The sequence below is a fragment of the Miniopterus schreibersii genome (genome assembly GCF_964146895.1).
Source record: "Miniopterus schreibersii genome assembly, chromosome: 15".
NCBI classification, from domain to species: Eukaryota; Metazoa; Chordata; class Mammalia; order Chiroptera; family Miniopteridae; genus Miniopterus; species Miniopterus schreibersii.
Genome location: NC_138115.1, coordinates 47309061 through 47375601, shown reverse-complemented (window position 1 = coordinate 47375601; position 66541 = coordinate 47309061). Strand labels below are relative to the sequence as shown.

General features: G+C 59.0%; 4 protein-coding genes and 1 long non-coding RNA gene across 16 annotated transcripts in view; 2 read left to right on the top strand and 3 right to left on the bottom strand.

Moving 5' to 3' along the window:
- Positions 1 to 452, bottom strand: part of LOC308567974 — an 11261-nt gene extending 10809 nt beyond the window's left edge. The window contains exon 1 of the long non-coding RNA XR_014000422.1: positions 1 to 452. This exon is cut by the window's left edge and continues 1418 nt beyond it. This is a non-coding gene — a long non-coding RNA (uncharacterized lncRNA).
- A 1851-nt stretch (positions 453 to 2303) lies between these two features.
- CCDC13 (coiled-coil domain containing 13) lies at positions 2304 to 30239 on the top strand. 4 transcript variants are annotated; one of them, XM_081160227.1, is made up of 16 exons: positions 2304 to 2401; positions 3165 to 3391; positions 5233 to 5381; positions 6661 to 6803; positions 8274 to 8363; positions 10430 to 10546; positions 11732 to 11836; positions 13932 to 14093; positions 14742 to 14918; positions 16475 to 16669; positions 18773 to 18891; positions 19395 to 19478; positions 21594 to 21716; positions 26542 to 26693; positions 28922 to 29033; positions 29534 to 30239. In XM_081160227.1, the coding sequence occupies exons 2-16, from the start codon at positions 3171 to 3173 to the stop codon at positions 29691 to 29693; spliced, it is 2109 nt and encodes a 702-aa protein (XP_081016353.1). In that variant the 5' UTR covers positions 2304 to 2401; positions 3165 to 3170; the 3' UTR covers positions 29694 to 30239. The 4 variants fall into 4 exon arrangements, with proteins under 4 accessions (XP_081016353.1, XP_081016352.1, XP_081016354.1 ...); XM_081160226.1 differs by lacking the exons at positions 26542 to 26693; positions 28922 to 29033; positions 29534 to 30239 and adding an exon at positions 24604 to 25809 and having other exon boundaries at positions 2319 to 2401; XM_081160228.1 differs by lacking the exons at positions 2304 to 2401; positions 3165 to 3391 and having other exon boundaries at positions 4927 to 5381.
- A 3830-nt stretch (positions 30240 to 34069) lies between these two features.
- HHATL (hedgehog acyltransferase like) lies at positions 34070 to 42699 on the top strand. Of its 8 annotated transcripts, none has more exons than XM_081159752.1 (12): positions 34070 to 34320; positions 35989 to 36107; positions 36479 to 36546; positions 37034 to 37147; positions 37270 to 37464; positions 37812 to 38021; positions 38380 to 38551; positions 38993 to 39137; positions 39261 to 39296; positions 41462 to 41663; positions 42036 to 42177; positions 42376 to 42622. In XM_081159752.1, the coding sequence occupies exons 2-12, from the start codon at positions 36002 to 36004 to the stop codon at positions 42495 to 42497; spliced, it is 1512 nt and encodes a 503-aa protein (XP_081015878.1). In that variant the 5' UTR covers positions 34070 to 34320; positions 35989 to 36001; the 3' UTR covers positions 42498 to 42622. The 8 variants fall into 8 exon arrangements, with proteins under 8 accessions (XP_081015878.1, XP_081015877.1, XP_081015881.1 ...); XM_081159751.1 differs by having other exon boundaries at positions 34087 to 34320; positions 42134 to 42177; positions 42376 to 42699; XM_081159754.1 differs by lacking the exon at positions 34070 to 34320 and adding an exon at positions 34708 to 34953 and having other exon boundaries at positions 42376 to 42603.
- A 127-nt stretch (positions 42700 to 42826) lies between these two features.
- Positions 42827 to 49009, bottom strand: KLHL40 (kelch like family member 40). 2 transcript variants are annotated; one of them, XR_014000377.1, is made up of 7 exons: positions 47720 to 48919; positions 46319 to 46479; positions 45966 to 46073; positions 45618 to 45803; positions 44187 to 44333; positions 43109 to 43369; positions 42827 to 42983 (listed from the first exon to the last, which is right to left on the bottom strand). XR_014000377.1 is itself a non-coding variant. In XM_081159750.1 (6 exons), exons 1-6 carry the CDS (start codon positions 48851 to 48853, stop codon positions 43258 to 43260), a joined length of 1848 nt encoding a protein of 615 aa, XP_081015876.1. In that variant the 5' UTR covers positions 48854 to 49009; the 3' UTR covers positions 42827 to 43257. The 2 variants fall into 2 exon arrangements, 1 of the variants encoding a protein (XP_081015876.1); XM_081159750.1 differs by having other exon boundaries at positions 42827 to 43369; positions 47720 to 49009.
- A 3610-nt stretch (positions 49010 to 52619) lies between these two features.
- ZBTB47 (zinc finger and BTB domain containing 47) lies at positions 52620 to 65192 on the bottom strand. The gene is made up of 6 exons (XM_081159280.1): positions 65003 to 65192; positions 60029 to 61555; positions 58203 to 58350; positions 57026 to 57141; positions 56303 to 56447; positions 52620 to 56006 (listed from the first exon to the last, which is right to left on the bottom strand). Exons 1-6 carry the CDS (start codon positions 65003 to 65005, stop codon positions 55642 to 55644), a joined length of 2304 nt encoding a protein of 767 aa, XP_081015406.1. The 5' UTR covers positions 65006 to 65192; the 3' UTR covers positions 52620 to 55641.
- Between the last annotated feature and the right edge of the window lie 1349 nt (positions 65193 to 66541).

Genomic DNA, 66541 nt, shown 5'->3' with positions numbered 1-66541 from the left:
TCAAATATACATAACAATTACCATTTAACTGCTTTTCAGTGTACAACTTAGTGACACGAAGTCTACTTCCAACGCTATGCAACCATTACCACCATCTACCTCCAAAAGCCTTTGTCACCCCAAACAGAAACTTCATAACCTGTAGCAGTAACTCCTATTTCCCTTTCCCCTCGCCCCTGGCAACTGCTCTTCTATTAATTTGCATGTTCTAGGTACCTAACAAGTGGAATAATACAGTATTTATCCTGTGTTTGGGATATTTCATTTAGCACAACGTTTTCCAGGTTCATCCACGCTGTAGCATGTATTGGAATGCTGTTCTTTTTTATGGCCAAGTAATATTTCATTGTATAGATGTACCACATTTTGTTTATCCATTCCTCTACCGATGGATACCTGGGTTGTTTCCACCTTTGGGCTACTGTGGATAATGCTGTTATGAACATTGGTATAAAAGTATTTGAGCCCGGCCGGGCGTGGCTCAGCGGTTGAGCGTCGACATAGGATCCAGGTGATCAGGGTTCGATTCCCGGTCAGGGCACATGCCCAGGTTGCGGGTTCGATCAGTGACTCTCTCATCATTGATGTTTCTATCTCTCTCTCTCTCCCTCTCCTTTCCTCTCTCTGAAATCAATAAAGATATATTTAAAAAAAAAAAAAAGTATTTGAGTCCCAGCTTTCATATTTTGGGCATATGCCCTGAGGTGAAATTGCTGGGTCATATGGTAATTCTGTTTAACAATTTGAGGAACTACCAAACTCGTGCAGAGCAGCTACACCGTTTTACATTCCCTCCAGTAATACATAAGGGTTCCCATTTTTCCACAACCTGGCCAACACTTGTTAGTTTCCTTGTGTGTTTTTTAATAATAACCATCCTAATGGGTATGGGGTGGCAGTTCATTGGGGTCTTGATTTGCATTTCCTTAGTGGCTAGTGACATCGAGCATCTTTTCATGTGCTCATTGGCCATTTGTGTATCTTCTTTGGAGGAATGTTTATTCAAGTCCTTTGCCTGTTTTCCAATTGGGTTTTTTGTTATTGTTGAGTTTGCTCAACTGATTTTTGACAGAGGTGCAAAAGCAATTCCATGGGGGGAGGATACCTTTCAAAAGATGGTGCTGGATATCCATAGGCAAAAAAGCAAAACAAAAATAAAACAAAACAAATCTCTCAACCTAAATCTCACATCTTATACAAAAATCACATCAAAATACACCATGAACATAAAACTCTTGACACTTGTAGAAAGTCTTTGGGATCCCAGGGTAGGCAAGGAGTTCTTACACTTGACACTTGGAGGGTGGGGCTGGCAAGAGGGAAGTGGGTGCGGCTATAAAAGCCCAGCAGCAGGGGATCCTTGTGGCTTAAGTGTTCAGAGTCTTCGCTTTGGTGATCCAACCTACACATGTGAGAAAATTGTGTAAAATTAAACACACGTACATGACAAGTCAAACTGGGGGAATCTGAGTAAGATGGGTGGACTGGGTCACTGTCAACATCCCGGTTGGGATACTGTGCCAGAGCTCTGCAAAACGTGGCCCGGTGCCGCACCTTCACGCGTGTCTGTGAATAACCGCCTTAGGAGGGGAAAAAGAAAGAAAAACAACTGAGATAGCTGAAGATTTTCAAAGGATAAAGGCCTCAATAAATATTTGGAAAGCTTCCTCAGATCTCCTTTCCTAGAAATTTGCCTCCCACACCCATATAGCCCTGAATATAGTAGTGACTTAAACTGGGAAGTGCCTTTTACACACACACACACACACACACACACACACACGTGACATCCCACTATGAACATGAACCATGTTCATTATATTTAAAATCCTCTAAAGCGCAAACATTAAAACAGCACTGCGGCTCCAGCACCCAAATATAATAACATTTTTACTGTTTCTCTGCCTCCCTCCCAGTCTTATTTCTGTGCCCAGTTTTAAAAAACACTTGAGCAGCAACTATTTTGTGCCCTGATTTTTCACGCACCATCACAACAGGACCTCCTTTTACATTTTCCCCAAGACAGTCAGGGTGGGACCGTCCCCTTTCCAACTCCCCGCAGGGCTGCGGGAGGCGCGCCTGTGCGCAGAGCGCCTGGTCCCCAAAACCGCCAACACCCGCCAAGCACACGCCGCCCGCCGGCCAGCTTTACAGCCTGGGGCGCACGACCCCCTTCCCGCCCCCGCGCCCCTTTCCGTGCCAAACCGCCGCGCCCGGGGCCCCAGCGAGCCTCTGGCGCTTCTGCCCTTCCCGTGTCCTCTAGGCCACCGTAAGTCGTGGTGACCTGACGCGGGCGGCGCGGCTGGTTTCCCGGGTGACAGTTGCTGGGGCAGCGCGAGAAGCGTCGGGAAGAGGTGCCCGAGCTGCGGCGGCCCCAGAAGGCAGGAGAGGAGTGACCGCTGTGAGTGCGGGGAAGGGCGCGGGCTGGAGCCGGGGGCCCGCAGCCAGCGGGGGCCTGGGCCGGAGCGGAGCGCACACGGTCCCGGGCGCGCTGGCCCCACGCAGAGCGGGGACTCTCCGCCCTCGGCCTGGGAATCGTCGCGCACAGCCTCCTCCCTCTCCACGCACTTATTTTCCGCGCGGTACAAGGGTTAGTGAGGCGCAAAGGGTGGGTCACCTGCCCAGAGCCACCTAGTGGGCGACACAGTGGCGGCCCCAGCTCTGCGCCCGACCTGCAGCGCCCTCTTCTGGCCTCTGCTCGAGGCCTCGCGCCCCGCACGGGGCTTTGTGCGCTTGACTGTGTATAAATTACACCTCAATTTAAAAAGCAATGACTGAGTCCCATGCCTAGGAATGGGATTTAGCAGGTGCCCAAGCATTGTCACATTCTAGGAGCTCCTAGGAGATTCCAATGTGCAGCCGGAGCTGAGAGCCACTGTTCCAGGCACAGGAAGGGGGGGAAGCGCTGAGTCCCAGGGATGGGGAGCTTTCTGGAGCCACTGGCAGTCTGGTGGCACAGTCGGGGCTGGAGGGGCACGCTCAGCTCAGCTCTGGCTTCCAGGGGGTAGAGGGGAGGGTGGTCTTCGGAGCTTCCACATGGCCACGTGCAAAAGCCAGGCGGCAACCTCCAGTGTTGGGGGCTGTGGGCCTGGCCGGCTGAGCCCCCCTGGGAAATGTGCACTTTGTGGAGTTCACTTCAGCTCAGGCTTTCCCCCTGCTCCTAGGGCAGGATGGCAGCCGAGGAGGGCTCGCAGGACACCTTGCGGCTCCAGTTCAAGGCCATGCAGGAGATGCAGCGCAGAAGGCTACAGAAGCAGATGGAGAAACAGAAGGAAAAGGAACTGAGCCTCAACAGCAGAGCCGAGGACCCCAAAGAGCCCTTGGAGGTCTTCGATGGCCTCAGCCTTCTCCAGGCCGGGGAGCAAAACTTGAAAAACAGCTTTGAGCGGAGGTAGGTGCACCGTTTGATTCCTCCCAGGAGCACCGCAGGAAGGTGGGGAGGTGGGAGAGAAACCATAGCAGGCGGTTAGACAGTCAGTCCACTGGATGTGCGATTATAAATTGAGACGCAGAGGTGCCGACACAGAGGCTGCTCTTGAAGACCCTCGAGTCTGATAGAAGACCTGTGCTCCTGTGGACAAAACTGAATATGAAGTGTACTTAAAAAACACTTAAAGTCAAATTGAAATTTTGAAACTCATCAGGATGTAGTTTATTCACAAATTTTCTTGTGTGGTTTCTCGTGGAAACTGTGTTTGGGTTTCTGAGTTGCTGGTTGGCTGGCTCTGAGGGTTCATGGAAAACCATTGCTCCCAGCCTCACCTGGATTGTCATCCGGTACCGGTTTCCCTTTCCTACCTAACAGCACATAAACCTCTCTGTCATGAAGAAGCTCTTGGTGGGCTGCCTGCTGTTTCACAGTTGGAGGAAAAATTGAAGAGTCTAGAACCTTCTTGTTTTGCTCTAAATTTAACATCACATAGATGCATATTGGTCTATACTGGTTATTAGAAGCAGGAGTCTGTATTGGCACAAAACTCTCTGCTTGTCATTTTATGTAAAAATCACAACAGTTGTTGAGCTGTCTCTCTGCTTCTGGCTTCAGCCAGAACCTATTTTCTCCAGCTCCAAATTCTACTTTTTATAGTTTCTTAATTTTCAAAATGTTCTACTAAAAAATGCTAATTGAGAAAAAAATTATGATCTCTCAACTGAAAAAAAATTCATATTGCTCTTAAATATTAGTTCTAACATCAGACCTATTTGCAAATGAACTTTCCCCAAATCAGAGAAACCGAAATTGATGGAGACTTGAGCCATTGGTGGATTAACAACAACAATAGCTGTTATCTAATTGTTACTATAACCTGTAACTTCTATAATTTATTTACTTTCTGAGCAGCTGTCTCTAGGGAGCCTGTTGCAATTTGTAACAATGGAAGTGATCACAGACCCAGTGTCATGTGTTATTCATGTTCTGAAAAGAGCCTTGCAGATGATTTAGAACATTCAAAACCAACCAACCACCTGTTTTCGATTATCTGTCAGGTTTACCTAAAACCCACAGACCAAGCCTCCACTTCAGGCTTAGACAGATTCTGTTTTGTCTTCTAAAATGTGTGTGCAATGAAGACTATAAATTTTCCTCTAAGCACCACTTTAGCTGCCTTTCACAAGTTTTGATATATATCACTTCTGCAGTCCATCCATTCCCAAAACTTTGTAATACATATTATGAATTCTTCTTAATCCACGAATAATTTAGGAGTGTAGGTTTTTCTAGTTCCAAACATAAGATTAGCTTGTGGTTTTGTTATTTTATTTTATTTTTGCTATAATTTTAGTATTGTTTTCAAATTTTAGTCAATTGCCGTGAAAGAAAATGGTCTGTATGATGTATGCCCCCTGTTTGGAATTTGCTAACATTGCCTTGTAGACTATATCAATACATTTTCATGCATGTTCCATGGATGCGTAAAAGGAAAACGAATTCTCCGAGTGGGGTTTTATATCGCTCGCCATTGAAGCCACAGCATACCGCGTTGTTCAGACTTCTTTCTCCTTCCACATGCGTGTGCGCATGTGCTTGAGGCACGTGTGCACCAGGTCACTCTGTTTTGAGACCAGCGTGTTAAAATCTGCTCATCAAGGGTCCCTTAATTTCTCATTCCTGTTTTGTGCAAACCCGTTCTTGCCGCCACGTGGTGCCCAGCGAGGTACAGCAGACCTGGGCCGCGGCGGCCTGCCCGGCCACGGTCCCTGCGGGACGGCAGTTCTGCCCTTGCCTTGCAGGGTGCTGGAGGACGAGGTTGAGCAGCTTCGCCACCAGCTCCGGGAAACCGTGGACGAGAACGGGCGACTGTACAAGCTGCTGAAGGAGAGGGACTTCGAGATCAAACACCTCAAGAAGAAACTAGAAGAAGACAGATTTGCCTTTACAGGTAGCTCCTCCACCATTGCAACGGCCCCTGCCCGCCGTCCAGGTGCCCTAAAGTTCGCGCCCAGCTGTCACAGAGCCCACCTGGCAGGGCAAACAGCAGGTTCCGCAGGGCAGGTGCCCGAGAGAGAGCGTGCCAAGGTCAGCCGTGGTGCAGCTTGTCCAGATGAGCCCTGGAAGCGAGGGAGGGGGTAGAGGAAGGGAGCAGGCCAAGGAGCCCAGCAGGGCAGGAAGTGGGTGTGCGAGGACGGCGGGGACTGCAGGGCCCCGGCCCCCGGCAGAGCTGGCAACTCAGCTGCCGAGGGTTCTGCCTGGTGCTCGCTGTGTGTACAGTGGGCCGGCAGGTCCCTTTTTCTGTTGGTGCCCTGGCCCCGACCTTGAATCTTGGATGTGGAAAATGCCTCAGTAGATCAGGCATTTACTCTACTTGCTGCTCCAGAAAGTGGGCGAGACAGGGAAGCTAGCTGTTCCCGGGGGATTTCCTAGGCCCCAGCAGGGTCTAGCATGGACCTTGGCCCCTCAGGTCCAGGCTGGACCTTGGCTCTGTTGGTGGAGACCTTGGCCCCATGGGTCTGATGGGGACCGTGGCTTTAAGATTGACCTTAGCCCTGTGGGTGTGGGCTGGACGTTGACTCTGTGGTTATGAGCTAGACCTTGGCCCTGCAGATCTGGTGGGGACCTTGGCCTCCGCCCTGTGTATGCCCATTGAGCAATTCCTGGTGGCTGACTAATAAACCACAAAGCCAGTGTCACCAACTGCAGAGAGCAGTTAGCCTCACCCCGCATCTGCCAGGGCATCCCTCCCTGCCTTTGATCCTGACTGCCTTTAAGGATGGGTACGCCCAGAGGACCAGTCCCGAACTCTGTAGCAAGGGATGTTGGCGTCCTAATGGCTCTTGGTTGTCTACTGTGCCTCCCTCCATGCTCTGGCCTGTTGGGGTTTTTTTATTTGTTTTGTTGTGTGTTTTTTGTGGCTTTTTAATTGATTTTTTTAGAGATTAGAGGAAAGGAGAGGGATGGGAGAGAAACAGCGACCTGCTGGGGATCGAGCCCGCAACCCTGGCACGCTGGGGCACGCTGGGGCACGCTGAGTCTCCGAGTGGCTGCGTTGCCCTCGCCGCAGCTGGGTTTCAGATGCCCAGCTGTGCAGTGATGTGGTGACTCTCCTGAGCCTCTGCCTTCTATGAGTATTCACACCAAGCAGCCAGAGCTTTTAAAACCCTGGCTGTCGGTAGCGTAGCGTGAGCCTGCTGTGTGGGCCTCACCATCTTCCTTCACTCTAGGGACGGCCGGTGTGGCTGGGGATGCGATCGCCACCAAGATCGTCGAGCTATCCAAAAGGAACCGGGTGCTGATGGCAGAGTCAGAGGGTGCAAAAACCAGAGTGAAGCAGCTGAGCAATCGCGTCCAGGAGCTGGAGCAGGAAGTGAGGGGCCTTGGTCATCCCTGGCTCTGGAGGGGCCTCGGCACCCCGGGCCGCCCCTCTGGAGAGGGAGCCACATTTAGGTGCTTTGGCTCCTTCTGAAGGGCTTGTGGGTCAGTGTTTGCAATGAGCTCCTCGGACTTGTGGGGGGAAAATGTGTCGGGGAGCGAGGGGGACACGGGTCATGGAGAGGCAGCTGGCACAGAGGTTAGGACATGGACTTGGAGCCCAACCGCCTGGGCGTGAGTCTCGGCTCCATCGCTGACTCGCCTTCTGACTTTGAACAAGTTGGTCTCCCCCATCTGTCACGTGGCAGCAATGACAGTGCTCACCCTAAGGTTTTCTGAGGACTCGGTGACTTCACGTTGCAAAATGGATGTAGCATGTGGTGAGCACTAGATGGGTGTTTGCTCAGTGCATCAGCAGGCACCCTTGCTCATTTGAAGCTCGAGCCAGGAGCATTCCAGCCCTTGGTCTCACCCCTGCCCCCTCCTGCTGTCCCTGCCCTCCCACAGCTCACCCCAAAGCCCCGCAGCGGGGCGAGGGCACAGCCCACGCGGCACACGGTCCCTGAGGAGCTGGACTGGAATCCACGCGCCGGGGAACCTCGCGGCCTCGCCTTGTATGGCTGGAGGAGCCGGGGCCTCGAGGCTTTCTCAAGCCGCACAGCGTGCGGCGGGGCCGGGTTTCAAATCCAACTCTGTGGCTCCGCAAAGTCCCCCTCAGTCACAGTGCCTGGCATGGAATCAGAGCTGCTTTATTCATAACAAAATTTTGAGAACCATCCCGGGCTCTGTGCCAGGCCCTGGGGCGGCTGTGGGAGCAAAATAGGCCGGGTCCTTGCCCTCCTGGGAGATAGACCGGCACCAGGACCTTAGAGGAGGGAGCATGCACGTGGGCCCCTGGAGGGTGAGGGGCCTCGTGCAGGGTGCCCAGCGGGGGTGAGGGCCCCGAGTGGAAGGAGGGCTGGAAGGGTGGGGGCAGAGAGGCGGAGGGGCCTGCCCAGCCTGGTCAGACAGGGACTGGTGCTGTGTGAAGGGCCATGGGGAAGCAGTAAAGGGTCAGCGGGCTGTCTGCACATGGTGATGGTCGTGGCCACCAGGCATGGGCCCAGGGATCGGTTCCCCACTGTCCCCTCGTCGGGGACATGAAGTCTGTAACTCTTTACCTTCCGTCCCTGACTGTTGTTAGAACCCCCGGGTACCGACCGCGGCCGCACTGTTCTTATTTATTAAGTCGTCGGCGATGACCGGGGCTGTTCCTCTGTGGAACAGGGGAGAGGGGCAGGCCATCCGTTAAACCCTCGCCCATGGCACCGTGAGTGAGAGTTCTTCCAGTGAAGGCCCTAACGTGCCCGAAAGGCAACCACTGGGCTGGGTAACCACACACCCAAGGGTGGCACCAGACTGCCTCACTCGAGCGCCGCAACTGCTGAGCAAAATTAAATATTAAGTGTGAGGTTTGCTTTTGCAGCTTCAGACGGCCCTGGCCAGGCTGCCGGCCAAGGGGGCCACCAACGCAGGAGTGAAGTCGCCGAGGGCCCAGGTGGGAGACAGAGCCTTGGTAAGAACTCGCTTCTGTGCTGGGGAGTTAGTGCGGCAGCCCCCAGCCCAGGCCTCCCCTTTCCCATGGGGTGCAGGCGCCTGTCCAGGGTCCACCTGCACCCCACGGGGAGCCAGTGCCACTGTCTCACATCCGCACAAAGCCATCAGGGAGCAGTGGATTCAGTCCCCAGAGAGGGAGGTCGAGAGGGGCCTGAGGACCCTGGAACCCTAGGATTTCAGGACCAGGAGGGAGGTCTTGAATGGAAGGTGGCATAGGCGCTCCAAGCCCTCTGCCGTGGTTGCAGGGAGCCTGGACGGTTTCTGACGGGAGAGCAGGTGATGGGCTGCAAGTCTGAACTCATCAGTGCCCCGTGCTTTTCCTGGGCATCTTCTGATCAGAGAGAGAACAAAGCGATGCCTCCCCGCCCCCAGACTGTTCAGGTGGCCCAGCCCACACTGCCAAGGCCTGCAGGCTCGCTCCATTCGGGCCCAGAGCTCCACGCTCATTCCAGAGTGGAGCCAGCGGCCCTTCCTCCACTGGGGCTGCAGGAGGCGGTGGTGTGAGTGTCGTTGGCATTGTCTGCTGCCCACGGGCTGGGTTTCAGTTATCCCCTCAAAGAAAACAGCCCATGCCCAAGTCCCCCACAAAGCCTGTGGAATTTCACTCTGGCGGAAACAGCTCTGAAAGGGCAGGAGGTGGGGTTGGCCCAGCTGCCCAGGAGGGGAGGCCTGGCCCTGGCAGAGCAGAGGGGGTGATGGCTGTGCATGCATGTGGGCCCAGCCCCGGGCCAGAGCACCATCCGTTCCTCAGCCCCCTTTACCAGCTGCCCACCCAAGTCAGGCTAGGCCCCTGGCATCGCCCTCCGGCAGAATCTGCCCCAGACAGCACCCACAGGCCCAGAGACCGGCATTACACCCCCCGTGTTATGGACGAGGAAATGGGGTTGGAGAGACGTGCCATTGCCTGGGTGCTAGATCCAGGTCCTGTCCGTGTGCTCCCCATGCTCTGAGCAGGGTCACCGTGGGCACGCGGGAGGCTTGTGCACTCCCAGCTCCCGCATCACCGCCCACCAGGGCCCTCAGGGCTCACGGCACCAGAGGCCCGACCGGCAGGGGGTGCTGCTCCCCACTCCAGGGCCCATTCAAAGCAGCAGAGCAGCAGGGAGAAGACAAAGCCCAACAGCGATGAGAAGGGATGGCAGGCAGCCAGACGCGCGGGAGGACACGCAAATAATGGGTTAAAAAAAGATGCATTTGGGTTTTATGTAAGTTCCCAGCTTGCAGATTCTGTTCATGTTGGTTACTCTATTTAGCCTCATGGTGGTGCCGTAGAAGCAGGTCAGGGAAGTATTTTGTGCCCATTCCATAGATGAGGAAACCAGATGAGGCCGGTGTGTTTCAACTGGGCTACCCAGGGCCTTTGGGGTCCATGGAACTTCTCAGACCCAGCAGATGGCCTGTGTCAGTCCAGGGTGGGATGCCCAGCCCACTAACCAACACTCTTGCCAAAAGGCAGCCAGTGCAGGGGGAAGAGGAGGCTTCTATCCCACTTCGTCACCCCCAACCAGCTGTGTGCCTGGGGCAAGTGACTTTCCCTCTCTGAACTTTGCTTTCATCACCTAAGGAAGAGATTTGAATGGGCTGAACTTGGAGCACCTTTCACGCCAAACTTCTTTGAGTCTCAGGAACTTTGAGTGCCCACACCTGGGGAGTGCTGGGAGGTGCGGACTCCAGACGCTCCCCCTCTGCGGCCCGTGGCCACCACCTGTGTCCGTGTGCGGGCAAAACTCAGAGCCAAAGGCTCAGACCACCCCCCACCAGAGCTGGGCCGCCAGGATTCATAGCCACGCTCCCCCTCTCCCAGCCGGGCACCTGAGCCAAGGGGCCCTGACCCCACCGGCCTCCGCTTCGTGTCTCCAAGGGGCTGATGGTAAAACCAGCCTCGTGGGGTTGGTGAGAATAAAGTGAGAGGCTCCTCGCTGAGCACCCAGCCTGGCACCTGGCACGCGCTTGGGTAGACGGGGCTGTGATTATTATGGCTACTTAGGCACCGAGTGACTGCTCTCCGGCCTGTCTCCCCACCAGCCAGAGCTCCCGGAGGTGAAGGCCTTGCAGGACAGGCTGGCAGCCACAAACCTGAAGCTGAGTGATCTCCGAAACCAGGTCCAGTCTCTGAAGCAGGAGCTCCGGATGGCCCAGAAGGTACTTCAGAGCCAGCTCAGGTCTTCTTGGCTGGGGCCTGGATCGGGAAGGGGCATGACAGGGACAATGGGTTCCATTCAGGACGAGCGAGGGCTTGGCCCCTGAGCATGATGCCGCCTGCTGTGGGGAGGGCTCCAGATCCAGTAACTTCCTTCCACCGGCCCTGGAAACAGACCCATTTGGTGCAGGGGCTGCTGGCTGCCCGAGGGACCCTGCCACCCGGCTGTGGAGAGAGGAGGACAGTGCTGTCCACCCAGGAGAGTCCTTAAACTCTCCCCTGTGCCGTGTGCACCCCAATAGATCCTGGGTCTCTCCTTCACAAGCCACCTTGGACTTGGAAGGCTGAAAAGACCGCCTCCTGCCCTCTGCTGTTTGTAATATTAGAAAATGAATAGGTTGTTTGTGTACTAAAGGCCCCTTTCAAAGGAAAATGCTCAGGCTTGGGATGAGGCCCAGCTGGTTCATTATTTATTTTTATTTACACAGAGAAATTCTCTGGCGTTTGTCTTTCCTGCTGGAACCGCTCAGACCAGCCAAGATTTCCAAAACAGTGTTCTATTGTAGAAATAAGCGCCAGAGACTTGGTCCGCTCGATCAGGTTTCCGTGACAGTGACAGGCTTCGGAGGGGCCCAGGGCCCAAGCTCAGCGTGTTGTTTCCACCTCAGAGCCTGGAGGTGGGGCCTGAACACCCCCAGTCAACAGCCACAGCGTTGGGCCCTCCTGGAACCAAATCTCCCCAATTGACATTCGGGAACCCCTTTTCCCCGCTGCACTCAGACATGGGCCCTTGTCAGTGGCTTGTCACAGGGGGCACTGCCCTGTGGCAATGCACTTCCTATAGCTGCCAGAATGAGCTCAATTCTAGGTGACCCGCCAGCAAATTAAGGAAGCAGGTTTAGGTCAATATTGTGGTTCACTCATCCCAGAATATGTGAAGGGCAAGGGGCCCCATCTGGGCATTGTCAGCAGTTCCTTGTCTGCTCTAAGCATCGCCAAGAAATGCTGGGCATGAGGGGTCTGCTGCCTTTCAGGGGGAGCCGCTCTCGGGGTGTGGCCAGCTGGCCTTTGGGGCGGGAGGAAGGCTGTGCAGGTGGAGACTGGGCCTTCTGGGAGCCCCATGCACGCAGCACTGGGGCTCTGCTGGGGCCCTCTCTCCTGGCCACACTGAAGGCCCCCCTTTCCAGGTGTTGGCCAGCGAGGTTGGGGAAGATGTGAACATCCAGCAGCTTCTGTCCTCGCCAGGGACCTGGAGGGGGCGGGCTCAACAGGTTCTCGTTCTGCAGAGCAAGGTGAGTGAGTCATCAGGCTTCTCCTGGCTCCGAACACAGGGCTTGAAATGCCCCCAAAAGACCCACACTGGCCCCCATCAGGGACACAGATCCCAAAAAAGGCCTCCTGCGGGGTCCTCAGTTCACATTCTCCCCAACCAGCTTGACTTTAATTTGTTATTTAATGAGCAAACATTTATGTAACAGTTACCATGTGCCAGGCACTGGCGCTTAACGAAGCCAAAGCCTTTGATTTATTTGACTCCAGGCATATTTTTCCCGAGTTCGTGTACATTTGCGTGACTAGGGCACTTGTAGGCTTTTCCCAGTTTTGGCCAGATGCTTGTAGATGTTTGAAAGTTTTAATTACCCAGTAAAAACTTAGCTTTGTCTCCCTCTTTATGTTCTAAATATTTGGAGCCTCCCTAGAGGCTAAGAGCAGGGGCTCCCCGGAGCCCAACTACTTGGGTTCAAATCCCAGCTGTCCACGCACCAGCGGTGTGGCCTCGGGCACAGCACGTTACTTCATATCTCTGTGCCTTGGCCTGACGGTGGGTTGGGATGGTGCCCCCCCGGCAGGGGTGCTGGGAGGGCTGACGGAGCCAGTGTGTGTAAAGTGCTCAGCGCAGTGCCAGGCTGCTCCGAGGTTAGCTGTGCTTGCTTTCCCCTTTTTTGCCTTCAAACCAAGAAACACCAATAGGCGTATAACTTCCAGAATTGTCAAGCACTTTGCCTTCATTCTAGGGACCTCGGGGCCACAGCTTTTGGGAGGCTTTATATTCAGGGTCTCCTGTGGGATCCTTGAAGCCAACATGGAGGGGGGAAGAGTCTCCGAAAAACTGTAACTAATGACCAGTGTGCGGCCTTGGGGTTCAGGAGACCCAAGTTTGAATCTGGCCCGAGTCCCTGATCTACAAGTTCGTGACCTTGGGCAAATCACTTCTCTGTGCCTTAGTCTTCCCACCTGTAAAATGGAGATGATAGCCCTTTTCTCGTGGCTTATTGTGGGTTCAATGAAATGGCATTTGTAAAGCACGGTGCTTGGACATAATAGGCACTCCACGCAGTCATTGTTGTCGTTAAGTTGTGTAAATAAATTATTAAAAGTAACCCTGTGCTCTTTAATGCGTAAGGGAGTTACCACACACTGCCACACGAGGGCGCTGGCATGCGCTTTCACAGCCTTGCCACTGCCCTTTACCAGCGAGTCTGGTGCATTTGGCCCCTGCTCAAGTTCACCCAACTTTGTTCATTTATGTTGTGTCGTCGTGGGAACCAGGGTTAGAAGGACCCTAGGAATTATACACTTCAGCCCCAGTGTGGTAAAGCCACCTGCCTGCCACTTGCCGAGAGCCCTTGAGAGCTGGACTCAGTGCTGAGGGCTGAACCTGGGCCATCTTAGGGTTTCTCAAAGTTGCCTAATCCTAAAAATCACCCACAGAATTTGTTTAAAATGCAGGCCCCTAGGCCCCCTCCCCTGGTGCTCTGACTTGTTGCTCTGGACTGGGCCCCAAGATGTGTCATTCCAAAAGGCATCTTGGAGGTCCCCAGGTTCAGACAAGCTCGGGGTATACCCTTAGGGCCATTTCACAGATGAGAGACCTGAGATTCAGAGAAGTTAAGGAATCTCTGCATAGTCACACAGCCAGTGAGGCTCCTGGCTGGTCTCTCAGCCTCCAATCCCTTCCCTCCCTCCGCAGCATCTCTTGCAAGTGGCCAGGAACCCGGGGCCTCCCGAGGAGCCCACCGTGTCTTGGGTGGTCTGTCTGTGAGAGTTCTCCCTTGTACTGAGACCCTCCTTCCTCTCCCTCCCAGGTTCCTGGGGCCTCACGTCTGCTTCTTGGCCTCAAGCCCCTCAGAGATGGGGTGGTTTTTCTCATTTACTTTGAAGTCTCTTTTCCAAGCTAAACCTCTCTAGTGTCGTCTCTTGTTTTGCTCAACATGCCACCTCAGATCCCTCCCACCCCAGTCCCTCGCATATGGGGCTTCCACGTCCGTCTGGAAGCGTGGTGTCCTCTGTCCCGGGGGGTCTCCCGTCACGCCTCAGGGTGGCCCCTCCCAGTGGTCGAGTCTGACTGCAGACCAGCTGTGGAACAACGAGTCTTCCCACCCTCAGGTTCGAGAGCTTGAGAAACAGCTGGGACAGAGCCAGAGCCGGCCTGTGGGAACAGCCAGTGATGAGCTGTCTGTCTACCCAGACCCAAGGAAGCTGTCGGCACAGGAGAGAAACCTGCTGAGGATCCGCAACCTGGAAAGGGAGAAACAGGAGGGCTGGGAGGTAATGCGCATCCAGGGGAGGTCAGGGCGGCCTGTGGGACCCCGCGATCATAACCGCCCCTGCAGGGCCTTGGAGGACCCTTAGAGGCAGGAGACACTCCGGGGTTTGGGTCACCTCTGTGTATGTCCCTCACATCCAGTCGATCCCCCTTGAGCCCCTGACTGGGTCCTCCCTCAGAGCCCATTTCATGAACTTTGGTGGCCCCATCCTGGCTGATTTGGGGATGTTGGATCTGAAACTTTCATTGTAAAAGGAGAGGGAAAGCGTCGGCCCAATGAAGAGGTGGACCAGCTCCGGGGCCTGCATCTCCCCGGCTGAACCGGGACTGTGGGAAGACAAACTGCCGGGCTGATCCGTAAGGGGATGTATTGGCCCTTGTAGCTGAACAGCCCCAGAGATGGCCAGTGTGCTTCCTCTCGCATCTGGCTCTGGCAGAGCTGGGGCAGTTCCTGGACAGCTGTGTGCTTGAGCTGAGGGCGGGAGCGCTGCCATCCTCTGCTGCACACCCACGCGCCCGGGCAAGGGCTGGCTCCACTGACTTGCTCTGAGGCCTTGGACAAGTCCCCTTCCCATTCGGGCCTCCCGGTGACCGGGAGCGATCAAGGGCCCACTCAGCCCCGCTGCCCAGGACTCACTTTCTGGTTCCAGAAACTGGCTGGTGAGCGGGACGCCCTGCAGAGAGAGCTGGAGGAGCTGAAAAAGAAGTTTGAGGGTCTGAGGTCCCGGAACAAGGTGCTGTCGAGCGAAGTGAAGACCCTCAGGGGCCAAATGGGGACCCTGGTGGAGAAGGGTCGCCATGACGACGAACTCATCGATGCCCTCATGGTACCTACGGCCTAGCTGCCCCGGCGGGGTGGCAGCCAGGGCTCGGGCCCCCAAAGAATGGGCTCCCACCCCTCCCAGAAACCTGTGACCTGGCCCCTGTCACAGCGAGCCCTCACTCACCCCCAAATGCCACCTGCATAACCCAGAAGCCCCATTGACTCCGGATGGGCCCCAGCCCCAAAGCCCCGCCCCTGGGACAGGAGCAGCTCAGAGGCTGCCCAAGGGTGCCTAGAGGTCATGGCGTGTGAGGCCAAGGTCAAGCACCTGCCACGGGGCCTGCGGACTCCAAAGGAGAAGGAAATGGGTGAGGGGGAGGAACAGGACGACACCCGGGTTATTTTTCATCGGGGAATGTAAGGGATAACATCCCCTGAGGGGCTGGTACAAGTTCTTGTCTGTGCGGTAACACGGAGCCTCACCCCTCTGAGCTCTTGGGGAGCAGTTTGTAATGGTTGGTCATCCATAGATTATAATTCCATTTCACAGAAGGGGAAACTAAGATTCCATTTGGTTAGATAAGTCATCCAAGACCATAGAGCTGAGATCCAACCAGGCTTATCTGACTGAAACCTCCTGTGATGAGCAGCACTGAACTCTCTCCTGCCCCAGCCTGGCCTGTTTTTTCTGGGGCCTGAGGCACCCGGAGTTTTGTCTCTAAATACCAAGTTGTGCCCTAGGGTGGTCATGCCTGGTTGACCAGGGTACCTGGGGAAACTGATGCAGGCTTAGGCACCCCCCCCCCCCCTTTAGTCCATGAGCATTTCCTCAGGTAGGGTGGTAGGGGCACAGGAGACCTGAAATCAGGGCCTGCCTTTATTGATACCTCACTGTCTGACCCCAGGCCAGTGGTATCTCCTCTCTGAGCCTCAGCTCTCAGTTTTAAAATAAGGTGCTGGGGTGATGTCCTCTGAGGTCCCAGTGTGCCACCATCCTTTGTCACTGAAGATGGCTTGATGAGAGCTGCAAACCAGCCCAGCTCTGCCACTCACCAGCAGTGCCCCCTGGGCTCTCCGGTCCTCATCTTCCTCCACTGTGGGGTGAGGACAGCAGCTCCCTCTTGTTCCACGTCACCGACATGGTCCTCCCTGGCCCCTAGGCAGGAAGCTCCCACCTCAGAGTGTCCTCTGGGGCACCTTCAGGGGATGGGGCCTGGGTCAGGTGCTGAAGGATTCCTGGCACGGGGTCCAGGTCCTGCTTGCAAAGGCGGTCTCCCAGCAGAGTGGGATAGGGTTTCATTTTACCCAAACATCTCCTGCACTGGCTGAGGGGCCACCGTCTGAGCTGCTTTCTGTTGTCCCGGGAGCCCCTTGGATGTCCTTCTTGGCCCCGATCTCAGGGAGAAGCAGCTGAGGACAGGAAACGGGCATGGCCCCCACCCGCCTATGTGTGACAAGGTGTTCCTCCTGCTTTTCAGGGGACACCAGCGTCCCAGTGTTAGGTTCCCGCAGGCACGGGGAATGGTGGGTTGCTGGCTGCGGCGGGGTCGGTCTCCCCTTGTCCTTCCTCACCCAGGAGCTGTGGCTGACCCTCGCCTGCCCTCCCGCTCGGCCCCCCAGCACCAGCTGAAGCAGTTGCAGGAGATTCTGGGGAGCCTGAGTCTGCAGGAGGAAAAGACACGTGCGTCGCAGCACCGCCTGGACCAGCAGCTCAACAACGAGGCTCAGCGGAGCAGCAGCCTCGTCGCCCAGCTGCAGGCCATGGTGGCGGAGCGGGAGGCCAAGGTGCGGCGGCTGGAGCTGGAGATTGGGCAGGTGAGCGGGGGCGCTGGCTGGGCCCGGCGCCCGTTTCCAAGTCCTGGCGAGTCCATCCACCTTCCAGAGAAACCCCAGGCACGTCCACGTCTTTCCACCTGCCTCTGCTCAGGTGGCACCACGTCCTACCCGCTTCCACTTCGGCTCCCTGCGTCCATCCGGCTCCCCAGCCCCTTCTGCACCTGGTCGTCTCCCCGCTCTGCATAAAACCTGTCCATGGCTCCCCATCACCCCGTCCTCACCCAGTTCTCAAGGGTCCGGGCTCCTTCCAGCCCACCCTCTCCCTTCCCAGCTGTGGCCCTCGTCCTCAGGATCCAAGGCGGCGGCTGGAGTGCCAGCCTTCGTAGTCACAGTCCAGGTAGCGGAAGGCACACTTCCTCACCCAGCTGGCCGGGCACCATGTGGCCAGCTCTTGCTGCCACCCCTCCCTGGCCTTCTCGTCAGCCCTCCCTTTCCCCACACCCTGGCCACAGGGATGTCACTTAGCTCCTCACGCGGCCCTGCCCTCGCCCCACTCCAGGCCTGTGCCCGAGGTGCACTCCCCCCGCCCCCGCCTGGCAGCAGCCCCTCAGTGCTTACGTCTTACCTAGTATGAGCACCTCCGGGAAGCTCTGGGGCCCCCATTCTCTGTTATGTTCCCCCCCCGGGCACTCTCAGAACTCCCTGTGCATCCCCAAGCCAAGCTTCTGTCACACTGTGCAATCATTTTCCAGTTTTCACCCCCAAACTCCCCGTGAGGAGACACAGGCGTGGTGCCATGACCACGGTAGATGCCAGTGAATGCGTGTCTAAGGCCTGAGCTCCTGAAGACACCTGCCTTGGCCGATGCCTGGAGGGCACAGCCCGGGCTGCTAGGAATCAGGTGGAGGCAGGCAGGCACCACGGGCTCTGTGGCCCCTTCCCCGGGTGCTGGTGTTGCTAGGGGCAGAGGATTTGGTGACCCCTGGGGAGGATTCCTTGACATTCACACAGGTCTCCCAGTGACAGGGGAGCCTCTCAGCCAGGTTGACTGGCACAGCCAAGGCTGTGTCTCAGAGCACCCCTGCCCTCTGGTCCCGGGGCTCTGTGGTCCAGTCGGAGGCCCGGGGGCTCAGAAAGTCCTCAGCCCTGGGCTGGTGGTGGCTGGTGTGGGCGGTTTGTCCTGCAGCTGACCCTCTCCAGAGGCAGGGCAGCCTGGGGCCACAGGACTGGCTGTCGTAGAGGACACTAAAGCCCCTGGGGCTGAGGGAGAGCCAGGGGCAGGGAGGAAGACCTGGGGACAGAGTATGTGTCACAGTGAGTGGGGACGTCTCCTCGCGGTCCTCACCCTGCCTCTCACCCAGGCTCACTGGGGAGTGAAGTCTGAAGGGCACACAGAGCATTCCAGCATCTTCACCTCACCGCCCTCCTGGCTCCAGGCACACACAAGAGGACTAACCCTTCCCTCAGAGGTCACCAGCCAGCTGGGGGCAGACACCACCCACCACACAAGTTGGCACACGCTGCGAGTTTCCTCAGAATGGGTGGGGCTGGGGACACCAGGTGGTTTGGGGCTCATACTGACTGTCCACTCCTTGCTGGCCTCCTGCTGGGTCCTCCAGCGTTCCTTCTGCAGCCAGGCCTCACCCGCTATCCAGAGAGGGAGGGGTGGGGCAGGGAGCGGGCCTGGGAAGGCCAGCCTGCCCCCGAGGCTGCGGCCCTCGCCGAGACCAGCTGGCCTCTCCGGCTCCAGGTGTCTCAAGATCCAAGTGTCTCCAGCTGACGAAGGCAGCTGGCCTCAGGTCACACCTGAGTGGGACTGCGGAGACGCGGACCCGCTCAGGACGTCAGTCAGTCTCTGATCTGCCCGAAGGCTGTGCGGTGCCCCCTGGGACCGGAATGTAGAGCAGCTCCCTGGCCCCATCACTGTCCTCACACCAAGTAGCTCCCTTTCTGGAGAGAAACATTATTCCATGTCATTATCATGCGAGGAGGGCCTTCGCCAAACAGGCCTTGCTTTTCATTCTGGAAAAGAAGCCTCTTTCATATCCTTTGAAAGCCCCGAATCGGGCCAAGGCCCCCTCCTGCCTTGTCCAGGCCTCCGGGCCAAACCCTGAGAATCAAACCCATGTCTGTCGCCCGCAGTACCATCGGAATAAAGGCGTGAGCGAGGGGCCCTCTGGGCCCGAGGTCCTGGAGGACCCGGGCCTGGCCAAGCCCCCGGCCTCGGCTGGTGATCACGCTGGCAGGCTTGGATCCTCTCGGTAAGTAGAAACTGGGCTGGAGGGGTTGGGAGGTGAATAGTAAATATTCAAAAGAAAAGAAAAGCTGTTTCTTGCTGCCTCTTCTGGGAAGCCACAGGTGCAATTTTAAGGTGGCTGCAGCGTTGTCCTTCCAGTACGTGGGCCTCCCTGTTCCGTTGGCCCCACATCTGCATGAGGGAACACTTGGGCCCAAACTATTACTTCCAGAGCGGCTGGTGGCAGCTCCCTGTAAAGTCCTCTTGGAGCTCACCCACTTCTAGGACTCACAACACAGACCTGTGTTGGATTGGTCCAGGCTCTGACGTCTCCCGATTCTCTCAATTTGAACAAGAGTTCTGGAAGGAAGAGCAGCCGATCCACAGGGCTGCTGCTGTGGGGGCTGGCACTGACCACGTCCTCAGGCTCCCAGATCCCTGCTGCGCCTGCTCCCCACCCAGCCAGTGAGGCCCAGCAAGGCCTAGCCTGCCTCCCCGTGGTGACAAGCCCCTTCTGCCTTCACACAGCTCTGTGACAAGCCTGGGCCACAGGCTCGTGGAATCTGCTCTCACGTGGCCTTCCCTGACCAGCCCTCATGGGGCCTCCCCCAGGTAAGAACCCAGGATCCCCGGGCCCTCTCAGTCCTTCCCATCCTTGGCTGCTCAGCAGGGATTGCCATCCTATTAAAAGGAGGGGAAACTGAGGCCAGGCCAAGTCTGGGACTCTTCCAAGGTTACATAAGGACATAGAGGGTAGGGAGGTTGGTGCCTCATCCAAGGTGAGGGGCTGCGGAACTAGTCCTGGCCTCTGACCCACAGTCCGGTGTCCCAGCTACCACAGTGGGAACAGGAATCTTCCAGGCCCTGAGCCCAGCACCTCCTCTGTCTTGCCCGCTAAGCATCAGTCTCTAGGGGAGAATTTGCATCATATGTGTTCCTACTTTAAGGCATCGATACCCCCTCAGCTCCCTGGCCCCATCTTTGTGATAGAATCAAGCCTCAGCGCGCAAATGGGCTCTTTGTTCTTCCTGCCAGCTCACGGACAACGGGTGGCTTTGTCCTGCCCCCGAGCCCTGTCCTGAGCCCTGCCCCTGTCCACTGGAACCGTTCTGGTGCTCTCAGCCTCCCTCCTCCCCACCCCCGGCAGGTCAGCTCAGGTTCCGGGCAGAGCTGCTGAGGGGACAGTCCCACCTTTGACTTGCTGTGTGGCTCCGGGCACACTAGTCCTCTCGGGGCTTCTGTTTCCCGGGAGGCGCCTGAGACACTCTGGCCGGACATTCGGCAGCATGAGGACCCTGGGCCAAGGCCGGCCCTGCAGCTGCCCCACACGTGCGCCTGGAGTCAAGGGCCCCTGGGGCAAGAGGGCTGACTCGGAGCCATAGGGCTCAACCACAGCTCTCCCCCTGCCACAGGGAGAGCGGACAGGCTCTGACTATCTGGGGTTTTAGTCACAGTAGCAGGAGCAGGGAGATGGACAAGATGACCCTTCAAGGTCCCTCCCAGGCCTGTATGGCTGTGACCTCAGCATTCCACAATGTCTCTGTGCTGCCCAGCAGGCTGACTCACCAGCTTATTTCTTCCACAACAAACATTTATTGAACCCTACCACGCGTGGGTCCTGCCTTCACGGAGCTTATAGTCCCCTCCCATTAGTGACAGGACTGCGTGCATGGGGCAAGGGTGACCCCAGAGAAGGTGTCTATCAGGGATGGCATGGAGACTGCTGGGGTGAGGGAGTCAGCTCCTTCCTCCTGCCGCTCCTCCCTCACATGGGAGATCACAAAGGTGACTAGCGTAGGGCCTTCCAAACTGTGTGCACACAAATCAGCTGGGATCTGCCAGATTAGACGTGGGTTCCAATTCAGCAGCAGACCTGGGCCAGAGACTAGGATCCTGCATTTCCAGGATATGGAGGAGCCTGCATCCTCAGGGCCCATCTCAACCAGCCCCACCCCTGTGCAGAGGGATGACTGGGGCCCAGAGAGGGGAAGAAACCTGTGTGAGACCACAGAGCGAGCCAGCCTCTGGGCTTGAGTGTCTGTGATGCTGGAAGAGCAGAGCCAGGGTCACCAGGGTCTCACTGGGAGAGGTGCCGGCCAAGCAGAGAGCAGCTTGGGACTCACATGTGGCCTCTGGAGCGTTGGGGTGAGGGCAGAGCTTGCCTGCTGTCCTGACCCCAGCCAGCAGCTGAGAGGCTGGTAGGCAGGCCCAGGCTAGCAGGCAGGAGGGAAGCAGTGATAGTCTGATCAGGGCTGGAGAAAATGGACCAAGTCACAAAGCCACGTGTCCGGGCTTCTGGAAAGTGGGCTGGGCTTGGGGCCAAGCCAGGATGTGTAGGAGGCCTAGGGCAGGCTGGCATTGGGCAGGGAAGCCAGGCCCCAGGCCACACAGGTACCCGGGGCACCCCAGATCCCCAAAAGCCAATTTCTGTTGCTGCCAGACTTTCAAGGCCCCTACGGGGATTGGATGAATAGAGGTGCTGATGGGCCCTGGTGGGCTCTGGGTGTGGAGCCAGCTACGTGAGGTCTAGAGCCCTTGGCAGGGCCAAGAATGAGGGGCTGAGGGGAAGCCAGGGGAGGAGGACCAGGGGGCCAGGAGGAACCGGGTTGTCTTCCTTCTCTCTGGCCATCTCTGAGGACCCTGAATGTTCTTCACCTCTCTGCCGACATCATAGTGTGTCTTCAGGTAACCCCTCAAATGACCTCTTCGTCCCATCCTGCTCCCCAGGTTCTCAGACTCCCCAGAACAAAAGGGCTGGCCAGAGCAGGTGACAGAGTTCAAGGCTCTCTGGCAGGCCACCGAGGTGGAGCGCGACCGGCTCACTGAGTTTGTCACAGTCCTGCAGAAACGGTAACACATGGGTTCAGGGACTTGTCTTCATGGGCCTGGGGGGCGGGAGGGGCACAGCTTGGTGTAGGGCATCCCTCCAGGACAGGGCCGGGCCTCATCCATGACCGGGTCCACCTCACTAGAGAGTTTGGTACCCACACTGTTGGTCCAGGGCATCCCCAGCACAGCTCATGTCCCCACCCAAGTGCCTACAACCTTGGGGCCTTGTCGTCACTGTGGTGGCCGTCCTACAGGGCTGTTGCAGGTGGGTGGACATGAGGTGGGAGTCTCAGGGGAGAGACTCTCTGGAGTAGTTAAAGAGGTCACATCGACCACCAGTAGTTAAAACCTATGGTGAGCGTGGCACTGTCACTGTCCGGGCGCCGTCGGAAGCTAGCCTGGCGTCTGGAACTACGAAGAGAACCAAGCAGCTGAGAGCTGGGGGTGAGGCTCCTCTGGGGGCGCGAGGGAAGCGTGTGGCCCGGGGCAGTGGACCAGCAGGTCCGGTTTTCTCCAAGGGGTTGTTGACAGGTCTCCATTCAGATAAATCGGTGCTCCTCATTCAAGTGACCCTTTTGGCAAGAAGTGCAGGTGCCCGGGCCAACACATGGCCTAACCATGTGACATCCGCAGTGAGAATATAAAGGACCCGGCTGAGTTTCCGCCCTAACAGGCCATATCACATGTCAGTCAGGGTGCGCTGGTGACAGGCAAGAGGAACCGGTTCTGGCTAAGGGAAGGGAAGGCAGGCATTTGAAGGGAGCTGGCAGACTCCCAGGCCCAGAGCAGCAGAGAAGCTCAAGAGGGTCCAGGAGTCTTGGGAGCAGGAACCTTGGGTGGTCTTCCCTGGGCCAGTGGAACGGTGAAGGCCTGGTGGCTTTCAGTTCTAGAGCCCGGGGGCTCCGGGAGAGAAGGTCTAGCTGCCTGGTGGCTCTTGCGTCCCTCCCTGGACACGGGCCAGGCACCTTGACTGGAAGTACCTGCAGGTGCTCACAGATGGAGGGGGGCAGTGTGCCAAAGAGAAACAAAGAATACCGTCACTGAAGGCGATGGGGTGCTGGGGAGCGGTCGGCGGCTGGCCCCCGCCTACGCAGGGAGCAGTGATCAGCGTCCATTGTTGCCTTTGCCTGCAGTAGGTAGGGAGGATCTGACTTTCAGACAGGCTGGGGTCTGTGAGGAAAGTAACAGTAATCCTTTCCATGTAATGGAAACGTAATGGGTAGCATGAACCTCCGGCCTATCAGAAGGAAGAAACCCTCCATTTGGGCTTCCTCTCCCATTTCCTTTGAGTTGCACCTGAGTTTGCAGGGGTTTGTGAACCAAGGTGACTCAATCACCTATTTCTGCAGATAGAACTGCCCCAAGTGTAGTGGCTTCTAACACCATCGTTCCCTGGGTGATTCTGCATCACCTACACCAACCAGGACCACTCCCATGGCCCCAGGCAGCTGGACGCTCCGCGGGGCTGCCTGTATTCTCCTCATGTGGCCTCTCCCCGACGTGGTATTGCACCTCCCAGGGCCTCTCCAAGGAGAGCTGGGATCAGGGTGCAGCAAGCAAGGCACCTAGGGCTCAGGACCGGAGGAGGCACTCACTCTCAGTGCACATGTGATTCTCTCTCAGCCAGTACCCCGGACCTTGTGGGGTTCATTCTGCAGCTCTGTCATTTTGGGGTATGGGGAGCCCTGGAGGCTGACCTGGTCCATTGGCCTCACATTGCTGTCTCCCTGGGCTCTAACAAGGAAAGGGGAACCAGGCCCCCTCTGAACTCGGATTCCCCCAAACCTATTTGGATTTCTCACCCCAAAGTACAGGACTTCCTTTCTCAGAGGTCCTCAGTATTTACTCGTTTCTTTACCCAGGGGGTCTGTCCCCGTCTTGCTCCCCCTGTGTGGCTTCCCCTTCTCTTGGACTCTGCCTACAAATTCCAGCTGCCTCAGCCTCACCCCCAACTCCCCAACCCGCAGCCCAGTATGTGCCCTGACTGGGAATCGAACCGTGACTGCTTGGTTCCTGGGTTGATGCTCAACCACTGAGTCACGCCCGGCCGGGCAGTATCTTTTATTATCCCACCATCTCAAATGGAAACAAAATGCAGCATTAAACAAACTTAAACAAAATGCAGCATTAAGGAGAAAAGCAACATACACATGAAAGCCCCTCTCCCACAGATAGCCAGTCAATACCTGCAGCACATTCCTCTGTTTCCATTCATCTGCTGAATTACATTAGCATTAATATTTGTTTCTTCTTAAATTTTTAATATTATAAATTTTAAAATTAGGTCATATATTATGCACAATCTTCTGCTTATTTCACTTAGTACTATATACTGCAGGCATTCTTCATGTCAGTGCAGATTCTTTTTTTAAAATTGATTATTAGAGAGAGAGGGAGGGAGAGGGGGAGAGAGAGAGATCGATGTGAGAGCGAAACATCGATTGGCTGCCTCCTGCACGCCCCCCACCAGGGATCAATCCTGCAACTGGGGCATGTGCCCTGACCGGGAATCGAACCCATGACCTTTCAGTGCACGGGACGGCCCCCAACTGGCTGAGCCACACCAGCCCGGGCAGTACAGATTCTTCCTATGGTTACGGAGTATTGTACTGTGTAATCCGCTGGGATTTCTTTACCACTTATTCACATAAGGGTGTTACGCGGATCCTGTGGCACCTGCTTCTCGCCGGGCCCTGGAGGCCTATCCGTGTCTGCGCACAGCGCTGCTTCGTTCCTGCTCGGCGCTAGAGCAGTGCTGGCCGCAGACTCTCTGTGATGAGATGCTCTAGACCGTGCTGCCCTGTGAAGGGGTCCTGAGCCACATGTGGCTTCGAGCACTTACCTGTGGCAAGTGTGGCCGAGGAACTGAATTTTCAATTCTATCTAACGTCCATGAATTTTCATTCAGATCGCTGCACATGGGCACTGCGCTGGCGGCCACGGCGCTGACCGGCGCAGCTCTCATTTCTGTCCTGTTCCACGGCACCAAGGTGTTACCACTTACTCTCTCTCCCCTGCTCATGGGCCTTTCGGTGGTTTGAGTTTTGCTGCTTTTACAAATAAAGTTTCAAGGAGCATGCTTGAAGGAGCTGTGCTAGGAGGCGGTACACTGTGCTTGTATACGGCTTTGTGTGGGCAGGTGGATACTTTTCAAAATCCTCACCATTCGGTTCCTTCTTGAATCGTCACGGAGGCGCAAAGCCGCCTCCTCCAACCCTGTGAATTTCCAGGCGGCCGCTCCGATCTGCGTGGGTGTCGGTAACCTTTGCCCGGCCCGAATCCCAGGGCGTCCCGGCCTTCTAGCTGAGCCTCTAGTATCACCAAAGTGTCCAGCGCCACACCTGGCCACAGGAAGGGCCTTACCCCAGCCCCAGTGAGAGCAGACAAATCCTGCATGTGAAAGAACCAAATAGCAAGGTCTTCCTTCAGGGCCTGTGAATTCATGACAGGCGTATAGAAAATAATGATGATGGCAATAACCATAAGTAATAATAAACAGACAGCAGTCACTAACGCCAGGAGAAGCAACAATTAAAAAGGAAATGTAGCCGGCACATCTCTAATGGAACCCCCTGTGGTAGACCGGACTTTGTCCCTCATGTCCTGTGCCCCTGCTCTTGTGCCCAGGAATACTTTATATTCTGTGGCCAAAGGGCCTTTGCAGATGTAATTATAGTTATGGACCCTAAAATAGGGAGATTACCCTGGATTACCAGGTGGGCCCAGTGTAATCTCTTGAGCCCTTTAAAAGCAGAGACATTTCACCATCTGGGGCCTGTCAGAGATGTAGCAGAAGGCAGAGGTTGAGAGCATGAGAAGGGTGTCTGTCTGTCTGTCTGAGAAGAGGAAGGGACCAGGTGGCCTCTAAAAGATGATAAAGACCCGGCCAGCAACCAGCAGAAAACAGGGACCTCAGTCCTTCCACTGGAACTGAATTCTTCCAACAACCTGAATGAAATGAACCTGGAAGGGATTCTCTCCCAGAACCTCCAGATGAGAGCCCAGGTCCGCAAGCGCCTCGATTCTGGCTCGTGGAACCTGGAGCAGAGACACCACCAGGACCTGCCGGACCTTCTGGCTTACAGAACCGTGAGATAATAAATTTGTATCATTTTAAGCTGTTATGTTTATGGTCATTTGTTACAGCAGCAATAGAAAATGAATATATCACCTGATATTAATTCAGCCAAAACACGGTAATGCAGCCCCAGTGGAAGGTGGAGAGGCGATTCTGTTTCGTAAGGGGAGGATATTGAAATAAAACTAAATTCTCATGCTGCCCAGCGGGAAGTCAAAAGATTATATTTAAACTTTAAAAAGAGCAGCATAGCCCTGGCCAGGTAGCTTAGTCGGTTAGAGCGTCATCCCAATCCCCCAAGGTTGTGGGTTCGATCGCCGGTCAGGGCGCACACAAGAATCAACCATAAGTGGTTGCATGAATAAGTGGAACAACAAATCTATGTTTTTCTCTCTCTCTCTCCCTCCTTACCCCCTCCCCCATCCCTTCCTCTGTCTCTCTCAAAAATAAAAAGTCAAAAATAGCAGCATAAGCCTCTGCGGAAACACGGCGGTAATAGAGCAGCAGCTTGAAGCGCTGGAAGTGGCTGCTCCCTGAGAGCAGGAGCTGGGAGTGGGGCGCGGGGAGGGCGCAGGTTTTCCTGCTCAGCCTTGGAGGGAGCGTAGGACTGTGAAGCGCGTGTGCCTGCGTTACTGCAACAAAAGCAGAGAGGAGCCGGTCCCACCAGCACCCGTGGGAGAGGGGCCCTCCTCTCCGAGAGCCGGGGCAGAGTGGGGCGGCCCCTGCCCGCCAGGGAGTGCGGCAGCCCTGCGTCCGTCTCGTCCCCAGGGTGGAGGAGAGCAACGGGAAGCTTCTGGAGTCACAGAGGCGCCTGCAGGAGGAGCGGCAACGCTCGGTGCTGCTGGAGCAGCACCTGGAGAAGATGCGCCTGGAGCCCGGGAGGACGGCCTCCCAGAGAGCAGCTTCCAGGAGCAGAACAGGTAGGGCTGGACCAGGGCCCCCGGGCTGGTGCGGGGAGGGGAAGCCTTGCAGCGAATGGAGGAGCCAGGCGGCAGCCCCCTTCGGAGAATGCGGGAAGCAGAGGCTCCATGGGCGGGCCCTGCCTGCCCCTGCTGCCCCGAGTCGTCCCCTGGCCTCCTAGTCAGAGCCGGGAGCCCCAGAGCGCCGTCGCTCCAGGTGGCCCGGGCCCAGCTCACCTGCGGGCCCTTAGCAGAAGGTGGCAGTGAGCTCCCTGATCGTCTCAGCCACCATCCCACCTCAGCACTCAGCCCTCTGTCCTGAGCCGACTTTGGCCATAGGGCAAAGCTGGTCTGCTGGGAGCCAGAGCAGCAGCAGCTGACCAGCAGCGGAGTCCCTTTCTGAACCCCCACCATCTACCATCAGCGGGGTGAAGGGGCCTCTCCCAGGCCGGGGGACCTGGCTCCTCTGTCATGGGCTCCTCCATCCCCAGCACTCAGCTTCCATCTCATGGCCTAAGGTGACTGCTTCAGCCTCCCCACCAGCAGCAGGAAGGGGAGAAGGGAAGGGGAATGACCCTGAGGTTGCTCGTCGCCTTGGCCAGATCCTAGTCAGACGACCACAGCCAGCTGTGGAGGGGCGTTTACTGTCCTAAACTAAAGGTCTATCTCTCTAACACATTGGTTCTCAAGGGACAATCTCCAGACCATCAGCATTAGCATCTGGTGGGGCCCGGGTGAGCTGGGGGTGCAGGATGCCAGAGCCACAAGGCTTTCTGGGGTGACTAACTCCCAGGGGGGAAGAATCTCCCTCAGACACCTCCAACCCAACCTCCTCACAGCTCTGAAGTAGAGGTGCTGCCCACCTGCCCTGCCTCTCAACACCCCAGTGCTTCTCCCCTCCCTCCCTCCCCTCCCCCAGCCCAGGACACTCACACCTTTGTTCCCAGCCCAGATGAGATCAGAACCTGAGACACAAAGGGGGAGCTGTGCCCTTGTCCCTCTCACCAACAAGGCCAGGGCTCGAGGGGGCCTTCCAGGTGCTGCTGAGAACCCGGGCTGAAGAAGGTCCTGGCTCTTACCTTGCTGACCCCCCTGGGACCTCAAGAACAGGTCCCCAAGGATGCAGTGTCTCTAGGCCTGAGGCTCGTCTCCTGCTGAGCAGCCAGGCTCTCAACCCGGGAGGGCTGAACCAAGACAGGAAAACGGCTCTGATCCTGCCTAGACAGTGAGGGGCAGCTCCTGTGGCCTCTGCCACCTGCTGGCCCCTGACATGGGCAGAGCATTGCTCCCTTGGGGAGCAGAGCACAGCCTCCACTCTGTAAAACTCGGAGACCCCATTCTGGGATTTGGTCCCTCATGGTGATCTCAGCCCAGTGAGGAAGACAGACGAGAAAGGCAGGGTGTTGGGAGCTTGGCGGGGGGCCTGCAGGAACAGTGAGGAGGCAGCGAAGCCGTGTGAGTGAGGGGAACAAGCGGTGGGCTCAGAGAGCCAGGGGGTGCTGAGGAGGGGGTCCCATCAACAAGGCCTTGAGGGCCAAGCATGAATTCACTCAGTCCTCACAAAGTTCTAGAGGGGAGAACTGTTGTTCTCATTTTACAGGTGAGGAAAGCAGCTCAGAGAGGTTGATGATTTCCCTGAGGCCACACAGCAGGGGGTGAAAGCCTAGTCTGCTGATGCCTGGTGATTTCCCCTGAGCCCCAACACCCCGAGAACCGGACCGCCTCCGGGGGAGGCCTTGTCAGCACAGAGATTTTCTGATGCTGCCATCCTGCCCAGGCTCCCCGCCAGCTGGGCTTTGATTTCTCTTTCTGAGTATTGTGGTCCCTGACCCCAGCCACCCTGGAGCCTCTGATTGTGCAGGGAGCTGCTGGCCAGGGTGGGGCCTGGAGGGGGCGGCCAGGGGTAGGAGGCATCAGATGAAGCAACTGCCTGGACTCGGGCTCAACCTGCAGGCCAGCCTCAGGCCCTGCTGCGTTCCAGAAGCTTGTACAGTACACAGATGGACAGAGGAATAAGGGGAAGCCCCTTGGTGCTAGGTCAGGGCTAGAGCAGAGACCGAAGCCAGTGTCCAGGGGAGGGCAGAGCAGCTATCAGGGGGGCTTCTGGAGGGAGGCAGGCCTCATCCTGTACCTTGAAGGAGGTATCATGTTTCAACAATTGGGAAAGCGGGAAGTGGCCGTTGGAGGAGGGGGAGAGTGTTAACACAGGGCCGCGCCTCAGCCTCCTCACAGGAAGTGATGCCCTGCAGGTCCGCCCACCTCTAGCACCAGGCCCAACCCGAATGGGAGCGAGAAGGACCCGACTACCACCCAGCTCTCCAGCATGCCCGTGGAATCCCAGATGGAGGAGCTGACTACCAGGTGCCCTGTCTTCCTGAGGGTGGCATTGTCCGGGGGAGGTGCTTCAGTGGCAGAAGGATCGTGTCGCTCCCTTTGACTTCGGCTTGCCCAGAAGGCTGGTCCTGCTGAGCCGTGGGTTGTAGGCCCATAATTCAGCGACTGGCCATCAGGAGGCAGAGAGACTCAGCCATGACCCCGATGACCCCAAAGTCCCAAGAGAAGTTTTATTAAGCATGGGCTGCTGAACCCACTTTTCTCACCCAGCTAAGCCTTTCAAGGTCAAATGCGTGATGGGAAAGGAAAGAGGGGGAACCTCTACAAATTAGTACCATCCTTGGGGCAGCCAATGTTTTGGGGTGTTACCTGTGCCAGGCCCAGGGCTGTGGGTGGCCCAGAGAGGAATCCCACGTGGCGTTCCCCTGAGGGCCTGTGGGGGGACAGGGCGGGTCAGAGAAGCTGCGCCCAAAGAACAGCACGCTGACGGTCCCATCCCGGGCCTTGTGCGTGCACATGCGCTCCAGGCTGGCCATCCAGGAGGAGGAGAGCGCGATGCTGAAGGCCGCCCTGGGCCGAGCCCTGCGGGGGAAGGAGGAGGACTTCCGAGTGTACCACGAGACCCTGGGCCAGGTGAAAGGGGTCTTCCTGAAGGCCCTGCGGCAGCAAAAGGCGGACAAGCGCTAGGACGGTGGCCCAGGGTCACTCTGGCCAGACAGGGCAGCCAGCTCAGCTCCTGCTCCTGGAAGATGCTCCCTGAGGTGACGGAGCCAACGAATCAGGCCAGGAGGCCAAAGCAGAAGCCCTGGTGGAGCCCCGGAGGAGCCCCGGAGGAGCCCCAGGGCAGGCGTGGCTGTGGCAGGGGAGAGGCTCAGCAGCCGGCTCGGCATCCGCGACGCTCTGGGACAACAAGCTGGCTGTGAACAGATGTCGTCTCTCGGACAGGTGCCCATTGCCCTTGTCTGAGGGCCCAGCTGGCGCCCACGTGACTTCATATGCACAGAAGGGCCCTCACACTCCGGGCTGGGAGCATCCCCCAGGCCACCCAGCCCCATCTCACCCCTCACTAAGGCATCCTGTACCCCCCCCCCCACGGCTCCATCTGTGGTCATTCTACCCTCTGCAGACTTGGGGACACACCGCTCCCAGCCACCTTGTCGGCCCCCTCAGGGCTCTTCCTGGGATGCAGACCCTCGGACTTGTAATAATAATGATGATTTTCATAATCACAGCAGCTCCCAGTGAGTGAGAATCTACTGTGAAAATCTGAGCCCAGCTAGTCCTCGAGTAACCCAGGGGTCGTCACTCTATTTTACACATGGGGAAACTGAGGCTCATAGAAGGACCTGAGCTGATACTGAACCCTGGCCTGCCTGACTCCGAAAGCGGGGTCCTCCTGTGGAACAGAGTAGCCAGGGCGGGCGTGTCCACCCTGCTGCTGGGCAGGTCCACCCCCAGCCCTGCTCCAAGGGGCACCCCCTTTGCTTCCGGTGGCTGCTGGTGGCAGAGGGCAGAGGTGGGGCCAGGGCAGGAGTCCCGGTGAAGGCACAGTGTACCTCCCTCACCACAGCACGGGGGTGAGCTGGGGTGGGGGAGTTCTGCTGCAGGAGAGACCCCAGGCCTGACCCTGACTCACAACTTGGGAGCACAGGCTGTGAAACACCCGACACCATCAGGCGCTTCTGGGACCCTGTCTGCTCAGGCCCTTCCTCAGGGACATGGCTGTGGAGTGACTGTGCTGAACCCCCAGTCAGGGAGCCCAGACCCTGCATAGGGTGACATAGGCCTAGAGGTTCCCCAGCGAGGGGTAGCAAAGGCCATCAGGATGAAGGGGCGATTCTGAGGGGTCCTAAGGGTCCCTGGGAAGGAAATGCAGGAGGGTCCCAGGTGAGGCAGACTCCATCCCTTAACTCCAAGAAGTCCCAGGCCACCATCCACAGAGCTGGCCAGCCATCAGGGCCCATGAGTGCCATCTGCAAGCCAGCCCCTCAGGTAATCAGACTCCCTCCTGCTCTCAGGGAGCTCCTGGTGCAGTCAGAGGGAAACAGAGGGTGGGGGTGGGGTGGGGGTGGGGGTGCAGGTGCAGAGACAGAGCCTCCACCTTCCCTGCCGCTGCTCCCAGGCTTATTGCCCAGCTCTGGGTGGGGAGGGTGCTGTCCATATTGCCCTGAGATGTGAGTGGGGGAGGGTGAAAGGGGGAGTCCCAGGGGAGCCTGCAGCAGGATTTTCAAGGGAAGGAGGGGTTGTCAAAGGGGCCAAGGCCTGGGACCCTGAGGGATCTAACCCAGGTGGGCCAGGTGAGGAGGAGCAGCCTGGTCCATCCAAGTTAATGCCCATGGCCCCTCCTGAGCAGCACCACCTGTCCCTTGGACCCTGAGGAGGACTTCCCAGCCCTCAGGCAAGTGGGCAGCAGGTGGGCTGGACTTGCCTGCCCAGATCCACTAGGTCGTAGGGAGAGGGGCAAGGACAATCAAAGAGGCCTCACGTGAGGACTCTCCATGGCTGCACTCCAGGCAGGTGCCTCAGGCCTGGGTGCTCAGGTTCCAGCACTGACAGGTGAGACCTGGTCGAGCGATGGGTGTGGCTTGGCCACTGTCCCCGTGGGGGCCTCTGCGGCACCACAGCTGAGCTAGACAAGACTGCAGGTGGCTCAGGCTGATTTAAGCACATTCCATTGCCCCTGGGTCCCTCCTCTGGCCCCACATCCAGTGTCTAGACCCAGCTTCTCCTCTCCATCTTCTCCCCCAGCCAACCCACCACCACCCACAGGGAAGTCTCTGCCTGTCCACCCCTCTCCACACATGCTGTCTCTCCTACAGTCCCTGAGCCCCATATATATACACAAACAGTACACACATCACACACACACACACACACACAACACATGCCATAGACAACATACAACACAAAACATATACTTACAGAGCCCATACACAACCAACATGAAACAATTACACACACACAAGATATTTTCCCCCACGTTTTTACTTTGAACAACAACAACCAAACCCCTAAGGGATGAGAAGGAACTCTGCCCTCCACATTTTTCCTACTAGCTCTCTTGACATTTGCGGCCCCAGGTCCTTGTGCTGGTCTTACCCCAGGCCGCTTCCTGCCCCTCGTTTTGTGGACTGGCTGCCCCAGGCACTCTCTCCTCTGCCACCCCTAGCACAGGTGCAGCTGGCCTTGGCCACCCAGCCCCAGGTCCAAGGGGCCTCGCTAGCCCCCCACCCTTCCTGCCATCCCCACATGCGGAGCTCCCTGCAGACCCTGCTGTGAGAGGTCACCCAGTGAAAATCTGCTGTGTGTGAGTCCTGCCTCTCTGAGCCTCTCCAGTGAGGGGGTTTCAGCCTTTCTCTATGAGCAATTCGGTGAGCCAAGCCCTTGCTGTGCAGTGAGAAGTCTGCCCATTTATAGGTGAGGATCTGAGGCTCAGAGAAGTTCTCACACCAGTGAGGTGCAGCTCAGGTTCAAGTGAATTGGGCAGACCTGTGCTCTTAACAGTGGAGCCAAACCACCCTGTCTGCCTCCTTGAACCCTTGTCTCAACTGGATGGCCGACCACGCTGGTCTCAGCCAGCACCTGGTGTGGGCAAGCTGGGTTCTCATCCCTGCAGGGCCATCAGCTCGAGAAGCTTATGGGGCTGACCCAACTACTTAACCTCCTGGTGCGTCAGTTTCCTTTTCCATCAACTAGGGCAAATGATAACTAACCTTCCCTCCAGGTGGTGGTAAAATTAAAAAGTTGATCCATGTACATCCTTAGAACCATCTCTGGCTACTGGGATTAACTTACTCCTAACAACCAGTGACTAGCTCAGAACTCTGTTCAGGTGGCCCCCACCCCAGGCCAGGGAGCCCTCCCTGAAGCTGGACTCCTCTAGTGCCCCTGGCCCCAGCTGTAGCCCTTGCCTAGCCCCCAGACTATGCAACAATTGTTCTTCATGCTTCTCAGGTCAGGGACCAGTGATGCAGGTCTAGTCGCTGTGGGGAGTGCCCGCTGGGGTCTCTTGGCCCGTCCCAGTCCTCTGGGCCAGCGTGTCTGCATGTTTGGGAGGAAGGTCACTGCCTAGCAGCACTGCTGGGAGAGTATGGGTCTCTGCCCTTCCCAGACCTTGCTCAGGCCCTGGAAGTGCCCCTGCTGGGGGCAGAGGAGCAGGATCCTTCTTCCCTCAGTTGAACCTGAGCCTGTGGCCCAGGTTGGGATCAGCAGTGGCTCCAGGACCTGCCCTGTGATTGTAGTCACACGGCAACTTCTAACTCCAGACCCCAAAGCCTGGTCCCCCACATGCGTCAACAGTCCCCCATAGACTCTGAGGCCCTTATCCCAAAGGGGGACTATCAGAGGTTCCTGTCCTCTCAGGGTGGCCCCATCAGGTAAGCTGGGCTGAGGCCTTGGCTGGGCCTTCCCAGAGTGAGGCCCTGTTCCCCCCCCCCCCCAAGGAGACCCAGTTGGTTAGGGACACTGCTATCTGCCTCCACCCTACCATGGAGAGGATGCCAGCCACTCCAAGTGCCCACTCAACCCTGCTAGCACCCCTCCACCTGGGCAGCTGCCCATGGGGCGGGGCAGGGGGCCTCAGCCACATGTCTGGTGCCAGTTCCAATCCCATTTGGCAAGTCAGTCCTCCCCCAAGCCTGATGCCCAGCCAGCCAGGACTCTGGGCAGGAAGAAAGGGACCAGGGCAGGGGGCTGGATGGTCTGCCCTGGGTCAGCCCTTGGGAGTTCACTTGTACAGGTGCAGGCTGGACTTCTTGGAGCTGAGCATGCAAGTATGTGCATGTATGTGTGTGTGTCTGTGTGTGTGTGCGTTTGTGGTGGAGGCAGGGATCACAGGCCTGGAGAGACCAGCAAGGGCCACCAGGAAGGCTTCCTGGAAGAGGGGAGTTCTGGCTAGCAGTGATAGGGAGGCACAGGCTATGGACCAGGAGAGGCAGGTTGAAGTGAGGCCCAGGTATCCCTTTCTGAGCCACTGGCCACCCCTTCCCCCCCCCCACCCCTCCACCCCCCACCCCCACCCCCAACTGAGATCCTCCCTGCGGCTCCCCGTGGCCAGCGGCTCTGCAGCACTCGGCTCTGCTCCACTCTGCTCAGCTCCGCTCCAGGAAGGCCACCTCCTCCCTGCCCTCCTCCTCCCCCTTCTCCTGCTGTCACCACTCACCACTCAATAGCCTTGAGGGGGTGGGGACCCCAGGGCTGGACACACCCCACCGTGGCCCCAGAGCCCAGCTGGTCGGACAGACAGACGGTCGGACGCAAGACCCCGGAGCCCCGAGGTGGGCAGTGTGCCAGGGTCCCTCACAGCCTCCTCAAGGTCAGTGCCAGTCGGGGATGCAGCCTCTGTGGGATCCTTGAGAACTTTGGAGCCCACCCCAGGCTCTTCATCTTAGACCTCAGGTCCCCAAGTGGGCTTTTACCCCAGATGTACCTGAGGCTGGCAGGACAGGGGACAGGGGGTGACCCTGAGTCCACAAGCTGGCCTAGGTCTGGGGGTCTATTGGGAGAGGTCCCAGGCTGGGACCAGCCTTTGCCCTGCTCACAGGGGCCTCACTGGGGACGCCAGCACCGGCCATGGGGAGCTAAAATTGGAAAGTGGCGAGTGGGAGGCAGCTGACAAAGCTATTTCACGGGCTCTTCACCGTGCTCCGGTTTCAAGCTCCTGCTCCATTAACCTGATCCTTGGGGCCTCCCTACCCCCAGCGGCCGGAGAGGAGGCGGCTCAGCCCGCAGGCCGGCCATGCAGAAGTGAGGCGAGCAGCCCCCTGTTTTGGGAAGGGGCAGCAGTGGCCCTATTACCTGTGACTTGAGGGGTCACTGAGGACACTCGATCCTGTCCATTTTACTGTGCGACCTTGACGGGTCCCTGCGCCTCTCTGCTCCATGACCCTCACATCTGCGTAATAGGGAGAACGCTGACACCGGGGGCCTAAGAGAGCTGTCAGACTTGGTGAGGGAGACTTGGGAGGGGGTCGGGGTGGGAGACAGAGCCATGCCTACTACCTCTTGGCACAGCCCAAGAGGGCTCTGAGACATGTTCCTCCCTTTCACTTGGGCCCTGAGTCTGTTACCCATGGGCCCTTGGGAAGGTCCTGGGCCAGGCTGGAGCCAGATAGGAAGGGAATGGGTGCTAGCTGAGGTCCCAGAGATGGCCCGGCAGAACTCCTGGGGACCAACTAGGCTTTGGTAGAAGAGAGTGGCGAGGCTTGCCCTGAGCCTGATACTGGTCAGCACCTTGGACAGCGGCCAGCACCCTCCCCGGTGCCCTCCTGGCCCCACTCCCGACACCCCAGGGCATCTCTTCAAATAGCAAAGCCTCCAGCCAGCATCCAGGGCCTGGATACACAGAACACTGAGAGAGTGGGCTGGTGTGGCTTCAGACACAGGCAGGGACCAGGGACATGGCAGGCTGAGGCTCAAGGGCTGATTGGGGCCTTAGGGCTCAGTGAGAGGCCGGAGGCTTGGTGCTGGGGGCCGGACCTGGGGAGGTCAGGTAAAGTAAAGGCAACTCAGGAGGGCATGGAAGTCAGAAAAGGTGTCAGGGAGGGGGTGGGGCTTTGTCAGGACTGAGGGAGCCTTACTGAGGGGGGTGGGGGCCCTGGGGGCCAGGAGCATGATTGAGGTGATGCAAACGGGGCTGCCCCACATGAAAGGCATCTGAAGCTTTGGCAGGAGCAGAAGGTGGGGACCAGCTCACCCGAAGGTATGGGAGTAAATTAAATGAGGGTGAGGAAGGCAGGCTGAGCGTGGAGAGTATGCTTTCAAGAGCTTCGGTGGGGAAGGCAGGAGCTAGAGCAGCAGCTAGGATGGGGGGAGGCCTGGGAGGAGTTGGGGATGGGGGAGCAGAGAATGATGGCATGAACTCTCCAAGAAGCAAGAGGGGCAGTCTCAAGAATGGGGTCCTTGCCACCTCAGTGGAGAACCATAAGGGGGGGCTAGGCAGGGCTGGGGGTCAGTGGAGCCCTCACCCAGCCTGTCTCCCCAGCTGCATCCAGGCTATGGGCATCAAGACAGCATTGCCGGCGGCGGAGCTGGGCCTGTACTCCCTGGTGCTGAGCGGGGCCCTGGCCTATGCTGGCCGGGGCCTCCTTGAGGCTTCACAAGGTAACAGCTGGGCCCTGGGCAGGGGCATGGGACCCTTCTTTCCTTGGGGAGCCTCAGGGTTCCAACCAGCAAAGCCAGAAACTCAGAGGCTCCAGACCCAGGGTTTTCTCTCAGCCTTGGGGGCTGGGCTGCACCAGGTATGGTCACAGGGAGACACAGATGCAGGGACACTGACAGAAACCTGGACACAGAGCCAGAGAGAGAGACACACACACACTCAGACACTTAGGGAGACCTGGGCCCAGATACTCAGTGAGACCCAGGGAGAAGCAGAAGAAGAGAGAGCCCCCAAGGCAGGGGTCAGCCTCCTGTAGGGGCAGGCATGGGAGAGGTGAGGCGGCCCTTCTCCTGAGGCCATACTCTATTCTCAGATGGGGCCCAAAGGAAGGCCTTCCGGGAGTCTGTGCGGCCCGGCTGGGAGTACATTGGTCGGAAGATGGTAGGTCCTCCACACCCCAGGGTCCCTGCCTGGGGTCCCTGGCGCCTGGCACACCTTTCTGATCCCAAACCCGTCCCGACACTCCCCTGTTCCAGATGTTCCGAGGGCTCACAATGGGGAGGGTCTCTGGTTTGAACCCCAGCACCTTCATTTTCTCTGCTGGCCCCTCCTGCCCCAGACCCTGCTCACTCGGGAAATAAATGGAGACGTGTCTTAGCAGGGGCCTCCAGCCGCATCCTTCCCAGGACCAATGCAATAATGATTGAATGTCACACAGCGTGCTGGGGAGAGGGGGGCTTTGAGGGACAGGGCAGCCCACACGGTGCCCCTCACTCCTTTCTATCTCCCTGCCTGGTACTCCCCTCTGCGGGGCCTGCAGCCGTGGCTCTGCTCTAAAGCATGAGAAGAATGTAGGGGCTGGGACGGTGCTGGGACTTGCCAGCCCCTCCTGCCCCTGCCCCACCTTAACCTGCCCGGCCCGCCCCAGGACGTGGCGGACTTCGAGTGGGTGATGTGGTTCACCTCCTTCCGCAACGTCATCCTCTTCATCCTCTCCGGACACGTGCTGTTCGCTAAACTCTGCACGATGGTTGCCCCCCAGGTGAGCCAGACCCGAGCCCTCCAGCCTCCCCCAGCAGCCCCCCACAGCCACAGGGGTGGGGAACCCCTGCTGGTTCTGCCTCTGAGGGTGTGGGTAGGCAAACGAAGCCTCCCTGCCCACAGCTGCGCTCCTGGATGTACGCCGTGTACGGGGCCCTGGCCGTGGTGGGCACGATGGGCCCTTGGTACCTGCTGCTGCTGCTTGGCCACTGTGTCGGTCTCTATGTGGCCTCACTCCTGGGCCAGCCCTGGCTCTGTCTTGGCCTCGGCATGGCCAGCCTTGCCTCCTTCAAGCTGGACCCCCTCATCTCCTGGCAGGTATGCAGCAGGGAGGGGCAGGGGTGGGACCTCACACCTCTCTCACCCCATCCAAAGCCCTCACCTCCCAAGTCTCCCCAGGCCTTCCCTTCCCTTCCCTTTCCCGAGCCTCTGACCATGGAGCTTGCCTTGACTACAAGGTGGTCCCCTCCACCATGCAAGGATGTGTCCAGCCCATTCTCTGCTCTGTCCCAGCAGCTAATGTGAACTGGCCCTGAATGGCCCGCATTGGCTGGGTCTGGAGAGAGGAAGGGTCGGCACCAGGCTGGGCCCCTGGGGGAAGCTGGGTGGGCTTCCCAGAGACGAGGGGCACCTGGCGAGCTGGCGGCCTGCTCTCTCCCATCCAGAACGGGTTTGTAACAGGCACTTTTGATCTTCAAGAGGTGCTGTTTCAAGGGGGCAGCGGCTTCACGGTGCTGCGCTGCACCAGCTTCGCGCTGGAGAGCTGTGCCCACCCTGACCGCCGCTACTCCCTAGCCGACCTGCTCAAGTACAACTTCTACCTACCATTCTTCTTCTTCGGGCCCGTCCTGACCTTCGACCGCTTCCACGCCCAGGTGAGGGGGCACCGTGTGGGCTCCCAGGGCTGGGCTGACCCCCTTCTTCAGACAGGGGCTCCTGTCTCTGACAGGCCTGCCAGGGTGGGCTGTGTCCCCCACCCCCAGGCATGACTCCCTTCCTCAGATTCCAGGATCGGGCTGTACCCACCCCCCAGACAGGGATCCCAAGATGGAGATGTCTCTCCTCCTGCTCAAATGGGGCTCCCGAGACAGGCCTGGGTCCCCCTTGCAGGCCACGAAGTCTCCTTGGGTGTTGGCACCCTTGGGCTGGGCTGCCAGGATGGACCAAGTTTCCCTCACCCTCAGTTCCCCAGGCAGTTGGTGACTCCCCATTTATACACTTGACATCCCCCAGGTGAGCCAGGTGGAGCCCGTGAGGCGCGAGGGCGAGCTGTGGCACATCCAGGCCCAGGCGGGCCTCAGCGTGGTGGCCATCATGGCCGTGGACATTTTCTTTCACTTCTTCTACATTCTCACCATCCCCAGTGACCTCAAATTCGCCAGCCGCCTGCCGGACAGCGCCCTCGGTGGGTGTGCGGGGGCCCAGAGCAAGGAGGGGCCTGGGCCACTGCCCCCCTTCTGTGCTCTCACATGTCACCACTGGGGCAGCTGATGCCCCCAAGGGGCACAGCACCTGTCTGAGGGTGCGGGAGCGGGGACTTATTCTTTGACATGCGTGGGACTTGTTTGCTTTGGCCTGTGAAGCTGGACTTGGATGGGACAGAGCCCCTTCCGCCTCCCTGGGGCCTCAGGCTGATCTCCACAGCAGGATGGGGTCTCCTTGGGGTGGCCAGGGCCCAGGAAGTGGGGGGCCCATGGGAGCGATCTGGGCAGCAGGGCCTCCCCGTGGGCCTGGAAGATTGTGTCAGAAGCAGAGGACCAGACTCAGTGATCCCCCCTAGATTTGGGTGTCTGGGTGGGGAGACTGGTGCGACACCCCCCAGGCAGTGACACCACGTTGTCCCCAGCTGGCCTAGCCTACTCAAACCTGGTGTACGACTGGGTGAAGGCAGCTGTCCTCTTCGGTGTGGTCAACACGGTGGCCCGCCTCGACCACTTGGACCCACCCCAGCCTCCCAAGTGCATCACCGCGCTCTACCTCTTCGCGGAAACGTGAGTGTGGGTATCGGGCATCAGGGACACACCCTTGGGTTCCCCTCCTTCCCTGAGCCCATTCCTGTGTCCCCAGGAGCCCTGCTCCTGGTTGATTCACACTCAGCTGCCCTCCTCCCACAGGCACTTCGATCGTGGCATCAACGACTGGCTCTGCAAGTGAGTTGGGGTGGGGGGTGGTCACAATCATCCCTCCAGGGGTTTGAGCAGGCAGGGAAGAGATTGATCCATGTTTTAAAAGATCACCCTTGGCCCAGAGGAAGCAAGGAGGGCAGTGAGGAGGTGGTGGCGGAGGTCTGCAGTTGGGTGGGGCCCTGGAGTGAAACAGCAGGAGGCCTGGGCAGGACTTGGCCATGGATGGCAGGGACCGGGAAAGAGAGGGAGATGATTCCCAGATTCTTATCTACAGCCTGGGAGGTGGCTGGGGTGGTTTCCAGAAAGGGGTTCCATATGAGAAACTTCCGGCTGGAATCCGGGAGACATTCCCGTGGAAGTTCAGGGAGGTGGTTCAGAGAAGCCGGAGCACAGCAGGCGCGTGTAGGAGGGCGAGGCATTCCACCTGAAGGCTCTGGTTTCCCCCATGAAGTGGGAGGCAAGGTCATCAGCTGAGAGATACAGGGTCGGGGGGCATGGAGGGAGGTGGCATCTCCGTGTACTCCACCCACCTGCCTAGGTCCCCCCCACACCCACTCATACTTGGCAAGGGGAGCTAAGGGTGGCATATCCACTGCAGAGCACAGGAGAAGCTGACTAGAGAAACCTCGGCTTTGAGAGCCCAGGGGGGTTTGGAGGCAGCGGGTTTATGGACGGACTCTAATATGTGAAGGTGTGCGATTTCCCCCATCAGCACTTAGCTTCGTGGGTGCAGATGAAAAGGACTGGGTGACTGGGCTCTCCCAGATGGGCGAGAAGGAAGATGTGAGGGATGGGGGGGTTTAGGTTATTTATAATGATGACTCACTGACTAGAAGCCTGGTAAGGAGGGGCCACGAGATGAGGAAGATCGGGTGTCAATGAGATTGGAGAACTGGAGCTGGCAGGCCAGGCCAGGAGGGGCTGGGCGAAGAATGGGAATTAGGAATGAGCGACATTTCAAGTGGTGGCAAAGTCGGGGTGTGGCCATGGGAGTGAGTGGCTGAAGTGGAGTGGAAAAGAAACCGTTGGAAATGAGGAGGTCAAGGACATTATTCCATGGGTCTTCTAATTAATTCATTTAATGAATACTTATTGAGCACCTGCTATGTGCCAGGCACTGTCTAGGCACCAGGGATACAGCAGTGAACGTGGCAAAGTCCCTGAGCTCGTGGGGCTTACAGTGTAGTGGGGAGAAACAGACCATAAACAGGTGAACAAGCACATAAATAATCTGAGAGTGGTAGGCGTTATGAAAACACACACACCAATATAACGGGATAGAAGCTGGCTGCAGGATCTGGGCAGGCCTCAGTGAGGTTTGAGTGACAAGGGAATGTGGGGAAGCTAATTCAAGACAGAGGAAACAACAAGTGCAAAGGCCCGAGGCAGGACCCGCTGTGTCTGAGGGACAGGAGGCCAGTGAGGCCAGAGCCTTATTGATGAGGCCAAGGAGGAGGCAGAAAGCAGAGGACACGGCCTCTCCCAGTCACAGGAAGGACGTTGAGTTTGTTCTAATTGTAATGGGGGGGGGGGGGGCATTGGGAGAAGGTTTGGCTGTGGAACTGATATGATCCAAGCCACACTCTTAAAAGATGCCTCTAGCTGCTGTGTGGGGACACCAGAGGGCAGGGGGCAGAGGCAGAAGCAGGAAGACTATTTAAGAGACATGCAGTTGTCGCTGTGAGAGGAGACTCCCTGGACTAGGACGGTGGTAGTGGAAGTGACGAGCAGTGGTCAGGGCCGAGTGGAGCCCATTGGCTGGCTTGGATGTGGGTGGAGATGGGAACTGAGAATCTGAGATGGCACTAAGCCTCCTGGTCTACCACCAAACGGGTGGTCATGTCATGAATGGAGATGGGGTGAAGTGGGTTTGGGCAGGGATGGGGGGACCTGTCATTCAAGTGAGATGTCTGGTTGGCTATATGAGTCTGGAGGGAGACTGAGCTAAAGATGCAGATTTGGGGCTCATCAGTGTTCAAAGCTTTGGGTCTGGAAGAGGTCACTTGGGGACTGAACGAACATAGCTAGAGAAGATCTGGGGTTCCAGGCGGAGCCCTCCACATTCCGAAGTTGGGTAGGGAAGAGAAGCCACCTGAGGTCAGGGATATTGATGCATCCAGACCACAGCGTTGAGGAGGGTGTCCCTGTTGTGTATTCCTTGCCCATCTCCCCCCTGCCCTTTCCCACAGGTACGTGTATGACCACATTGGTGGGGAGCACTCTGAGGTGATCCCAGAGCTGGTGGCCTCAGTGGCCACATTTGCTGTCACCACTCTGTGGCTTGGGCCTTGTGATATTGTCTACCTGTGGTCAATCCTTAACTGCTTTGGCCTCAACTTTGAGCTCTGGGTGCAGAAGCTGGCAGAGTGGGGGCCCCTAGCACGCATTGAGGTGAGCAAGGCAGGGCTGGGGTGGGGGGTGGCTGGGCTGTTGCTCTCTGAAGGCTTCCAGGCACACTTGGCCCCCAGTCCAGAACTCTCACCACCACCCTCCTGGTCTTCAGGACAATGGCTCACCCTGTGGGTATCTGGCCCTCCCTCCCTTCTGTGGGGTGTGGGGCTCCCAGGCCTGGCTATGTTGGTCAGGTCCTGCCCTCTCTCCAGACCTCAGTTTCCCCATCTTTAACAATGAGAGAGAGAGGACTCTCAGAGACACAGGCATATTCCAGGACCTCAGTGACCATGTGGGCAAGGGCTCTGCCAACCCTGTCCTCTCCCCCCTGGGCCTCTTGCCGCACTGACGATGCTTTCCTGGACCGGGCAGGGCTCTCTGTCGGAGCAGATGTCCCGCAGGGTCCGGGCTGTCTTTGGGGCCGTGAACTTCTGGGCTATCATCATGTACAACCTTGTAACCCTGAACAGCCTGGAGTTCACAGAGCTGGTTGCCCGGCGCCTTCTACTCACAGGTAAGGGACGGGGGGGTGGGGACACACACAGAACCAAGCAGCAACCTGCATGACTGTGGCCTTTTGAAATGCCCCTACCTCACCACAATTCCCTGGGGACTCAGCAGGGAGGGCCCACTGGGTGGGAGAGGCCTGGCGAGAGAAGGGTCACCGAGGGGGTCGCTGCTCCCAGGCACCCATGGCCTCTTCCCTCCACAGGGTTTCCCCAAACCACGCTGGCCATCCTGTTTGTCACCTACTGTGGTGTTCAGCTGGTGAAGGAGCGAGAGCGAACCCTGGCGCTAGAAGAGCAGAAGCAGGACAAGTTGAAGCCGGAGTAGGTGGGAGGGGGAGGGATGGCTCTGCTCTGCACAGCCAGTCCTGGGCCCAGGCCAGGCCAGGCCAGATGGGGCCTGACGGAGAGAATAAAGGACTTTTCTACCAGTTTGGCTAGTCCCTCCCTTCCCCCCAGCAGTCCCCTGGCTCCTTGTCTGTGCTGGATGAGGAGCTGCGAGTTCTGGGCCTCAGGGAGAGGGGTCAAGGTCTTGGCGCACACGGGGTGTGGAGGAGACACCCCGTGGGGGGCAGAGACCACCAACCTGGGGAACTAACCCAAAAGCCGAACTTTAAAGCCCGGAATCTTCAAACTAGCTAGTCGCTGACCCTTGGAGCACCTGCTTCCAGACCCCGAGCTGCTTGCTCAGAAGGCACTTTATTATTCTCACAGAAGGAGATGTACCTGCTGCAGGGAACACTCGGTGGGGACCGTCCCCACCTGACAGCGAGGACGGGGTCCTGTGGGGAATTTACTGGCACACGCAGATAGGCTGGGGCAGGGCCAGGATGCAGCCTGGGATACATCCCTGTGGTTCTGGCTCAAGGATGGAAGCCTGGGGGATATGGAGACACTGGAGAGGCCTAAAGGTCCTCGGCCCTGCCCCAAGGCTAGGACTGGGCAGCTGTTACCTTCCCTGGCTGAAGCAGCCTCTCAGACCCAGGTGGGCCCTGGCCTCTCCCAGCCTCCTGCCTGTAGCCCCCAGAAGGCCCAGCCTGTGTGGGCCACAGGATGGGAGGATGCTTAGTTCAGGCGCCCCAGGCTGGTCACATCTTGGTCAGGCGCAGCACGTTGAGCCGCACAGGTAGAAAGGTGGCGCCATTGGCGTAGGCAATCTCCCGCAACACACCCTCCCATTTCTTCTCTTCCTCGTTGTATCTGCGGGTAAGACATGAATGAGGAGCTTGGTCATGGGAGTTCAGAGGGGACCCAGCAGGGAGGGGTGGCTGGGTGCTCTAGGCCCACCCCTAAGGAGTCCCCACCCCCACGCCGATCCTAGCCCTGGAGGATTCCCATGCCCTGGGAAAGGGGCCCCCACAAGACTCACCCCCAAAGAACACCCACCCCACATTCCAGGAAGGGCCACCTCCCTCCAGGAAGCACCACATCTTCCCTTGAGATATAGAATTTCCCTGCTCAGCCCTCCCAGAAGCCTCCCCAACTCCCACTCTCCCAGCAGCACTGCCCCCTGGAGGCTGCCTGCAGCAGTGGGAGAAATGCAGGTTCAGCAGGTGCCCCAGGTGGTCGAAGCCTCTTCCTTCCATCCCCCAGAAGGACCAGTGATGGAAAGCAATCGCTCTGTGAAGCTGGGGTCCAGCAACTTCTCAATCTTGGCCCCAGCTCTCCCCCAGAGCACCCAAGAGGGAGGGGAGAGGAAAGGCCTGGTGCCCCTCTATTTGGGAAACTGTTTCCGTGGGTCTGTGCCCTGAGCTTGGGGTCAGCTCCCAACTGTGACACTGTTGAGGTCCCACAGTGGGGTAGGGTGTCATGTGTGCAAACCCAGACTTTCCCACCAAACTGGAGAGAGCTAGGGCTGAACAGGGTCTCTGCTGTCTCTTCCCCATAGGACTCTCTCTGGGAGAGGGACCAGCTCTGCCCCCAGAAGAGCCCACAAGGTGCCTCAATGCCCAGCTGTGATGCTGGGGGCCATCAGCCTTGCTCATGATCCCCCTCACCTCCCTGGGGCCAGGCTCACCTCCAGATGTCATTGAGTTCGGTGGGGACCAGCTCCCCAGACTCGGTCTCCAGAGTAGCAAAGCCACCGATGGCATAGAGGGTGCCAGCCAGGCTGACCAGGCTGAGCGAGCTGCGCTCCTGCGGGAAGGCCTCAAAGGGCGCCCACCTGGAGGGGGTGAGGAGCGTCAGCAAGCCCAGGAACTGTCCCACCCCAGCGCCCACAGCCTCAGCTGCACCCTCTGAAATCCAAGACCCAGGCTCCCAGGGTCTCGGCACAACCTTCTGCTCTGGACATTCTCGGGAATGCCTGCCTGGTGGCCCTGCCCAGACCTCAGAGTGTCCCAGCCCTGTCCCCTCCCCCTTCCCTCCAGTCTTCACTTCCTTTCCCATTCACTTGCCCCTCCCACTTCCCTTCACTGTCCCTTTAACATTCTATCCAACCTGCCCTGAAATCCACCATGGATCTCCCCAGTGTCCCTCCTTCACTCCTGAACCACCTCCCACTCACCAGCTCAGTGGTGATTAAGCCCCTGACCCCTTTGGACTCCTGCCCTGACCCCCCTTCTCCCACAGTCCAATTACTCTCAAGGTGTCTTCACTCCCTTTCCCTGGCTCCTGAAGTTAAGCCTTCATCCCCACCCTCCACAACTGCTCTCGTGTCCCCAGCCACCACAGGGCTCAGAATTCGAGGCCCAGGGCACACACCTCTGCTGATGTGATTTGTTCCATAACCCACCCCCAACCCCACCACCACCCCAGCCTCCACTCCTCAGACTCCTTCCTGGATAATGTACCTGCCCCCCCAGTCCCTCAGGGCCTGTGCCTCAGCTTCTCCCACCACACCCTCTCTCCTGAAGGAGCACGTCCCTCCATCTCACCCTCCTCAGCCCTCACCCCCAGGCACCTCAAATCCACATGTCTAACTGGATGGACCCTCACTTTTCCTACCTAACCCAATGGTTCTCCAATAAATGACCTCCCTCTCACTCAAAAGCATCCACTTCTCCCACTCACCTCCAACAGCCAGCCAGTCCCTATATCCTATTTCTTCTACCTCCTAAATTCCTGCTACTCAAAGTGTGGTCCATGGACCAGCAGCATCAGCATCACCTGGGCCAGTGCCTGGTGTGAGTCTCTCTGAATGAGGAACCTGGCATCTCCTACCCCACTCCTAGGAGCTCTCTCCTGGTAACCAGGCTGGCCATAGCCCTTGCCCCACTTTGTGCAGGAAGCCCACCTTACTACTGATCAAGAGAGAAGGGTTATTTCTGTGCTGATGTCCAAGCTCAACTGTGAAAACCCAAGACAGGGGCTGTGCTTCCCTCCTGGGCTGACACAGAGAGGGCTGGCACAGGCCCAAAGCCACACAGCCAGGGGGCTCCAGTGAGGCCCTCAGTCCCTGGCTGTCCTGCCTGGGGCAGGGAGCAAGAAGGGAGGCAGGCGGTCATACTTGTTGTCTGTGATGCTGTACACCTCGACTGAACTGGTCAGCCCTGTGTCCGTGACCCCGGCAGCCACAAAAATGCGGCCATCATGGATGGTGGCCCCGAAGAGTGATCGGGCAGTCTGCATGGGTGCCAGCTCCTTCCACTCGAACTTCTTAGGGTCATAGACGCACATCTTATTCAGGCACTTCCTGTGGGGTGGGGGGTGGTGAGTGAGTGAGGGGGCAGGAGCAGGGCCCCTCCCCTCCCTCGGCCCAGTCCCTGCACTGCCTCCCCAGGCAGCCGGGACAAACACGGGACAGCCTCTGGGCGATGCAGCCCTGCTGTGCACCCGCCCCAGGCCCGAGCCTCACCTGTCACTGCCTTTGCCGCCAATGACGTAGACGAGGTCCATATGGGAGACCACCACGTGGCCGTACACCGCATAAGGCAGAGGGTCCGATTCGCCCCATTTGAAAGACCTGGAGGAGAGGGGGGAGGGCAAGCCACTCAGTCCTGTCTCTGCATCCACCCGCCCGCCCCACATGTATTGGGGTGCCCCCGATACATTACCAGAACTGCCAGACCTTCATTTCTTCGCTCCGTCTGGCCTGCCAACCGGCCCGCCCCTGCTCTGCCCCACCCCGCCCCTGCCCAACCGGGTCTGGGTTTCCAGCCCCCAGGCTCCTCCCGCACCGCAGGCGGCCCGGCCCCTGCCCGCGCTCACAGTCGGTCGTAGCACATGACCGAGTCCAGGCTGCTTTCCCGGTCCTTGAGCTCCCGGCCCCCGACCACGAAGATGGAGTTGAGAGCCTCCCCCAGGCCGAAGAGGCAGCGTGGCGAAGGCAGCGGTGGCATCCCCAGCCACTCGGAGTCCAGGTGGTCAAACTGCGGGCGGGCAGGGAGTCAGTCGGCGACCGCCCCGGCCCCGGCCCCGGCCCCAAAGGGCCTCCCCAGGCCAGAGGAGCCCAGGACCCCAGACAGGACCAGTGCAGCCTGGAGGTGGATTCTGGAGACAGTGCCCCTCCTCCTCTGAGGCTGAGAACTGCCCCCCCCCCCATTCCCGAATAGGTAGATGCCGGGAGGTACCCATTAGAGCGCCAGGATGGGGCAGCTGTGCCCGGGCCCTCCCCAGGACACCGCCCGGCTCCCTGTTCCCCACCCCACCCCACCGCACAGGACACCCAGTTACAGCCAGCCCTGCCACCCGCCCCCTAAGCCTACAGGAGGTCTGCTGCCCTGTCCACCTGGAGTCTTACAATAACAATACTAGTGGCCCGTCTTTTTGAAAAGTTTTCTGAAGGCTGGGCCCTGTGCTGATGAACACTTAATACCCATTTAACCTTCAAAACACCTTATCAAGCAGGAAAAATAACACCGATGCCCCCGCTGACCAATGGAAGCCCAGAGGGGAAAAACAACGTGCCCACCTGTGCTTGGCTGGTGACTGGCGGAGCTGCCCCGCCTCCCAGCTTAATCCTGGCATCAAGCCACCCCTCACCCCTCTCACACCCGGCCTCACTGAGTGTGCCACTCACTAGGCTCATTCCCCACCACCCTCCTCTTAAGGTCTCCAAATTCCACCCAACGGGCAAGGCTCACACTACATGGCCAGTCCCCGGGAAGCCATTTCTGCTCTCTCAGATCCCACAGTCACACTACAACTTGGGCTGGCCACCCCAGTCTACTGCTCCTTCCTGGGCCTCAGTTTCCTCATCTGTATAACGGGAGGACCAGGCAGGATGTATCCCTTTGTCTGGGACACTCTGTCCACGCTCCAGTCCCAGACTCACGCAAAGGCCCTGCCCAGAACCCCTACACTGACTTTGCCCCGCTTTCCCACTGTGCCTGACCCTAACCCCTATCCGGGGCCAGGGCCTCCAACATATCAGACCGTCCTGGGGCTAACATCCCCCTGAGACACCAGGTGTGCAGCTCATTGACCACTGTCTACAACCGCCCCAGCTCTCAGGCAAGTGGCTGTCAGTGAACCTCCCTGGTCTACAGCTCGGCCTAGGCCAAGGACATTCACCAACAAGCAGACACGGGCCTCTCCTGGGCCCCAAGGCTGACCGCCCAGCGCCCAGCGCCCAGCCCTGGCCATCCCCTCCCAGGGCAGGCAAGGCACCTGCAAAAAGTAAGAGCTCATGGGGTCCTCTTTGTTGTCCTCGTTGTAGAAGAGGCCCCCGGCCACGAAGACCTGGTTCTCCTTAGTCACCAGGCTGACGTGGTTCTTGGGGATCTGGGTGGAGAGGGAGGCACAGTAACACTCGTTGGCCGCCGGGTCGTAGGCCACGGCGCCCTCCTCGCTGATCATAAAGATGAGGTCCTGCAGGAACATGCCGAAGCGCAGCGTGTCGTTGAGGATGCCAGGCAGGACGCGCTCGTCCTCGGCCTCCGCGGCCTCGGCCCCGCCCGCGCCCTCCTTGGCCGCGCTCCCCTTGTCCTTCTTCTTGCGCAGCACGGTGAGGCGGCCCTCGTGCGCCTCCTTCACCATCTGCAGCTTCCGCAGCAGCTCGGGCTGGGCCCGCACCAGCGGGTGGCGCTCCACGCGGCTCTCCAGGAAGGCGCGCGGCAGCAGGCGGCAGCGCACGCTCTCGAAGACCGTGGGCAGCGCGCGCTGGCGCTCGGCCCGGGCCTCGGCGTCGCCGCCGGCCGCCCACCGCATCACCGCCTCGAACACCGCCTCCTCCTTCTCCACGTTCAGGTCGTCGCTGGAGATGACGGCGATGAGCTCGTCGGCCGAGAGCCCGAGGAAGTCGGCGTCGCGCACCACCAGCGAGAAGCGCGCGCAGATGAAGTCGCGGGCGGCCACGGCCAGGCGCGCGCAGTCGAGCAGGAGCCCGAGGCGGAAGACGGCCAGGCAGTTGGCGAGGCACAGGCGCTTCTGCAGGAAGGACACGCAGATGGTGAAGAGGGACGGGATCTGGAAGCGGTGCGCCGCGGCGAACAGATCCTGCACGCTCGCCTCGTCCAGCGCGATCTCCGACGTGTACAGGTAGTGCAGCACCTGCGCCACCACGTCGGCGGACACCTCCTCCAGGCGCAGCTCGCCCGCGCCCTCGGGCTCGGCCAGGAAGCGCGCGCGGAAGTAGGGGCTGCAGGCGGCCAGCACCAGGCGGTGGCACCGGAACTCGCGCTCGCCCACCCGCACCACGCAGTCCAGGAACTTGCCGTGGTCCAGCATGTCCTTGAGCCCGTCCTGCAGGAGCGTTTGCTGGTACAGCCGCTGCTCCTCCGCCTGCTCCAAGCCCAGCGCCATGGCGAGCGGCCTCGGGCGCGGCCGGGGCCTCCTGTCTGCACGCCCTGCTCGCCTGCTGGGTGGTGCTCGGTCCAGCAGCTGCCTCCCCGGGGCTATATATAGAGGTGGACAGGGCCCTGTAAGGGGAGCCGCCTGGCCGCCTGCACATGACTCGGAGGGGACAGCTGGGCCAGGCCCTCTCCCGGCGCGGCCTTGACTCAGCCCTGGGGGCTCATGGGACCGGGGTGGGGTTTCTGGGCCCTCCTGGAAAGTGGAGGGCCTTGCTGCCTCATTTCTAAATGGAGCACAGCGTGGCCTTGACTGCATTCCTTGGTTGGGCAGTGTCCCTGGGGAAGGGGATGACCCAAGCTCTGTCCCTTACGTCAGGGAGGGGCAGGTGTCGGAGCCCCACCTTCCTGTCTCCCTTACTTCGGGCCTTCTGGGTCCTTCCGTCAGGTGCCTCTGTCTTCCTCTCTGGAGCACATCTCACTCCAGCCACCTCTGGATAACAGCGTGCTTGGGTTTTGTGCTCAGTGAACTTGAGCATGGCATTCACTCATTAGGGACCTTGTTGTCCCACCTTTAAAATGGGAAGATCGTCTCCCATTTCTTCCCCAACTCTGAGACCCTCCTTCTACTGTGCAAGAAAGCAAGAAGGTGCCTTAGGGAAACACGGGGGCCACTTTTCTGTGGAGCCCAGGGCAGGTCAAATGGCTCTGTTGAGCCTCAGTTTCCCTTCCTACCCAATGAGGAGGCGGGAGAGTTAGACTCGGAGGGCTTCAGCTCGGTTCTGCTGAGGTTCTGCGTTCCTGGGAGTCCACGGTCACAGGGTTTTAACATTGTTAGGTGTCAGATATGCTAGAGAATTAATTTCCTAGAATTCGACTCTTCTAGGTGATTAAACTCCCAGGGTTTTAACCTTTAAAAGATGGCATTTAAAAGACAGCATCATACAAACTCCATATATTTTCCAGGATCAACTGTACAAATAATGGTTTCTTTCCTTTTGCCTGTAAAAAAGAACGTATATGCTTAGGTTTCTGAGTATTTAACCTTTAAAAGACGGCATTTAAATTCCGTCAGCATTTAAATTCGGCCAGCGGGACCCACTCCTTGCCGGGAACTAAAGTTCCCTTTCATCGGATAAAGGTTAACATTCTGGGGGAATGACATTCGGGGTTCTAGGATTCAAAATGACTTTTGCTGTCTATGCTCATTGGTCTTGGTCCATATTAGGCTTGGCCTGAGCCTGCCTACCTTGGGGTCCCTGCACCCTGTTCTACAGTCGAAGGGATCAGGATAGAGACCCAGGACAGTCAGTCCCTATGCCCACACTGGGCTGGACTCCTGACCACCCCACCCCCCCTTCACACACACACATCAGCCTCAGCCACCAAGATTAACTTGTTCCCAAAGTGCCTGAGGCTGCAGCTGTGGGTTAAATTTAGCCCCCAGGACACTGGTGTGAACTGTTATGGGGCATTCTCCCATCATTCCTCTGAGTCACTTGTTTATAACCTCAGGCTTCGGGGAGGGAGGGGATGGGGGGATTGGAGAGGGGACCTCAGGCTGGGCCAGGACTGAGTCACCTCCCCTTTTGTGATCTCAGCGGTGTCCCTGCCTGTCCCTCTTGAGCAGTATATTTGACCATGGCTTGCTCACCCCACCAGCAGGTCCCAGAGGGCACAGAACCTGGGAAGGTCCTGGAGGTGGTCCTGTCCGTCTTGCAGAAAGGACAAGGAGGGCAAGTGGTGGGCTTCCAACCCTGCCCTGGACTGCTGGGCACTTCCAGTAAGTACCGTCAGTGACACAGGCTCTGAGATGCTCAGCAACATGGCCAAGTCACACAGCTGACACGTGGCACACCCTGGATTCAAAGCCCGTCTGCCTACCTCCAAGGGCTGTGGGTATCCTTACCTTACTGCTTCCCACGAATTAACAAAAAAGGTCCATTAATCAGTCTCATTTTCCAAAGACCCGGACAGAAGGTACTGACTGAACAATTACTCCACCATGTATTTATCAAATGACTCCACCATGTATTTTTAGATAATGATGAATCCCATAATGCTCACTCCCAACCAGGAATCCCACTAGAATATTCAGATGTGGCTCATTCATTCAATGAGAACCTGCTGAGGATTCAGCAGTGAACATGTCAGGCAAGAATTCCTGTCTTCATGGAGCTTACATTCAGCTGGGGGGGGGGGAGGGGACAACAAGACAATAGATAGTTATATAGCATGTCAGATGATAACTGCTGTGGTGACGAACAGCAGGAAAAGGGGTGTGGGGAGTGACAGGTGGAGGTGATAACAATTTAGAATGAACTCACTAAAAGGATTACACTTGAGCAGGTTCAGGCCCTGGGAAAGGACTCCAGGCAAGGGAACAGCTGGAGTAAATGTCCAGCTCATTCTAGGAACAGCAGGAGGCCAGCAGGGCTGGAGCACCAATGAGGAAGTGAGTAGGAGGAGATGTGACAGAGGAGAGAGGGAGAGGGAACCATGCAGGACCACGTGTGGAGTGTACAGTGTTGGTTTCCCCTCATGAAATGGGGAGCCACTATTTATTTTTTAATTCTAATTATGTAAAATGCAAACATACAAAAGTGGAGAGAATAGTAGACTGACCTCCCATGTACCCATCACCCCCCTCCAACAACTATCAAGTCGTGGCCAGGCCTGTTATTGGTAACAGGAGGTCCGGCCAACAAGAGGCTATTAGTAGGTAAACTGGAGGGGAATCAAAAGTTATATGCAGATTTTTTGCTGCATTGCATCCGGTGCTCCCAACCCCCACGTCGTTCAAGGGTCACCTGTACTTTAAGGATGAGGGAGGTGGGGTGGGCTGAAGGAAAATTATGTGTAGAGAGGTGACAGGCAAATGGATGGGTGGCAAGAGCACAGAAGCAGCCTCCCCGCCCCCCTCCCGCCCCCTCTAGAGGCCAGGGCAGCAGCCAGGCCCTTGGGTCTGTTGGCAAGCCTTTTGCTAGGGTGACCTGAGTGAGCCCCTGTTTCTTTCAGTCAAGGAAGTGGACCTGTGGGGACAGGCAGTGTCCATGCCCTGGGAACCTGCATCTCCACCCACCAGCCTCCTGTGCCCGCCAGTCATACCCCTCCCCCTGTATCCAGAACTAAGTGACATAAACACAGGGGCCTCATTCACCACATACCCCCAGGCCTAGAATCCCACCTGGTACAGAGCCAATGCCCCATGTATTACCTGTGCAAAGAAATATCTCCTCAGAGGTCCCAGGAAGAGCCATGTGCTCCCTCCTCAGGCCACTACCTGTCTTCCATCTGAGCACTTGTCCTCCCAGGCACCCATACCAGCATCTCTGATGTCGGGTTCTTTCAGACTCCCCCAGTAAGGGAAGGATGAGTCCACGCTGCTGGTCACAGCACCCCCAGCCCTGAGCATGAATGGGAGGGGCCCCTGGGGCTACACACCTGGTATGCACGGAAAGCCACACCTGCAGGGGCCTGGCCTCCCGTGGCCTGGCCTTTGGGGCCTCAAACTCAGTAGCCCCAGGACCTCTCCTCTTTCAAGCCCATTCTGCACCCCACCCAAGACCCAGGACCAGTTTGGGGGTACACCTTTGCTCTTGTCTCAGCTTCTGACTCTGGTGTTCCCCAAAGTTCAGCCCACCCTAAGGGGGGGAGGGAGGGTCCAGGGCATGGTGTCCATGCGGTCTGCAGCCGAGCTGCCGGGCTCCTTGCTCTGGTCTGAGTCTTTCTAGCCGATAGTCCAGGCAGGAAACATGGAAAGAAGAGGCTGGGCCAAGAACAGTTGTACTGACTTTATTCCCCTCACTCTTCTCACTCACCCGCCTGCTGTCCCCCACGCACTCTGTGGCTGTGGGGTGGCCACATGGGACCAGACATCAGGAGTCCACAGGCCTGGGCACAGCTATTCTGCCACCGCTGTGAAGGGCATTGTGGCAGCACATGCCAGCGTCAGAGGCTTGGGCTCTGAGACCAGTCCCAGCTCCCAGAGCTGTGATCATGCGGCTTGAGGCCACCCTCATCTCTCTGGCCGCTCCCCTCCAGCTGGCCCAAGACCAGGGAGCCCCAGCAGGGACAGGCCCAGGTTCTGGACCTGAGGTCTGGCCGAAGGGGCTGAGAAGTCCAAATGGACAGAGGGACCTCCTCTCAGCCGAGCTCCAGTGGGAGGTGATGATCCTAAGCCCCCTCCCCACCACTACCGCCAGCCCTAGGGATTGAGTATGAAGCCTCAGTCCCCTCAGTCCAATATCCAGGTGCTTGTTAATTTGTTTTTGAAATAAAAAGGAAATGGAAAAGCTGGTAAAACAAGAACCCCATCCATACTGGCACTGCTGGGGTTCCATTATTGCTTCGACCCTCATGGTCTGGCTGGAAGGGAGCTCCCACCCACAGGGGCCCAAGGGGAAGAGAGCATTTAGCACCAGGGACACAGGGCTCCTGTTCCCACTGGGGTGGGGCCTCCAGGAGGGCGCTTGGCTGTGCCCACCTATATAGTTACAAGAGCCCAGCCTGCTGCCTGAACCCCTCTCCTGCCCTCAGAGAGAAGGTATAAAGGAACAGGAAACCCAAGTCTTGGGACAGGGTTTCACTGCTACACTCATCTCTGACCTCTGCTTGTCAAAATCTGGCCTGACAGACCAGGGCCCCCAGGCTTGCTAAGGCCGCAGTGGGGCTAGCAGGTGACAAGGCCACCAGCCCCTATGGTAGACCCTGGTGTCAGTGACAGGGGGTTGGGAAACCCATGGGGGTCCCAGTCTAAAGCCCATTGGGGAAGATCAACATTTTTGGGACAATGTGAGCCAGCTCTGAAGAGCTGCCAGGCACTGGGACCAGAGGTTAGAAATAGCAAGGGGAGGGGAATAGAGAAGGGGGACCCTGAGGACATCATGGAAGCCCAGAGATAAGGGGTGCAAGAGAGGGAAAGAGCTATAGTAAAGCAGGGACCCAGGAGGCCCAGCCTTGGGATGGGGAGCCACAGAGCTGGGAGCCAGACAGAAAACCTTCCTCTCTCGGGAGGGGCCCACTTTCAATCCCCAGAGGACAGCAGGGGCCCCTGAGGGTGCATCTGTTGGCTCTGGCTTGTACTGTTCCTGCTGCAGCCCCAAACTCAGCTGGGCCAGGGCACTGCCCCCTCCATGCCGAGAGAGCGAGCAGGCTGTGTGGCTTGGATTATAGACCCTCAAATCACTCGGGCTCCTTGGGCCTGCCCACGTCTGTACAGAATAAAGTGCTTCTTTTATTGATGATTAAAATGTGCCCAGCCCCCTACCCCAGCGCCATGGGCCTCACAAGGAGGTCAGAGGGGCTCCGACCCCCTCAGCCCTGAGGCTGACGGGGCCCAGTCCCCGCATGGTCCTCCTTGGGCTTAGGCCTCGTTCCACTCCAGCCGTGCTGGGAAGGCAGTGGTGTGGGCGTAGTCATGGGGGTTTAAGGTGCAAAGAGTATAACAAACAAAACCATATAAACAATAGGAAAGAGCTTAACTAGGAAACGTAGCTTATGGAATCTTCCTCCCCATTTTAAAGGCAGGAATAAAGATGTTAAATGACAACAAAAAAGGGTGACCTATTAGTGCCGGCCTCATGGGGGCAAGCACTGGGCACAAGTAGGGGCTCCCCCAGGACCCTGCCCTGCCCCTGGGGCCTGAACATGCAGGCTCCTCTCACCAACAATGCCATAGGCACCCTGCCACCAATGCAGAGGCCCAGGAGGGACAAGGAAGCTGGGCATAGGCCACGGGCCGGTTGTGGCAGGGCCTCGGCGAGGATGAGGCCTGGCATTGCCTTCGGGGGTATGGACGGACACAGACATACACATCTCCTCTAGCATGGGAGATACGGCCAGGGCAGCTGGTGAGGGGCGGGTGCTCTGTGACCAGCACCCTACCCCTTGCCCCACTGGTAGCACCTTGAAACCTTAGAACACTTGCCCAAGCCTCCTCCTAGGGCCCTGCCCCTGGGGGCCACCCAGTTGCAGGGGCTCCTTGACTGCAGCCCCTGGGAGCTGGTGCTGTAGGAGCTGACTTATCTGTCCACCCTAGGCCTGCCCACAGCACCCTGAGGCCCAGGGACCTCAGTGCAGCCTGATGCAGGTCGGGGACCCCTGGCAGGGCTATGGGTGGGGAAAGCAAATGCCCGGGGTCCAGCCCCTGCCTGGCCCACTCCACACGGTGCAGAGCTGGGTCTGAAGTCTTCATACCTCGCCACTCCCCACCCAACACGCTCGTGGGCATTCAGTCTCAAAGCCCTTGCCTCGGTGTCCAGTCCTCAGACTGAGTCCACAACTGCTCCAGGGTGGCTGGTACCCCAACTTCTCCCCAAACCCTCCAGGACGAGGGGGCAAGTTAGGGGACATGGGGGAGGCAGGGATGAGCCACTGAGGCTGGCCCAGGCTCCACCCGGACAAGCCCTCCAGCTCTGGCCTCAGCAGGGTGACCAGTCACGCCTGCTCTCCAGGCCGCCCTTTCCACTGGACCTGCTGCCTCCAGCGCCCCCCTCACCTGGAGGGGGTACTGCAAATAGCTTCCTCTTTTCTTTTTCCTTCACTTCCAAAAAAAAAAAAAAAAAGAAAAAGAAAGGCTTCAAGGAGTCCCTGAAAGTGGGCACTTGGGAGTAAGGTGTCCTACACCAGCTTTGGGGGCCGCCAGCCTGCACCCGTGCCAGGGCCAGGGGCTTCAAGCAGAGCGTGTCCAGCCACCTCGGGGGGTGGGGGCGGCGGTGCCAGGCCGGTGCGCCCTCCAGGGAGGGAGGGCAGGGGGTGGCTCCCGGGCGGCCCTGGGCTCCCGGTCCTGCGCGCACGTGGTCAGGGCTGGTTGGTGGCGCTCATCCTCCCGCCGCTGTTGGCGGTGGCGGGGAAGAGGGGGGGCGGGGCCGGCAGGTGGGGCGGGGGCGGCAGGGGCGGGGGCAGCCCGGGCAGCAGGGGCAGGGCGGGGGCCTGCGGCTGCGCGGGGGGCAGGCCTGGCGCGGAGGGGGCGCCGTCGGCCAGCGGGTGGCTGACGCGGAAGCACTTCTCCTTGTGCGCCTTGAGCATGTTGGAGAAGCGGAAGCGCTGGCCGCAGACGTCGCAGGGGTAGGGCTTCTCCCCGGTGTGCGTGCGCCGGTGCCGCTTCATGTTGGGCCGGCTGGTGAAGCTCTTGCCGCAGATCTCGCAGATGTACGGCTTCTCCCCTGGGGGGGGAAGGCGGTGGGCAGCGGGGTGTCACTGGGGGGATGCTACACCCCAACCCAGGGCCAGCCTCCCTGCGCCCCAGGAACCACAGTGGGGTTCAGCCCTGGCACGCTCGGATCCTCCCCACCGTGGGCCACTTTGTACCCGCCTCGCCCAACCTGGGAGGCGGGCAGCATGGCCTCAAGCCTCAGAAACTGAGGTCCAGGGGCGAGAAGGGGCGGGGCCCTCCCGGGCATCCGAGCGGGGCTGAGACGGGGTCTTGGCCTGGCGGGGAGCCCCTCCCGGGCAGCCGAACCTGTGTGGGTCTTCATGTGCTCATCAAAGTACTGCTTCATGTTGAAGTCCTTGCCGCACCACTGGCACATGAACTGCTTGTGGCCGATGTGGATGCTCATGTGCGACCGCAGCTGGTACTTGTACTGGAAGCGCTCGTTGCAGTTCTGGGGGGTGGGGGGTAGAGGGGGGAGGGTGAGGCCAGGGGCAGAGCGCGGAGCAGTCTTCAGGGAGGGAGGCACTTGCTGTGGCTCCTGGGGGGAGCAGTGTAGGGGCGGAGGTAGGCACCCTGAGGCCCTGGGCCCAGGTGGGAATGGGAGGCAGGAAGTGGGAAAAGGCCACAGCTGGAGGCAGGCCTTGTGCTTAAAGCCAAGCCCCCACCCCCCACCCTTCTTTGTTGTCAGGTCCTCTCATGCCACCTGCAGCTCCATCTCTCTGCCTGAGATGACCCTTACCACCTCTCCAGAAAGCCTGCCCCATGATTTGAGGCCAGGCAGACCTCCCACCCGGAATGTGTGGGGCTTGGATTAGGGGTGGAGTGGCAGAGTGGGGTGGTGGGGGCAGGCCAGTGGGTGACCAGGTAAGCATGGAGTGGGAGGCAAGGGCCACAGACATTGGAAAGAGGGCCCCTTTCTTTCAGAACCCTGTACCCCACTCCTCCCACTCCCTGGCTTTTAAACAGCTGTTGTCCCTGACCCCTGACCTGTCCTGGGTGGCCCCTGGGCAGGGGGAGAAGGGCACTCACCTCACATCGGAAGGGCTTCTCCCCAGAGTGCTGCAGCGAGTGCACCTTGAGGGACATGCTTCGCTTGAAGGATTTCCCGCAGGTCTCGCAGGTGAAGGGCATGTCCTTGGTGTGAGCTACAGGGCATGCACCATGGCCGTCATGGCTCTGGGGGACCCCATCTGCCCTGGGGCCTGCCTCACAGTCTCTGTCCCTGGACCTGGGGCTGCTCCGCAGGCAGGCCCCCTTCCCCATGGGCTAGGGCTCTGTCTGCTCTCAAGTCTGGTCAGACAAGTGTGGAGGCTCTTGTGGTTCTTCAGCCTCTGGCCAAGAGAAATAGCCAAGGCCGCCTCACCCCGCCACCAAAATTTCAGGGAAAGACGGATCCCAATGGGATTGGCCTCAGCTCAAATCCTGGCTGAGCCACTGGCTCCCTGCAGAACCTCTGTGGGCCTTGGTGTCTTCTATAAAAGGAGGCTGGGAGTGGTACCGTGCTTACTAGTGGCTGCACTTTACAGGAGATGACACTTCTAAGGGTTAGCTGCACACACACACACACACACCCAGGACCCATGGATTGATGAGGTAGAAGATCTGGGAGGAAGCAACTGGAGGCAGGGAGGGCCCCTCAGAGCTCAGGGCTGGTGAATCTGAGCCCAGGAAGGACCACCAGTCCTGAGTTACCCAGCATCTCCTGGCTGAGACCTAGACCCTGCATCCCAGGTCCCAGGCAGTTTACACTGGAGTCCCCCCGCACTGTCTGGTGGAGAAAAGGGGTAAAGCCCACCTTGGCCACCTTTCCCTGAGCCCGAGTCCATAAACAGGCAAAGAAGGGAGGGCTGCAGAGACACCAGACTCCCAGCCGTGCCCAAGGCAGAGGGGTAGCCCAACATACACTTGAGTTGCCTCCTCACTGTGTCCTGGTGTGACCCCAGGGGAAAGGTTGCATTCAGAAGAGCCCAAAGCCCTGTGAGGGCCCAAAGGTGAGAAAGAATCAGAGGCACAGCTATCCTCAGACTGAGACAGGACCTGTGCCAGCTGGATTCTGGTCTCCACCTACCATCTTGTCCAGGAGCCCTGGCCCCAGAGCCCATCCAGGCCACATCTGCCAATGCAACTAGGCCACAGGCCTTCCCAGCACACTCACCAGCTGGCCAGCTCTGCCCTCTGGCTCCATCCCGCACCAGCCCAGACTCACCCACCATGTGCTTGCGCACGTGGGCCATGGTGTAGAACTTTTTCTCGCAGATCTCGCACGAGAACTTCTTCTCCGCGTAGCCATGCACGATCTTGTTGTGCTCGTGAAGGGACCACAGCTTCTTAAAAGCTTTGCCGCATGTCACGCACTGTGGGGTGAGAGGACTTTAGGCACTGCATCCTGAGTCAGGACTGTGTGACGAAGGACAAGTCGCTTCCCCTCTCTGGGCCTCATTTTCCTCATTTGAACAGTGCTGGAGAGAGAGCCCTTGAGTCCAAGAACCAGCCAGACCTGATGTTCTGGGAATTGGGGGTGGTAGCCCCCTAAACACCCACCAACCACCCAGAGCTGCAGCCTGGGCTCCCTTTATCTTTGAACTGAACTAGGGCCAGGGGTCACTCTTCCAGGAGGCCCCTCCTCTGTGCTTATTTCACCAAGGCACCTCTCTATGGAGGGGAGACGCATAACTGGCTGAAGGGCCACAGTGGGTGTGGAGAAGCCCCGCTCAGACGACAGGGCCAGACAGAGTTGAGGCATTGTCTCTGCTGCCTCTCCCTGCGGGGACCCATGCCCTAACACCATGGAGATCACCAAGGAGACAGGTCTAAAGGGCTGGCTGTGGGAAGGGGGCAGGCACTGCAGGAGGTACCAGCTCCCATCAGGCAGTGCAGGGTGGTGGGAATCTTAAGAGTACACTCCCCTCTTCCTCTTCCCCTGGGCCCTTGTCCTGCCCATCCCTGCAGGACACCCCCAGAGACCTGGGGGCAAGGCCAGGGCTCAAGCAGAAACTGGGTCAGGGTGGTCAGGTTGCCCAGGTTGGAGGGAGCACAAGTGTCTTTCCCCTTCAGAAGGAGGCTAGAGTGTGTGGCAGGTGGAGAGTCAAAGAGCAGCCCAGCAGGCAGGCAAGTGGGAACAGGTACAGGAGGGTGGGGCAGGAGACCAGGTAACCCCCAGGTAACACTTTCTCCACAGGGCACTGCAATTAGCAATTAGTTCAGGCAATTAGCACCTGCCTACCTGCTGCCCTCACCTCACCACCTCACAGCCACAAAGGTAAAAACCAGCCCGGCTGGCCCTGTGCTGCCCACATCCTGAGAGGCCAGGCTGGCAGAGATTCAGGCTGGCCCAAGGCCTGGCAGCCAGCCCAGCTTTCTCACTTGGCCCCAGCAGCCCCCGCTCTTCCCAAACTTCTCATCCCAGGTCCTCTTCCCCAGGCCCAGATCAGCTGGCATCTCCAAAGAGCTGAATACGGGGACTCCTTCCTGCCCAGCTGCCCCTTACTCTACTCAGCCTTTGTGGCAAGTGGAAAATGGCGCCCCCCTCTGGGTAAACTCCTCCCTTTGTCTCTGCTTTTGTGCTCCGCCAATCTGTGAGACTATACACAGTGGCCTGCTGGCCCTGGGACAGCAGCAAGGATTTGCTAAAACACTGACTCATCCCTCCTCACAGCTGGCTGTCCCTGGTCTCATGTGCTCAGGCAAGTCCCTTTCATCCTCCCAAGTCCCTGTTCCCTTGCCCCTCTGGCCAAGGGTACTGTTTGTTCTAATCCTATCTGCATATCTTTCCATGTGTTGAAGCCCAGTGCTATCTGTGTCCTCCAGAAAGCTCTCCTTGACGTTGTCACCAACCTGGGCCCCACCCTCTTGGTGACCCTGAGCCCGGGCTGGTCCCGCTGTCCGGGGTGGTCCAGGTGTGGTCTCCCTAGACTGTCTGAGCAGCGCAGGCAGCAGGCCCCTGGGTGCCCAGGCCCAGCCTGGTGGCCTCAGCTGGCCTTGTGCCGGGTCCTGCCCCACCCACCCACCCCACGAAGCCGCCCTGAGGCCCACCTGGATGTTGCGCTCGCAGTCCGTCTGCCGGTGCAGCAGCAGCTCGCTCTCCAGCAGGAAGCGTTTGCCACACTGGTCGCAGATCTGCATGCGGCTGTGGGTCACATTCATGTGCTTCTCCAGGTACCAGCGGTTGTTGAAGACGCGCGGGCACTTCTGGCACGGGTGGTGCTGCTTCTCCTCCAGCTTCACCTTAGCCCCCAGCCCGTCCGTGGCCTGTGGCCCTCGAGCCTGCGCTGGGGCCGCTCCAGGGGGCTGCTTTGGCCGCTTCCCACCACGCGGCCCGGCCTCCTCGGGCTCAGGGGGGGCCTGGCGCCGGGACCGCGTGGCCATGCGGCTGTGGGGAGGGGGCTCTGCGCGGCTGCCCCTGCGCCCCACGGGCCCCCGCCTGGCCCCCGGCTCCCCCTCCTCCCCCTCCTCCTCCTCCCCCTCCTCCTCCTCTTCTGAGCTCTCCTGATCCTGCTCGCTGTGCCCCTCCTCCTCCTCCTCCTCCTGCTCACTGTGCCCCTCCTCCTCCTCATCTTCCTCCCCCTGGCTGCCACCCTCCTCCTCTTCCTCCTCCCCCCCACTGCCACCTCCCTCCTCCCCCTCTTCCTCCCCCTCCTCTTCCTCCTCCTCCGAGTGTCTCTGCAGCCCGTCCTCGCGGCCCAGCACCATGGTGGCCGGGCCCGCGGCAGCCCCGGCCTTCCCCTCGGGTGTGGTGGACACGTGCAGCGTCTGGTTGTTGAGGTTCACCTCCACGATGATCTGGGACTGCTCCTGCCGGCTGTAGGAGCCAGGTCCCCCCAGCTCCTCCTCCAGCCCCTCGCCCCCCTCCAGCTTGCACAAGCTGGCGGGGGCCCCACCGGCCTCCTCGGCGCCACCTTCCTTCTCCTCCTTGAAGAAGGGCTGTGCTGGCCCCAGGGTGGCAGGCGCCGTGCCGCCCGCAGTCCCTGCACCGTCCTCCACACGCACGGAGTAGGGGTCAGGGCCCTCGCGGGCGTAGATCTTGGGCAGGCCCGGGGTGTCGGCCTCCTGCTTGATGTCGCAGTAGTAGGGTGGCGAGGCCGGGGTGCAGCTGGCGGCTGGCTGGGCCAGGGCCACAGCGCTGGGGCCCGGGGGGCCGAGGGAGCGGGCGTCCAGCAGCTCCTGGCAGGACGCGGCGATGTCGGCCATCTGCAGCAGCGAGGCGGCGCTGAGCACCTCGTGGACGTTGGCCGCGTTGACCAGCAGCTTGGACGTGTAGATGAAGTTGAGGATCTGCTGCAGGCCGCCGGGCGCCAGCGCCTCCAGGGACAGCTCCACACGCTGCAGCTGCTTGTTCTGGGTGAAGAGCGAGTGGAAGAACTGGCTGTAGGCGGCCAGCACACCCTTGTGCGCCGGGAAAACGCTGCGCTGGGGCACCAGCACCAGGTCCACGTCGCAGAGGTCAGGCTGGAAGAGGCGCTGCTCATTCAGACGGCCCATCAAGCAGGCGAAGTGCAGAGCCACGTCCTCCACCAGCGAGAACTCGGCCGCTGGTGAGTCGGTTGTCTTCTCAACCAGCAACTGCGGGCACAGGGCACAGGTCAGGTCAAGGTCAGCAGGGCCCCTCAGTGCCCACGGCGCTCACCCATCACTCCTGGCATCATGTTACAGAAAAAGAGCCAAAGCTCCAGCAATAGGAGGAGGGAGAACCAGGATTCAGCCCAAGTCAGCTGCCCCTCAGAGCTCAAACTCTGACCATGACTTTCTGAGGCCAAAGAGCAGTTAACTTTTCTGGGCCTCCAGCTCTTCCACTGTGAAACAGGAAGTCATCCGGGAAGAGGAAGAGAGGGACGAGAGTGACTCACTGTCCAGGTGTGCCAGGGACCGAAGGGTTCCTGGCAGCAGGACTTTCAGTGCTAAAACCAGGGCCATCATGGGCAAAGCGGGACTAGGTGGTCACCCCAGTAGGGGCATAGGCATTTCCTGAGCTCCATGGGTTCTCTCCCCAACACTCACTCACAAATAAAACCCAGCCCACCCAACCCGACACACCTGGAGAATAGAAGCCAGGCTCACTTGCTCACTGCCCGACCTCTGGCTACTGTACCCCTGGGAACGGCCCCTGAGGGAACCCCTCACCTCACCAACAGTGGGCCTCCCCTGGGCCTGAGTGCTGCAGAGGTAAAAACTTCTGTGAAGAAATCCATACCCAGGGCCTGTGACCTCTCCCCACCCGGTCCTGATGCCCCACTAGACGAGGCTAGTGAGATCCAGCCAGCACCCCATCACTCGGCCAGACTTAGGCCAGGCTGCTGCCGGTGGCCTCAGGCCTGGCCTCCTGCAACTCCCCTGCACACAGGGTTCTGTCGGAGTGTTGGGCCCAAGGCCTGCCCCAGACCCTTTTCCCTCTACGCCCCAGACTCCTGGTCATGTATGGTCCAGGTCCTGAGATGCCCCATCTTGGAAGGCCACACCATCCGGGCGCATCTGCAGCCCCAAGGGGTCCCCTGAAGTCTGATGGGTCAGATTATCAAGCCCTTGGGCCACATCTAGCACCTGTGAATTGCTACAGTAGGGACTGGCTTAATCTCTCCTGGCTCCACCACAGTGGCCTCCCCAAAAGATGGGTGGCACAGACAGGCAGGCTGCCCAGTCCCTTGTATGTGTCCAGCGTACAGCAGATGCTCAATTAATATCTGCTGACTCCCTGTCTGGCTGGACCAACCTCATAGGTTCCAGGTTCTGTCCAGCTGGGTCACAGCATCGTAAATTGAGGACCTTGTCCCACTGCCACAAAGCCATCAGCTCCCCTTCCCCAAGCATCTCCATGGAGGCCCTGGGATGAAACCTGGGTCCCATCCATCCATAGCCCATCACTACCCCCACCATGGGCACAGACTGGGCAGGGAGTTGTGTGTGGGGTGTCTCTTCTCAACTTCTCAGTCACCTGAATGAGAATCTGCCATGGGCCTCAGAATGGGCCTCAAGTTGCTACCAGGGAAAACCTACTCCCAGACCTGACCTGGGCCCACTTCCTTCACACTCAGCAGCCCAGGGCAGCACCTACCCCACACTCACTCAGATCCCATTCTGGTCATGCCCTTGGCTATGGACACCATCTTTCTTGAGTTGTCCCACCATGCCTTCCGCCCCCCAGCCAAGAAGCAACCCATCTGCCCCTCTGTCTCAGGGCTGCTGGCCTGGCTAGGCCTGGCCAATCTAACTAGGATATGGTGCCAAGCCCCTCCCATTTTCCTCCCCTGATTCAGTCTGACTCATCTTCTGGGACCAATTCCTATTACACAGATGGAGAAACTGAGGCTTAGAATGGGAGAGTCCCAAAGTGAGCAGTAGCAGAGCCCCTGGTCTCTTGACTTTTCTAAGGCTACCCTTCCCTGCTGGACTGGACACTACTCCATGTAGATAGAATTTTTAATGACTTAAAAATCAGGAAGAGGTATCTGGGGACCCTCCCCCCCAGGGGACCAGCTGTGCTTCCTCAGACTCTCCCCCCAACCTCCTCCCCAGAGCTGCTGCTACCTGTAGGTGAGGGGTCAGGGTGCAACTTGAATAGTAACCAGGGCGCCTTAGGGGCTCCAGTAGCCAGATAGTGGCAGAGAAAGTGACTTGGATAAGGATTTGTCAAAGCCAGGCCTGTTGGGCGGAGCCCACCCCAGGCCACTGGGCCCTGATCCACCTGCTCTCCCTTCACAGAATTCCCTCCAGTGCCTACCTGCCACGGGAGAAGGGGCAGTGCCCAACCTTCCAGTGTGCAGGTCCGAACCCAGGGCCCAAGCAAGGCCTGGCCAGGGCCCTCTGGCTTCAGCAGAGGAGGAGGGGTTAGCCTGGAGGCTAGTGCTGCCCCAAAGACTCCATTCACAAGGCAGTACCCCAGCTAAGCCAGCACCATCCTTGTCTCCCGAGGGGCCGAGAACCTTAGGACCAGGCACTGTGACTGGACTTCTTTGAGAAGGCACACAGATGCTGCCTGAGTCCATAACTGGCAGCCCTTCAGCAGGGCACAGCTGCCCCCTAGCCTGGCACCTTCCACCCAGGGCCCACCAGCTGTGTCTGCCTCCCCAGCCAGATGTGCCAGTTCTCTGAAGCTACTATAGATGCCCCTCCCCATCTGGCTGTGCCAGCAGCAGCCACACACCCCACCCCCAAGGCCAGGCGAGCCTGGCTAAGATGCAGGACCAGGGGAGTGGTCAGGCACCCCTGTTGCCACGGTGTTTCATGCCCTAAGACCCCCGTCCCCCAAGCTAGACTGGGGGGAAGCCAGGTGCCAGGGATACCTGCCTAGTCATTCACCCAGGTCAGACCTTCTATACCTGAGGGATACCCTGACTTATGGCCGGGAAGCCACTGCCTTCCTAACCTGCTGCACCCCACCCCCCACCCCCAGGACAGTCCTTCCATCGCCAGGCAGCAGTGGGTGGGCCCAGTCTGAGCAAGGGGCACAGGCTCAGGACTTCCAGGCTGCTCCTTTTGGGGAGAGGGGAGTCTCTCCCAGCTTCCTCTGCACTTACGCCTCCCTCCTTCCCAGGGAAACAGGCCCAGAGAGGGCGGGGGACCGGCCCAAGGTCACACAGGAGTTTGGACTGGAGCTGCGGGTGCCCCCGCACACACCCCGCTTGGCCCAGGCACCCCGAATCCCCAGGCAGGGCGGCTCCAGCGCCCACGTGGCCCAAGGCCCAGGCGGGAATCCGGACCCCCCCTTCCCCCCATTACCCAGTCCGAGGGCGGCGCCGACCGGGATCTGGGAAGCGCCCCCCTCCGCCAGTGCCCAGCAAGACCTCATCCTCTCGCGCCCAGGCCCCCACCCCAGGAATTTAACCCCCGCCCCGCCGAGGGCCGCACCGGAGCGCAGCATTCCAGGCCCGCGGGGACCCGGGGAACGGGTCTGGGAGAGCCGGCGGAGGGAACGATCCCTCCTACCCCTCCACCCCGAGCCAGGGGCCGTGCGCTCGGGAGGGCAGCGGGGGCAGGTGGGCGGATAAGCGGGGGGACAGGCAGGGCCTTGCGTACCATGGTGCCGTGGCGCTGGGGGCTCACAGGGCCCTGCGGGATCGCGCTGCCCCCGGCGGCCGGGCCCGGGCCGCTCCATGAAGCGCCGCGCTGGGGGCAGCCCCCGCGCAGGGCCCCGCGACCATGGCCCCCGGGGGCGCGGCCGGGCGGGCGGAGGCGCAGGGCCGCGGTGAGTCCAGCGGCCGAGCAGCTGCGGCCCCAGAGCCTCGGGCGCGGCGGGCGGGGGGCGCGGGGAGCCGATTGGAGCCCGCGCGTCAGCTGGGGCCGCCGTCTGGACGCTTAAAGGGCCAGGCCGCCCTGCGTGCCGGCTGGGGGCGCGGACACGCGTGGTGGGCGCCCTCCCGCAGCTGCCCGCTCTGCCTCCAGCCGCCGGGGCCCGCAGCCAGGCCCCGCGCCTCGCATCCTCGCGGATGGACCCCGGCCTCGCTCTCCCGCGCTGAGCCCCCTTTCCGCCGCCGGGAAGTTCGTCCCGAGTCTAACCTCGGTGCTCTCCAGCTGCGCCACAGAGGCGGAGTCGGAGTAGGAGGCGGCCCTGAGAGGGAGAGCCTGGGCGCGCCCGCCCCCCAACCAGCTGCAGAACGGCCTCCACCTGCTCCCCCGAGCGATCCCACGCTGAGGAACCGAACGGGCACCCTTGCCGCGCTCCACCCCCACCCTCGGCCCTGGGCTGCTCTGATTTGAGGGTGAGTCTGGGATTTCCAACTAGCCGGGCCCCTCACCCCTACCCCAGGGCAGCCCAGGGCTCATTTTGCTCTAAGCTTTCCAGGACTTAGTTCTGGTCGACCATACCTGCCCCGTGGCCTCCTCTGGCTGCACAGATCCACCTAGGGCAGGAGATGACAGCCACCCGGACCACAGCTGTAGTAGTGACCAAATCCTTTAGGTGAGGGCCCAGGACTGGGAGAAAGAGAGACAGAGGAGTGGGGACCAGAGCCCAAGCCCCACTCTGCCCCCAGCCGTGAGACCTGACGCTGCTCACTCAGTAGCGTCCTTGCTCAGTCTCTGCTGGGAGATACAGCCAGGCCTGCGGAATGCTGCTCTGGCATGGACACCAGTGGGGGCAGGGGGCTGGCTGTGCTGGCAGGAGCTGCAAAGGAACGCTGCCAGGCTGAGCAGGCAGCAGAGTGGGGACCACGGGGCACTGGGCCTGGCACGGCCCAGGTGGTGGCTGGGGCACCATTGTGGAGAGGGGGCCTCTGTGAGTCTCATGTGGCCATGTCATCATTCAGATGCACCCCCTCACCCCAACTTGACTGCTGCCCCACATTCCGTTACCCCCCCCATTACCCCCTCCCGACAGTACCACTCAGTGCCCCCCACCATCCCCACACACATGCACTTGTGTGCTCACACACCAGCCCATGCCCAGTTGCAGCAGTATCCCCTGAGTATGCCACCTTAATCATGGGCGGGCAAGGACTCTGGGGCCTGCTCAGAGTGGCTTGGTTCTGGGTGCCAGGGGAAAATGGAGCAGAGGCCAAGATCCCAGGCAGGCACCATCCTATAGTCTGATGGTCCTACAAAATTGTATGGGCCTCC

Coding starts and splice junctions, on each gene's coding strand:
- HHATL (XM_081159751.1), top strand. CDS start 36,002: ATGGGCATCAAGACAGCATTGCCGGCGGCGGAGCTGGGCCTGTACTCC. Junction 37,148..37,269: donor GCACGATGGTTGCCCCCCAG/GTGAGCCAGACC, acceptor CCCTGCCCACAG/CTGCGCTCCTGGATGTACGC. Junction 39,138..39,260: donor CTCTACCTCTTCGCGGAAAC/GTGAGTGTGGGT, acceptor CTCCTCCCACAG/GCACTTCGATCGTGGCATCA.
- KLHL40 (XM_081159750.1), bottom strand. CDS start 48,853: ATGGCGCTGGGCTTGGAGCAGGCGGAGGAGCAGCGGCTGTACCAGCAA. Junction 46,480..47,719: donor TGAGCTCTTACTTTTTGCAG/GTGCCTTGCCTG, acceptor GCCCGCCCGCAG/TTTGACCACCTGGACTCCGA. Junction 46,074..46,318: donor GTCATGTGCTACGACCGACT/GTGAGCGCGGGC, acceptor CCTCTCCTCCAG/GTCTTTCAAATGGGGCGAAT.
- CCDC13 (XM_081160228.1), top strand. CDS start 5,009: ATGCGTGTGCGCATGTGCTTGAGGCACGTGTGCACCAGGTCACTCTGT. Junction 8,364..10,429: donor AGGTGGGAGACAGAGCCTTG/GTAAGAACTCGC, acceptor TCTCCCCACCAG/CCAGAGCTCCCGGAGGTGAA. Junction 26,694..28,921: donor AGCTTCCAGGAGCAGAACAG/GTAGGGCTGGAC, acceptor GATGCCCTGCAG/GTCCGCCCACCTCTAGCACC.
- ZBTB47 (XM_081159280.1), bottom strand. Junction 56,448..57,025: donor AGAAGCCCTTCCGATGTGAG/GTGAGTGCCCTT, acceptor CCCACCCCCCAG/AACTGCAACGAGCGCTTCCA. Junction 56,007..56,302: donor GCACATGAAGACCCACACAG/GTTCGGCTGCCC, acceptor TTCCCCCCCCAG/GGGAGAAGCCGTACATCTGC.